Source organism: Rhopalosiphum padi, chromosome 2 (genome assembly GCF_020882245.1).
Source record: "Rhopalosiphum padi isolate XX-2018 chromosome 2, ASM2088224v1, whole genome shotgun sequence".
In the NCBI taxonomy this organism is placed as follows: Eukaryota; Metazoa; Arthropoda; class Insecta; order Hemiptera; family Aphididae; genus Rhopalosiphum; species Rhopalosiphum padi.
The window spans coordinates 1,898,660-1,962,031 of record NC_083598.1 but is presented as its reverse complement, the minus strand read 5'-3'; the positions used below and the strand labels follow the sequence as shown (position 1 = coordinate 1,962,031).

The following is a 63,372-nucleotide window of genomic DNA, read 5'->3' as shown; positions in this document are numbered from 1 at the left end:
CATCAAACGTCGTTTATCGTTTTTTAACGATTTTTGAAAACAAAATGTATAACTATTTATACGAATTAATGTTTTATTTTTTCCACTACTCATTACGTCGTTCACAATTTATTAAACTCGCATTTCATTTGAAACGCAACAGTGCACATCGACACAATTGAAATACGTAGGTATTAAAATGATTTAAATGTATATACATTTAAGTATTTCATAAGTTTCAAAGTCAATAGACGTTATAATCATGATATAGTACTCATACTAATTACAGATTGATAAAAGTGTAATTATGTCTCTTTAACTTTAAGCATCCATTGCGCTCCACGTGGTTATGTGCCTGTTGCTTGTGTTGCCTATGTCAAACGTTACAAATCGTCATCACCTAGCCTATATAAATCTTTATTGACCAAGCTAAGATTGCCGTTTGTTACAGAAATCAAATCAAAAAAAACTTATTTAGACTACCTTGCTCACTATGCGTTATTATGAGATTTCTTTTTAATAAAAAAAAATAATATTTAATTTATTGTTTTTTATTAAAATGTATAACGAAAAACAATACACTTATGTTTTGGCTTATATTAGATTCAAAAATTACTCAAACTTAGAATAGTTAGTTAACTTAGAATACCAAAGTTTTAGGTATTGTTCTTGGAGATATAAGAAAAGTTTAAAAATTAGTTTGAACCACGTTAAAAAATAAGTACTGACTGGCTCATAACTTTTTTCTCTTCGTCGCTTAAGACACTTTTTTTAATAAAAATAATGCTCTGATAGTCAACTTCGGTTTAGAAGTTAAATTATTATTTTTTCGACAGATGATTAACTTACAGTCACATATACATACTAAATATAATAACGATCTGAGAGCGCGTTATTATCAATCATAACTCTTGAACTTTGAAATGCGTAGTGCTGAAATCCTTAATCTCGCCTAAACAAAAAAAAAACCTGACCAAGGTAACTGAGCAAAATTGTTTTAATAATAATATTAAAATTTTAACAAATGTTTGAATTTTTTTAGTTTTTATTGATTATTTTAAAAAGTATTAATAATTTTCAATTTTACTTCCCAAAAGTACCTACTAAATTTAATTTTCTAAAATATTGAAAGATTGATAATATTAGTGAATATATTTTTTTCTAGAAAAAAGTGTCTTCAAAACACAAAAATATAAAACACACATTGTAAAATCAATACATTCATCGCTTCGCTCAGAATGAAAAAATTTTCAATTATCACATAAATAATATATTACTTACTATAGTACTATTAGTTACTACTAATAAAATATGCATATGATGTTGGAGGCAATGGAATATAAAAATTCTGAAAATCCAGTGAAAACTAGAAACTAGTTTCCAATTTGTACGGCTGTTATTATTTTTTATTATTACTTTTGTTATTCGACAATCAACTGTATACCACTGTATTTTCAATTCGTCGTACACTACAAATATTAGCTCGGGAAAAGTCATTAATGAATTATCTGCAAAAAAGCAGTGTAGATTTTATTTTATTTCTCAAATTAAACATATTATTATGTATAATAATATACAATAGTGCATATTAAAAGTGATAGTAATATTATCAATTTATTTTAAATATATAAATGAATACATTTAAAATTATTTACGATTTGCAAATGTATTAAATATTAAATAAAAACACCTCTCAGGTAAAAAATCACGTTTACAATATACGCTACTGGTTGAAATATATATTGCCCGTGGTTTCCTATGCGTTGTGCCGAAACTATCATGTTCCAAAACTAACAAGATCGCCTCAGCCATTTCTAAGGTACAATAGCACATGTATATAGCAAACGCCAGAAAGTAAGGTCAGAGAATCGACGGGAAACAGCTATAGATCCGAAAACTCTATAATAGTCACAAGCTCGCTGCGTTGTTGGCTAAGTATAATCTATTGAAAACCTGTCTGCAGTGACCTTGAGGACGCTTATTGTATATAAATATAATATTATATTATCTACATAATAATATGTGATTTATTTTTCCCGACAAGTAAATTTATCGGTATAACTAAATACAACTGCAGGGACTGAAACCAAATTTAAGTATATGCTTTAAAATAACCGGAACCAAACCAGGAACTCGAACGTTTAAATTAAAAAAAAACATCGAGTAAAAATATAATTATTAAGTTCGTGATATTTTTTTTTTTTTGTAATTGGAGTACTTTAATAAACCAATATAATTTTTGTTTAGAGTCATTTATTTCTTGTGAAGTCTTAAAATTGAAATTTTTATTTGCATTTCATTCTGATATAGGTATAATATTATTAATTGTTGTTTTGTGTTTAATAGATAACAATAAAACAGATTTAATTAATAATTAAGGATGTTTAAAGCTTGTTTTTTTTTTACATCTACAGACTATATAGAAGTATAGAGTCTAAACGTTGCTTAAGTGTGGCTCACACTTGTATACAATTTTAGCACACAAAAATCAACTATTTTTTTTGTTTTTTTTTTATATATATAATAGATATTTTGATATTGAATCTACGTCAGCTCTCATGAGCGTTCCTTGTATCTATCCCTAGTTTTTTATATTATACGTGCTTTATAATTTGAAATGTCAAATGTATATTATAACAATATTCTATTCCTCTTCTTAATCTAAACATAAACACAGAATTATTTTAAACAATACTTTAATTAGTGACTTATTGCTATAGATATTCTAAAAATACATTATAATTTCCAAGTTTACAAACAAATGAATTTAAGTTGATACACATTGTTTAACAACAAACAGATTTAGAATATTAATTTCGTTACGAGTTTAATACCTATACTTAATTTGTTATGATAACGTTAATAATTGTTTATTCATTTTTCTTTTTACAATAAAAAAATCTAGCATTTATTATTAACTTTTTTCCAGTTAAAATCAAATTCTGACAAGCCTCGACGTGATTCTTAATCGTTAACTATAAAATGTATGTTCTTTGCAAGCGAATAGTATTTCAAACACTGCTTGGTTAGTTGGTTCATTATTTTGATAAAATATTATCATTAAAACAATTTCAAAAATATTTGAAAAATCGTGACAAAACAAATTTTGTTTGGGGCAGAGCCCAATAAAATATATTCAAAATTTGTATCTGATAAAATAGAAATTGCATTTCCCTACTTTTTTTCAATAAACACGCGCATGCGAACATTGTTCTGAACATATTATATACTATGAAAAAATCCTGCCTATAGTACATTTATAATTTTGGAGGTCCTCGTTGAAACGAACATTCGTATAGATTTGTACAATCTCGGAAATGTATCTAAAAACACGCGTTCAGGGACATCCTTGGAGAGTGCTAACTTATCCAAACAAGTTTCGTTTAATTAATTTAAATATTCACGTTTTATTTTAGGTATCAATTTTTACGCCTTGTTTTCCTATAAATCATAATAATTTTATATAGTGCATATACTAAGCCAATATAAAACTTAACATTCTATTTATCGAAAATTTAAGTGACTTATTATTTATATTATTTTTTTATATTTATATATTAATTAGTGTACATTATATTATATAAATATATTATTCTATAAATTCAAGGGGGGTGATTAAAATAAAATATTTTATATGTAAGTAATAAAATGTATACATTTTTTTTTCGTTAATAATAAATATTAAAAATGCAAAATAATATTATCCCAAAATGTATTCAACTTTATTTTATATGCTCACTTTAATAATTTTCGTATATCTCCGGTTATTTTAATTATTGATAATATTGAAGTTATCCAATTCTGAGTTCGAGTGCAACAAACAGACAGTTCCTTTTATTTCAATACCTACTTGGATACAATAAAACGTTTTCATAATTAAATTAAATTTGTTTAACTTTAATTTTTATAGTTTTGATTTCAAACTTAAAACCAAATATATTGAAAATGGTGTAATAACCAGATAACACAAGTAACTACTTCATAGTTGATAACTATATACAATTTAGGAATTTATCTTTAGTTATAATTATGACCATATATTTTTTATCACATATAGAAATAAATTGTATTTATATACTCGTATTCTGTATTAAAAATTGCTAACAAAATTTAAACAAATTTTTATTTCACCTTTCAAATTACTTAAAATGGAGATGTCCTGTTATTACAACAGATACTTAATATGTAAACAAATAGAATATATAAATCATGGCGACATATTATTTTATATGTGTATTAATTTTAAGAATTTTATATTGATAATGATTAGTACCTACTTACGATTGAAATTCGAAACGCAAAATAGTTTTTTTTTATTTTAATGAATAATTTAATTTGTTTCACAATCTGAAGCCTTCGGAATTTAAAATATTATATATTATTATTAGTAATAGTAAGCAAAATATTACCTTTTAGGTACCTATGCTAACTTCACAGTCGTTCAAATCGAAATTCTGTACATATAATTACAACACGGCTAAGTCATTTCAACTATCGTTTATAGCTTACAATCCGATTCAGTATTCTATTTGTTGAAAGCGTAATAATAGTAGAACACAATCATTCCTGTTTGATCTGTATTTTTCACTTTGGATTTTATTTAAATAGGTTCATTCAATCTTATTCCACTCAAAACCGAGTATATACTTTATGATGTCATAAACAGACGACGTTCACTAAAACAGTTATTATGTTCACAGCGAACATAGGTGCCATTTGCTGGTGCGGCAATCAGAGTGCGGTGGTTTTCCTTTCAAACAATTTTCTTAAGTGGTAAAAGTATCATAATATTATTATCGTCCTACTCAAATACTAACCAAATTAAAATCCATATTTTTCTGATGCGGTACGATGTTTCTATCACAATGTACATAATGATCATATTGAATTAGTTTTCCCGATACAGACATTTCATATTATTTTCGTTATAATGTAATTATCTGACAAAGATGCTCTGTTTATTAACATTGATGGGAGACGGATTATTTTTAAACTATATTGCTAGTATTTTTCTGGAATGTTTTGTATTTTGGAAATAGTTGTTTATCGTGGTTATGATTAGATATAATTAGTCATTACTCTACTCATTTTTCATCTAAAACACAAACTCGTTGACATAAGCCTCTATTGGGACTTCAATGTTGTTCACGATCGAGAGATGCTATAAACACCACTGCACCAGTTCGTTCTATACCTAATACCTATGCCCCAGCTAGTCGTACTTGAACATTTTGTTAGAAATCATTAACTCAAAAATGTCGTATGGCTACTAACGGAAACCCGTTTTTATATACTTTTATCATTATATTACCACCAGCTATATGATCGTTATTGTATTACCTATATACCTATATACATAGTAATTATTCTTATTAAACGTGATTTTGGCATGTATGCAAGTTTCCGCAGCGTTCCCGTTTCGGCGAGATATGACTCTGCGTTCTCCTTGGAGAAAATGTGAACTCGTCAAGGGCAAATAAACGTATAGTACTTGCTCGTCTACCTAATAGGTTTATCTCGTACACCTATTGAACATAGATATATCATACACACGCGCCGCCGCTGACAACAACGACTCAAAGATTTCCGCGACTAGCCAACTCGAATAATATATTTTAAACATACAATAATTTACAGCATTATTTTAATATACGGTCAGCTTTCTCGAATCTCGACTACCATCGTGTCAGATTATTGTGGTCGAAGGAGAACCGCGTTACAGGTTGGACGTACCTACGATAAAAGTACAGATATACCTACCTACCTACCTACCTACGACTGAAAGTTCACGTTAAATTTGTGGCGCCAAACTCTTTATTAAATCAGATTTGTAAGGTATTCGAATGCTAGTATTAATGTATTTAAACATTGGTATTACTGGATACTTTGGTGTTTTAAACAATTTAATTACTCGTTTTGAATGCGTGATGAAAATTATTAATGTACCTACGCTTTAAAAATATGATATGGACTTCCTTGAAGAATATTATATGCTGTTTGAATTATAGAACCAATAGCTATTATTATTTTAGACCTTTTGCAAAGTGAAAAAATATATATTTCGTTTTATAGTACCATATTATATACCGAGTTAATTCACAAGTATAAAAATATGTTTAATAAAAACTAATTAAAAATATTTTTACCACCAGTAAAAGTAATAAAAATAGTTTACACGTTAAACTCGAATTCAGCGATAAATTATTGCATAAGGTATAAACTATAAGTCAATAACATAAAATTAATCAAATTGTTTTAAAAATGTAATTTTCTATACAAAATATAATTTTATACGTAAAAGTTACAAGTTGCCACGAATTTTTAGTTTTTGAATTATAATAAAATAATTAAAATCGTTATTCTATTTTTAAACATCTAATTTCATCTAAATTTAAACTTCAAGTATTTATTAAAAAAAATTATAGACAAATATATTTTAGGGTTTTTTGCATAAAATACTTATTAGAATTCTTGTATTAAAGTCTCAAATCTTAGATATTAAAATTGAACATTTTTTAAATGATTAACTATAAAACTATTTGAAATTTTTGTGGCTCAAACTTCGTCAAAACTTTCAATGCACACAAAAATAATTAATCCTATATATTACCTATCCTTAATTTTTTTAAATAGCCATAGTAACAAATAATTACAGAAGTATTAAAATATTTTCATTCCATGGTTCCTTCGTCCTTTATAACAACTTGGTGGTTCTCAAATTATTTGGGGGTACAGAAAGATAATGTTTTAATATTAATTTTTTTCCTCTTCTATACCACGGCTTTCCTAACAAATACTTGCAATGCTCCTTGAAGCTATGATGTACGGTTTGAATACTTCTGACTTGTGAGGAGCCTTGTACACAATATTTCCAAGGTTATTAACAAAACAAACAATTTTTTGTCGACAATTATAAAAAAAAAAAAAAATTTAAATGGAAAAGTAGATAACCGCACTCTGACATAGGAGTAACAACTATGAGAAACCTTCTATTAAAAATTTTAACTGAATGAAAACTTTTGTATCGATATTTAAAGAAATATAATCAAAAATTCCACGTGTCTATAAATAGTTCAAAATATTTTGAAAATTAAGCTATGTTTATACAATGTTATGATAAACATTTGGTTACAATTTTAAGTATCTCAGGTTTTTCGTTTTTGAATTTCAACAAAATAAAAAAATCAATTTTTTAAAAACTCATTTGCATAAAAATTTCCATTTTCATTAATTTTTATTTTTTTCAATAATTTTAAAGAAAATGAATATTAATTTTTATAATTAATACCCTACAGCAAACCAATTAATTCACTTTCTTCCTAGAAAAATATTGTGATTAATTATTAATAACTATCTATATTATAGTATACGAAAACTGAAATTTTTGAACCAATCAAAGTGTATATGGCGTATTACCTATTTAATTTAAATGTTTATAAATAACTAAAAGTATTAATTTTTGTTATAAAAATACTAATATTTCAATATCAAATTGTTTGAACTTTAAAAAAGAGTATTTTAAATATTTTTAACAAGTACCTATTTTGATTTATATTCAACTACTTATAAAAAGAATTAGGAGTACTGAAATACGAATTCTGATCATAAATTACACAAAGTATTTAAATACGCAGATATTTTGAATAATTTAAAATCCATTCTTAACAACAAATTATATTGCATTTTTGTACTTATAATCACGGGCCAGCAGCTTAAGTATGATAAAGATACATAATACATATACATATTAATATATTATTATATTGCATAAATAATAAATTCTAGTGAAGTCTGAAATTTAATTACAAAGAATCGATTTATATGTTACAACCAAGTACAAAATTCAGTAATTTTATAGAATACCTATTGTGTGGTTGTAGGCAAAGTAATTATAATTTATACACATTGGCTGAATCTCACTGGATACTTCATTTAATTGTTTAAAGAACCGAAATCGGAACTGACAACAATTCAAAGTGAATGATTTTTCGGTACTCTTACCCTCTTTGCAGGACTGAATGGCATAAACAGTTGGAGAGGTGTTAGTGGAAAATGTAAAATGACCCATTGTAAGCTTATAATCATTGAAAATAATACAATCTACGCCCTAATCAGAATTTAACAGTCATCTCATAGCATGCATGTTTAAATAATGAAGATTTAAGTTGTCGAGTACCTATAGCCTGATCCAAAACTTATCGAAATATGTATACAATATACGTATTATTCTCTCTACATATAAAAATCAAACAAATGATTATTTGATTTCGATTTAAAATATTTAAGTATAGATCATTTATCACATCATTTTTTTCTGATAATCTAATACAATACCTATATTTAAGGTAATAGTAAGTACCTATAAATTATTATATAGATATATTAAATAAAATATGAAGTTAGTCAATATTTTATATTTTTATAGATATAAAATAAGTGTTCAAAATTATGCAAAACATTCTCATCCCAACTTGAACTTATTAGACGAAGAATTTCAATGATTATCATTTATCATATAATTCTGACAAATCAACATAATCTTGTCAAGGTTAGACTGCGTAGTAGGTAACTATCATTATTATTAATAATATATTAAGTAGACGTATAAATACCAACATTATTCTAATGCTGAAATTATACTCCTATAAAGTCCTGTTTTTTAGAAGTTTATATTAACATACCAAAGGATATTTAATTGTAAACAATTTATTTATAAAAATTTTGGCTTTTAATATCATTGTATTTTTTCCATGTGGCTTGTGAGCATATTTATGTTGGCCACCTCTGCAATAAACCGATAAACAAGAATTGACCACATTACCACTAAATTTACGAATGATTTTGGAAAAATTGATATGTCTAATAAATATATGTGACTACACATAAATATCAATTACCTAAACAACAAAAATTTAACGAACGTTTATTTTTTAATATTGTTCTACACGTCGTAATCAAAGTTTTAAATGCCAAACAATATTATAATAATATGTAACTGATGATATAAATATATTATTAGTAATTATTACTATAACTGTTTCTTATATTTTTTTTCAACCAAAGGTATACATAATATTATACTTAATTCTAATCACAATGCTATTGATGTTTGAACCGATCTACTTATCCGTTAATTCACATTATTAATTATAAATTTATAATTAACGTGACCATCATACGTCCCGCTTTCGAGCTTTGTGTCCCGCTGTCCGCAAAGAACACAAAAATGTCCTGCTTTAAAAAAAAAATCAGAACTTAAAACATTATGTTGGTAGGTATACTAATGAGTAATAATATATCAGTTGAATTCAATCCGTAATCTAGTCACACGATTATAATTTATCATAATCAGTTATAAATACTAATAATATTATTGTTATTTATTAAACAAATTATCCACGGCATCTGTGGCCATTTGATGTAACAATACATTTTACAATATTCATAATTTACATGATATTAAATAATGAGAAAAAAATAATATTAATTATAATAAATATGCATCTGTAGTTGTAAAGTAAAAAAAATCTAATATTTTATAATGAAATTAATTTATTACGAAATTAATTTTATTAAGAAATTTTGATTTATTATTATAGTAATACGCCATTAAATAGTCTCCATATAATATTTAAAAACAATCAACCGTTATTTAGTTAAAATGTATGTAATATTATAATATATAATACTAATAAATAATAATGAATGAAAAATTATACTTGTATTAAATTATTATCACATCAATACATCATACTCGTTTTGAATAATTAGAATGAAGTATTATTCCTTCAAATAATTATCTCAAACATATTTTACGTCTTAAATATTTATGTGAATCAAACGATTATAACGACTACGAATATTGTTTGTACCTAGTTATTTTATTTTACACAAAAATTAACATTATTGAGTCATCGGGTTAATAATATATAGACTGATTTTCGATCACTATGTACTGCGTAGATTACTAAAGTTTATAATAATTGTTAATTTATTATTATTAAATATTATAACATTCTAAATTGGTATTGGCTATCAAATTTTTAATGCACACACTATTTTTAATTTTCTATTTATTTATATGTTGTGTATATTGGTATATACATATAATAAAAAAAATTAAGTCTTTCCGATATTTTCAAATTTCAATAAATTATAAATCGCAAAACTAAAGCTATTAAAAGCTTTCTTTTTTACAAAGCAAAATACACAAACATTTAAGAATTAAATACGAACATTGAATATATTATTTTTATAATAATATAATATAAATAATAATAATCTCTAGTCTAAAAATAGATTATACTAACACATAGTAATTTCATTAATGGTTACGTTTTATAGTATGTTAATTTTAGAGTGTATTGACCGATTATCGAATTTAAAAACAACAATATTTTAAATGCTTTGTTGAAACCGTTGAATGATTTTTTTATTATTTGATGTTTTAACTTTAAAACAAGTCATGAGCAGTTTAAAATTGTCACATTGTTTTACACACTTATATAATATAACTTGTTTTAAAATTAAGGCATCAAAAAAAAAACTTTATTACCTTTTAGATTTGATAACAGGTCGATGAGCTCACATTAAAAAACCTTAACATAAACTCAACAGATTTTTTTGAAGAGGATATCTCACCCTCCTGTGAATCTCCGTCTTAAACACGTGTTATGTAATACTTTTACACTCAACGAATCACATTTAGCTTCGTAATTTTTAATATTCGAATGTATTTACCGGTTATAAAATTTAAAAGTAACAACATTCTCAATGTCTTGTTGAAGGTTTTTTATTCGATATTTTAATTTTGAAGCAAGTTATGCATATTTAATTCGTTATATTTTACAAAGTTATACAACTCTTTGTAAAATTTAAGTAACTATAGAAAAAAACACTTCCGACAAAACAAAAACAAACCAGACAATGTAACCATTTAGATTTGATAATAGGTCGACGCACTCTATAATAACTAACGAAGCAACTAAAAGTGAACTTCTGAATGTAATTCTTCAATGTTATTATGTATATGTACTTACATATTGTATATAGAGATATGATGAGCTCGGTAAATATACCTGAAAAAAAATTTACCTACATTTTACAGAGGTTTTTTTTAACCAGGTACATTTGTTTACTGTTGTTTAAATCGCATAACCCCTCATTTTAAATGTTTATTACGTATGTAATAACTGTAATTTAAATATCTACCAAGTACTATTTTCAGTACCTACAGAAACACAGCAGTCCAATTTCTCTAGAGATTGATTATTGTGAAATTAACATTTAGACATAGTTGTAAAAAAAAAAAAAAATAACAATAATGTATAATATTATGTTTGATAATAGTATACATAGTTTATAGAAAAACTACAAAGGTTTATTTTATTTAATGACATTCTTTCCGTTCACATAAAAAGTTTTTATCGATGTACATGAAAGGCAAACGCTTGAAAGGCAATTTATATTATTATTATGTATAGAACTTTGTTTTAATCTTTTATTACATTTTCCTAATTCTATTTTAAAAGTCAACGAACAAAATAAAAATTGCTTGAAACAATCTAGCAATATTGAGCTGGACAATTTTCTAATTTTCCAAAAATAACATGTTAACCTCTCAATACCTAGTATAGGTAAAGCGTAGATACAATATAGCATAATATACAAAAATAGAAACTTGACATACATTAATTAAGCAAATTAATACACCTGTGAAGAAAAGGTACATTATAATTATAAATTATAAATCAAAATTATTGAGGAAAATAACAATATTTTAGTCTTTAGTTTTAGTAATAAAAATTTCATCTAGTGAGATTATATACGTACATATAATATTAATTTTTTTGTATGTTTGTCCTCTATAGACTCAAAAATAAACTACTGGACCATTTTCAAGTTATATCAATAAATTCTTTGAAACTCGAAGGGCGTTTATAACTTATATTTTATTCAACCCATATAGGTTGCTGTACTGTTCATGCCTCACACCTGAATTGAGTTTTGGATCGCATATTTTTTTTTGTTTATTTAAATAGTTGCCGTTGCACAAGATTATATTACTCGTACTATTATAAATAATAAAAAATATAAAGTATATAAAAAAATTTACAATTATATTTTTTTTTAAATACAAACCTTAAAATTAAATACTTATGAACAAAATAATTACGATTACTTTAATTATTTGCAATCATTATTTATTTACTTAATTTATTTCGAGCATATTTTTTATGTTAACACTCAAAGACCAATACCAATATTAAAGATAATGGATCTACGTTAAATTTTAAGCATTATTTGAATCTGTCTTCAGATTTTTGTATTTACATCAAAAACATGTTTATGATCAAGAAGTTTAAAATTATAAATTAATCATTTTCATTGTGTTTATAAATTTCAACTAAAGCAAAACGGAAAACGATAGAAACAAAAATTAAGTAGAGTGAAGTAAGAGGACTACCCATTATATAAGAAGAAAATTATGAATTAATTCTATTCGACAACCATATTGGACCGCTATTATATATTTATGTAATGTTTAATATTATCATACATTGTATAATTATACTACTCAGCCAGACCTCTTCCGTTGTATTTTATATTTTAATATTCAATTTTTTTTATTAATTTTATTATTGATCTTGATCTTTAATACATTCAGCTTCGGTGACTTGACCATAAGAACGTTTTTTAGAAAAAAATATCTATATTGTATATATTAACCTACAGTATCTTAAGTAATAAATATTCATTTTATAATAATAATACTAACAGCAATACTATATAAACATGATAATATATGAAAACATATTATCATAAGGTCACTGACCCGGACACTACTAAATTATAATTTTAATACAAAAACGTTGTTATAAATTAGTAACCACCATAATATTAACACCATAAAAACATAATATTATAATTATATTATAAAGCTACAGGTAAAAAATAAAAATAAGGTATATTAAGATGTACTGATCGTTAATTTAAATAAAATATATTATAATTACGGGCACCAAAACCAAGTCTAGATTAGATGAGTGGTCCAGTGATGGGAAAGGGGGTACACAATCTTAGAATTTAATATTATTTGATTTTTAATTGATACAAAATCATATACACAATGATTCCCCATGCATGATTTTAGTAATTTATCCTAATCTATCAATATTTATAATTTATAAAAATGGTGCAAATATAATAACACTAAATACAATATCTATTTTAATTTATGTAAAACTGATTTAACAATTATATTATTATCCTTAATATAAACATTATAGTAATTGAAAAATTATAACCGTTCGAATTTTCAATTAAGTTCATCAACATTTTGAAAGAATTGTTCAATAAATAATTTACAGTACAAAAAGGGGGAAAAGATACCTATTTGAAAAATAATAGTTTGTAGCGTAGTCACAGAAAATTCCTTAAATATTCCAAAAATCAGAATTTGAATTAATTAATAAATAAATGAAAAATAAGCGTGAGCATACTTGGTGAATCGACCTATGCAATCGCGAAAAAATTATTTATAAAAATCTGTGAAGAATGGTTAACATTTAAAATTTGATAGAAGTTAACCATCAAAGTTTTGTATTTCGGACAGTTTCATTAGACCTTTAATTATTCGGGATACCTAAACCAAAATTAGCATTGCAATGGTCTCACTTCTACTTTTCTGAGTGTTAATTTTCGAGCCAGAATTTAATTGTTCGTACGCAATCGTAATGTTATTAAAGGTCTGCAGGTAAAGATTTCGTAGGCAATCATTAATCGTATGACGTGTGAAATCATGCTAAAAACGTATGCAATATTTGGTATGTCGTTGAATTTTCCGATGTGGATAAATTGATTACCAAGACTTATATAATATGTAAATAGATTTCCAAGTTAATTTACACAAAAAAAAAATTGATTCTTGACCAGTCTCTTAAAAATTTCTTTTTAGTTATTAATTTTGATCGGTCGTCATATTATTTTAATTCATTAGGTTATCACGACTATTTAAAAGTATGTTAAGCTTTTTTGATTCAGTCATCAATTTTTTTTCAATCGTCACAGTTGGCTTTTTTCATAACATACTAGAGGACTATAATTGTACGGAAAGTACAAATTTGATACACATCATCGCTATCAAAAATTGGTATCTGCCTATGAGTTTTTGATAATTATATTTGTGCTCCATTTCCCGTATAAATACTTATTTTCCTTCATTTCTCACTGATGTGCAACAAAAAGGGAATCAACTCGTACGCAACCGACTTTTCTGTCTCACCGACAGTATTTCACCACGGGAGGAAAATGTAAAGCTCGACTCACGGTCACCCTTTTTTGTTGTAAACTCGGCTCGTGAATATATTAGCAAGTAATCAAAATGTCGATTGTAATCTCGGCCACGTTTATTTTCCCCTAGTCCTTTTATGCACAATAATACATTATGTAGTACACACAATATACAATTCAACTCACCCGAATAATATACTCCGTCATCGACAAAGTACAACAAATATAAACCGAAAACCGGTGAAATTTATTCTGAAACGAAGTTTTAATCATTAATTTCATTATCAAAACTAGCAAACTAGAGAAAAGAAAATTATTATAAATCAAAAATAACGAAATGAAATAATACTATGAATACGTAAATTACTTACTGTTTTAAAATAAATTGTCAATGCATTTTAAATTACATTACATTTTCTATACCTATAGATTTATATTTATAAATGTTATGATATTTTAAATAAATAAATATTTATTTTTATCCTTTCACAAATCTTTAAAGGCATATTTTACGTTACGAGTAGATAAATTTAAATAAATAAAAATAACATTTATTGGTCAATAAATCTGATTCGTAAAATTTAAATACATCTTATAAAAATGTTCATGACAGCAAATTAATAAAGTATATATCTTTTAAAATTGAATCTTAAGATGAACAATAGTATTAACTAAATGTGATTAAAAATATTTTAAATATCTGGGACGACTGACGAGATGATAATGGTTCTTATAAATAAGTAATATGTATTCGTATGTTTACAGAATGATTTTTTTAAGTTTAAGAGAGATTATTCCATTCAATGACATTTATTTTTCCGTGTAACTTGGAATTAATAAATAATATTAAATGTAGAACGTGTATTAAATATTAATAAATAAAAATAATACCTACATAGATATTTACATTTTTTTTTAATTTAATCAATCGGTATTCTTTTATTACTTGAAACAATTATTTTTTGAATAAATTGAAAAAAAAGGTTTATAAGAGGATTAAATGCGTGATTTAAGACTATGTACTGGTGAAAAGGTGCTACAAACACACATTATGGTTTTGGAAAATCACTGAGATTTTGTGATAGGTATACGGAAAAATAAATGGCTTTGAGCGGTATAATCCCGCTTAAACTTAAAAAAATCTGCCTACTAAAAAATGATGTGAACATACAAATACATCTCTGAGATGACTCAGTTCCCGCCTCCTATCGCCGCTGACAAATTAAAAACTGATATTTTAAGTAACGTTCACACACCAAAGGCCCGCGAATTTCATTTATACATGATTAAATAAAATAATTTTTTCCTGACTCCGTGTGAGTGAATACTAACATATAGAATTGAAAAAAGGCGTTAAACTGATTAATAAATATATTTGTTTTCTAATATCCCACCAACATATGTTTTTTTTTAAGTCTATCTAGTGTAATATCGACTTAAAGTAGGCGGAGTCACCAACCGCACATACGATTGGCCGCTACTATACTTATAAATAATAATAGTTATACTCATCATAGTTTAAAAAATCAGGAACTAGCTCAACTATCAATTTTCTGCTCTTTTATTTAATGTTTTTAAAAATTATGATGTCTGATGTCTATTCAATCGGTTACATAAACGTATATTACTTTATGCTGATGGTGCAAACATTTTTAAAGCAATCAATTCACTAACTGTAAATAATTAACTTTCTATAAATATTAATAAATGTCTAACAATTACTTTATCAAAAAAAACTTCTAATTTATCTTTTAACTAAAATCTAAATAATATTTTTCTTTCTCATGTGCAATCAGTTAAAGACCTTAGTATACTCTCCGATGCTAAACTATTATTCGCTCCTAATATTATTTATATTAAAAATAAAGCTCTCTCTCTCTATATATATATATATATTTCTATCTTTGTTTACTATTTTTCTAGAAAGGAGAAACACTATGAAAGTTTCTTGTCTCTATAGTCTATAGTCTGCTGTATATCTAAAATGTATCAATGGCATTACACGTAAATATACATTTGACATTTTCCAATATAACAATACATTACATAAAAAACATGAAAAAAACTACCGAACACCGGTAAAGAAAAATGATGAAATTTACAATAGCACATACAATTTATTTCGTTACCACAAGCTTGTAATGTAATATTTTATACAGTATATTCGACCGATTTGCAGCTTTACTTATTTAATAATATACGGGATTTGATTATTACTTTAAATAGTTCAACTAACGATTTGCGAAAATATAGATAACACGTTTTATGAATAGGTATTATAAAGCAATTATTATTAAAAACGAATGTTGTTATTATGTCATCGTCGATCTGCGAGTAAACCGCGACATTCGAACACATTAAAAGTGCGTATTAAACAACTTTCGATGAAATATTCATGCCACACCATGACACGTTGATGGCAATGAGTTTTGATATAATAACATCCTTTTATGTGATTGTCTCCGTATATCTAATGAACAATACAGAAAAATTCCACTACAATACGCGAAATCAAAGTTATGGCGTGCAGATTAGTATTGGGAAGTTTAAACTATAATCTGAATATAACTGAATTGTTATTTTAAATTTTTTTTAAATCAATCCCTTTATTCCAACAACCTTTGAACAGGACGCTTTTTGCCTCATTTGTATTAGATGGTTCAGTTTTAATCCCGTGATCTCCATATTACTATTATATATATGCGCGTAATGAAAAATTAACAAAAGTTTATTTTTACAGCTTTGTACTGAAACTAAAGTTAATAGTTATAATTAGTTGTATGATTAGCGTCAAGTGACGACGAACAATATTTTCAGCGATAAGCAGAAGGTACTTCAGTGTTTCCCAACTTGTAGGTCGCGAAATATTTTTCATAGGTCGTGACTCGTGGTGTTTTTTATAAGCTATTAGGCAACTATATATTTTAACCACTGTAACCCCCACAAATAATTAGTTTCGAGATGCTTAGTCCAGATGACCACAAGTAAAAATCGATATACGTTGAAAAATCAATATGTTCTTTAAAACAACCTATAATTATGAAATTGGTGATAATAAAATGAAAAATAAAAATATTATTTATAAAAAAATATAATTATTTTAGTTGATTTCAATTTTAATTTTATGAAAAAACTGTCAAGTGTAAATAACCGCTCTGTTGTATAATAATATGTCACTGTATAATGAATGTGTGTTATATTTTAATTCAATAATAATAAATAATAACTGTAGAAAATGAAAACGATTTTGAGAGCTAGTATAAATGTTTGGTAACCAAGGTTACAAAAAAAATATTTTAATAATAATATTAAAATCTTAATAAATGTTAATATATGTTTTGTTATTTCCAACTATCTTATAAAAAATAGTAAGAATTTTAAATTTTGACCACCCAAAAGTACCCACTAGAATACTAGGTATAAATTTATTACCAGAGACTTTTCACAAAGTTGATGATCGAAGCATTTTTTTTTATTAAAAAATTGTTTCTGACATTGAAATTAAAAAAACACACACACACACACACACAAATCATTGTAAAATCAATACATTCTTCTTCGCTCCGTTCAGAATCGGTCGAATCTAAGATAATTTGTATCTATTAATTAATTATATTTTAATAAAATATTAATAATAATTTTTTACAAACCAAATTCTAGTTATGGCATATTGCTAAAGAGGCTGGCTGAAATTATGTGTACAGTAGATTCTTATTATATCAAACATCGTTATCTCGAACTATACTTAAATCTCCTTGAAACTACCATTATACGTACACTTGATAGTATTTTGCTCTCGATAACTCAAAATAAAATGAATCAATTTTCGTTATCTCGAATCCACAAATAATATTTTTGTTACTGTAACAAAAAATTAAGTAGTACATTCGGTATTTTAGTAATTGTGATTTCACGCGTTGGTAATCAATAAATTTGTAGTCATTCGTATATACAATATAGTGAAATGGTAAATAAGCGTAAATTGAATGTCCTTACAATTAATTTTTATAATCTTACAAAAACAAAAGTAATATTAAACAAACTTAAATGACAGATTTTTAAAAAAAAATTTAATTTATTTATTATTGTTGTTTGTTAATACTTAAAGTATTCAAACTATGTATTTTAAACATTCAAATTATTTACCAATTTTTTTAAGAATTTTATTAAAACTCGATGTCCCGAAATTTTTGATACCTCAAACTTTTTCCTGTTCCCCTTGAGATTCGACATAACGAAAATCTATTGTATATTTTAATAGATGGTCATCCACCAACTACCAACTGCTTATAAAAAACATTTCGACCTGCAGACTGTATTCTTTTGAGTGTAATTTAGTAACGACTATATGCTCGTATAATTGGATTAATTGCATACATTTTAACGTTCAAACTTAGATATGGTTATTGGTATACGATAGCGGACGCAAAAACAACAGTCTTCAAATTATTTGAGTGATGTTCGACAATCCCTGCAATGGCCGTTCTTAGTTCTTTAGTTTATTTTTTAATAAATCTTATAATCTATTATGCAAGAAATAATGATATTATAAAATATATAATAATACGCTGGCGTCGTCGCAACTTACTAATTATTGCGTTATACATACAAGTACCTACTTATGAATTATGATGCATTCACAATGCGCGGGATTGTGAGAACTCAATACATGTGCATGTGTACGAAATGTGCCCACTTTTTTTATTCAACATCGAATGTCGTGAGTGACCGAAAACCGTGAAAACATTATTGGGCTACAGATGTATGATATTATTAACGTTACGACATAATTATTTAAATTTTGTTTGTTGAAATCGATATATGTATATGCTTACAATATTATACATAAATAGGTAAAGAGGTAATAGGTATGAGCAAACCATACATTTTTATAAGATATAATGCGCATTCGTAATCTTCAGTAAAAAAAAAAAACGCGATGCCATTTAAAATAAACAATACACGTTTTGTTTTATTTTTTAAAAATTATATATACATACGACAATGACGTGTGCTATATATGAGTTCAAAATTTCAACGTTAAGCGTATCCGTCGTCGTGTGTGCTCGTTGTCCGTCGATGTAGTAGGTGGATGCATGTGTTAGAATAAGTTAGTTTAGGTTAAATATTCAAAATATAGCTAGGTGTATGCAAATTCAGTGATGAAAACTGTGATCTTACTTTGCAGTCATTACAGCTACTACAGCAAAAATGTTAAAAAGCAAAATATATTAATATATTAGTTCATCAGTCGAGTGACCACGATTATAAATTATTAAATAATTATACATAACCATTATTGCGTAGAGACAGTATTATGAGATATCTGAGTAAATGTATTTAAACACTTTTTAGATTAAATTTAATTTTAAATATTGCCGTGGTCCGTGAACGTATTTGCATCTGAAAATCAAATAATTTTCGAAATTCAAAATAATTATTTGTCACCTTCAAATTATTTTTTGATAATCATTAAATTAACTATTTTGTGTATAATTAAAATCAAATTATTAAACATATTTTTTTTGAGTATTCATCTATTTTATATTTCTCAATAAAGGTAATTTATTGTTTAATTAATATTGTATATTTCAAAATTAAACTATACACATTTTTATTTATTTTCATTTTTTAGTAAAAAATTAAGTAGGTGGGTAATTCAAAATTTTAAATTCTAACGATACTTAAATGTGGCATTAAATTTTAAATAAGTAATAAGTAATAACTAATAACCATAGTTTATACCGTAGTAATAACTAATTACAAAGTTAATTTTTACCTACTTGTATAATTAAGCGCACACGCGTTACGTATTATAGCAAAGTAATTCCGTAAAAATATTACGAACTCTGGAACGTACTAATAATATATTTCCAATGATAATTTAACTGATTTTTTTTTTTTTGTGCCGCCAGCAGTCTCGCTAATGTACAATATTATTATAACAATAACATTAGCTGGACAAACCATAATCCGAATTACCACTGCGGATTGTGAAGTACCACTGAGATGTGTGGACGTGTCACGTGTGGTACACAGGGTGATTCACTATACATTCTTATCTCCATTTTTCATTTAATAATGAATTATTTTAAAATCTTGAAACTTTTTGTACTATAGTTATGGAGTGTCTATTTTTCGATACAAACGTCTGTTTTTGAAATGAAAACCCTACTTTTGTACCGAAAATTATTTTAAAAATTTTGATGTAGATACCTTAAATAGATACTTCAAAATTTGGACGAGTAGTTTTTCAGTGATTAAAATGTTTATACTTGGGATAATAGTCTTTAAACAATTTTTTTTTTTTTAATATAAAATAAAATGTAATATTATATTCAATAATTATCATACTTGGACCATTTTTAAAAACTATAAATTCCAATTAATTAATATAAAATATTAACTAGGTATACGAAATACATATATACAGGAAGCCATAGACATAATCACCATTATGATCCTACATTAACTTAGTAATAAAAGTGAAATTACTCATAAACTACTCGTTCTAATGTTGATGTTAATACGTTGACATTTTTCAGAAAATTATTCATTAAATAATTTACAATAGAAAACCCCCTTTACTCAAAACGAAAGTTTAGATCTCTACAGAACACTCCTTAAGTAGTACAAGATTTTTAAAATATGATATTTAAATATATTTAAAAATTATTATGGTAAAAATAGAGTGAATATGATAGTAAGTCACGCTGTATATATGTATTTCGTATTCAAATTAATATATTTTATATTATTGTATCTTAATTCGCACGACCATGCTCACTACATTAATGCATTACTCATAAAATACTATTAATTAAATACGTGTTCACAATTATTTAGCCTACATAATATTTCATATAATATTCATGATTTATCATTTAAATAGGCTTATATCTGTCTAGTAAATAAAAAAAGTGTTGTTTATTTTATTTTCCACAAAATAATTTCCATAGAAACCAAAAAAATAAATAAATATTATTACTACAAATTAAATACTGAAAAAAGTTGTATTTATTATTTTGTCTTCCACATATTTTATTTCAAATTTTCTTTTTATGAAAAATATTAAATTTTAATATACAAAAGGGGTGATTCTTTGGTTTTTAGAGTGAGCGAGCAAGTTAAAATGAGAAAACAGCTAAGGGGCAGATCCCCTAATTATATAATAATTATTATTATGATAATAATACTAGAATCGTAATAAATGATAATTATACATTTTTAACAATATTATCATCAAATTATCTACAAGGCTCGCGATTTCCGATCCGTGTGGCAGTAACATATATTATATACCTACGAAACGTTTTGATGAGTATTTTTTTGACCCCAAAAAGTGTTTGCGGTCACTAAACAAATAGCTAAATGAAAAAAACCGCTCTCGCTTTATAATAATATGGTTGTATAAAACCAATAACGCGTAGTCGTTCGTCCGTTTGAAATGTCACAAGGACCATAAGGGATGGTAACGCAGCCATACGTGGAAGTGAAGGGATAGGCAATATACAGTTAGCCACTTCCGTGCGTATTTCCATTACCCCGCGAGGACTTGTGATAAAGTGTAACAGTATATAAATATATATATATATATGTGTGTGATCGACTAAAAAGAAATATTGTATAGAAGTCGGTAATATATTTGACTGCGCTGGAATAGTTACGCGTAACGACAATAGCTGCTGTACGTAGCTTGGTCTGTCCTGTAAATGCAGCTCTGTTTACTTGTATGAGTATTGAGTGTATCACTGAAGCTTTCGGGAAACCATTCGAGAATATGATTTTTTTTTATGTAGTTTAAAAATCGTAGTAATCTACTATAATATCCATGAACTCGTATACACCGTCTATTTGTCTATAGAATAGAGGTGATGAACTTTTTTCGGGTCACATGTCAACATTTCAAAATCCAAGTCTCCAGAAAATGTTATGCTTCTATAAAACATTTTTTTCAGGGTGGTGAATCAAAAATTCACCACCATTTTTTTAATATCAAGTGCATATTGTATTTTGTTGTCTGTCAATACACAAGTGGCATTAGCTTGGTATATCAATGTATTATGATTTCTCTATTTTGATTTGATCGCGACTCCATTGACCCTGAAAAATAAACTTATTTATTGACACGAATATTGAGTGTATAAAAAAATGTCTTCATTAACTGCAACTATTCGTATACAGGCACATAGTCAGGGGAAGCCTTGGTGGGCCGAGCCCACCTTAAATTTACTCTGGCTCAGGGCCACGCCCCCTCCCCCAAATTCGAAATATAATTATTCTTGCCAATTATCAAAAATTTTATTATGTACTTTGAAATAAATCTATTGTTATTACTACTAGGTAATACAATTATAATTAATTTTAAAAATAAATTATGACTATAATTTTGACTAGTATTTAGATTTTAATTAATTTTCGTTAATATAAGTTAAAGAATATAAACAGCTCATATTGTAAATATGTAGATAGATTTATTTTTCATAATATGAAAAATGTATTTTAAAAGTAAATGTATGGGTAATTTTTTATTTTATTAATCAGGTACTATCTATTTTTTGTAATACCTACTGTAATAGGTATACTTGTGAAATTTTTTTTAAGCCATTAAATCAACTACCAACCAAGGTAAACTATAAATTAGTGTGAAGGACTACCTACTACAAGTATTTAATTGGGAAAATTATGGAAGATAATAAAAGGTACAAAAATCATTAGCCCCCCAAATAAAATTTTCTAGCTACGTGCTTGCTTACAAGTTCCTCGCCTTTGGTCTAAGAAGACTCGACCGGCGGTTTTCGTGCTTTTTTTAAGTACCTATCAATAAAATCCGTATCTTGAATTAGTTGAAATTTTAATTCCGTTCATAAACGTCATCGTTTCAGTGTATCTACAACGAGTCTCGTGCACCCGACACATTTCCAGCAGCGAAGAAGTGATATATAGTATAGTAATCGTCATCATTGTCAATATCAAATAATAATATTTCATATAAAAATAGACAAAGACTCCAATTGAAGTAAATAGACAAAAGTACATTAACAAAGATAAATAACGAATAGTATATCTATATGTTGGCGAATGTTAAAATTAAATTGTATTATTTAATTTCTGTAAAAAAATATATTGCATACAAAACACGACAGGTTATATTAAAATACATAATATTTTTCACGTTTATTGTATACTATTTGTGCCTATTTTACCTAAATAATATCATAATTGAGAATAATATGTAATTATATTTAAAAAAATTGATGAAAGGCCTTATCAGTGGGAGTTCGCTTATGACCTCGTCCTTAATCCGGTTCTGATTTCAACCTTAGTCCGGATATGAATTACCGACTAAACGAGTGGTGACGAATAGACATGGTAGGTATAGAATTTCATGCAATAATTGTCTTCAAGTGTGATTTAACAAGACCATACTAGTTACCTAAATGGTTACAATTATACACAATTATTAAAGTTGTAGTATATCTCCTCACCACAGATAATATTAAATAGGTAATATTGCAATAACAATAAAAAAAATAATGACTTTAAAACATTGAAGCTGGTTGATAAATGTTTTTCTTTACTATAAATGTATATAAACCAGCTATTATGCACAATCACATATAACCGTTTTAATAACTATAACAGACTCTTCGCTCACAGTTTACCATCTATATTACTATAATATTATATACATATATATATATAAGGATGTATACTATTAGTGTATACTTATATTCAGTGGCATACAGAGGGGGAGAGACATTTGAAGACGTATCGGCCCCAGTAGGATTTTATTTTTAAAAGTGTACCAAAATACTAAGTATGTTTCTATATCTTTATTAATTTTATTATACATCTGTCTACAATAATTATTATTATAAATAAGCAGTTCTGTCATCAAGATTTTTATTTTTATTGATTTAAACACAATTACAAAACATTCAAAAACACGATTGTGCACTATTTTGTTTGTTTCTTTTTTTTTCAAAAAAATAAATAAAATAGACTTTGAAATCGACAATAGTAGTGATAGTGAACTTAGAAATCCAATTTAACGACTAAACAAACTATTAACCATCAGATATTATGTTTGCAATTTACCTACCTAGTTAACACATTTTAATGGTATTATTGATAATCAACCAATATGTTACCCAGCTATTTATTATTATTTTTTTTATTTTCACTTAAGAAAAACATAGCACCTACTCCACCAACGTAAACGTTGAATATTATTAATGAAAAAAAAGTAATGTTCCCTAGTAAATAGTACCTAATATACCTGTGCAGTGTGCACATTAATAAATTACATACCTCCCTACAGGCGATTCCTACGTGCAGCACTATTACTAAATACATTATGCACGAGTATAATATGTTGACCACTATTTTGAGTTTCATCTCTCAGCGACAGCTTAGACATCCATTATAGAGGCTAAATGGTATATGTACATTTTATTAAGTTATTTTGTATAAAATAAGATAGTCACTGGTCGGACATCATCACAATTGAACATTTACGATCAATGTAAATAATCTTTTCAAATAGGTAGTAAAAGCCAATCGGCAAAACCAGTGAACTTTCATGAAAGTATATTGACATTTACCTATGTCATCTATATTATAAGCGCAACCGTAAAGTACCACTGTTTCGAACACTTTTTAATTTTTATACATTACAAAATTACAGATAAAAACTTTATATGGCCATCAAAATCGAGTCAAATTGTCAATATCTAATTAGAAAAAAAAATTATAAATATTAAAATAAGTTCATTTTAATTACAAATTGCACCAACAAGAAAAAATTAAAAGTTAATTTAACTTTTAATTAACTTCATTAAATTAAAAATTAATGCGCATTTTCAAACTTTTTATGAAGTTAAAAAAGTTATTTTTTTATTTTTAAGCACTAGTCTACTTTTTACCAACTCAAAACTATATAGTGTTTACTGTTTATACAGTATTTCAATCTAATACTTCATTGGAGTTTTTCGTTACTAAAAAAAGACAATTCCCACCAAACACCCAACATAAAATATTTGCTGAAAACATAATCGATTGAAATGTATGGGAACTTTGTCAATAGGTCTAGAAAAATGTATTAGTTATTTATCAATTTTTTATAATAATTATTATTTATTTATTTATCATTTTGAGTTATTTTCTCAAAAATCAAAACACTAACAAATTTCTGTTGGATTATGACGTTTTCATTCGAATCAGCAATAAATGTAAATTGATATCTAATTTCTAATTAACTATTAATTATTATTTCTTCAAAATAAATTAGCGTTTACTGCTCATAGTAATTTATTCAAAATTTCACAGATTATTTTGATTCTATCCAGTTCCATTATCTTGTGATTATTTTAAAGATATTCAAATATCAATATATGTACTATATGTTATAGATATAAGTAGACATCTGGAGACTTCGCCCCATATACATATTTTATATAATAGCCCTTAAACAAAAATGCACGTTCATCTGTGGACCAGTAGAGTAATATTCGAGATGCGAGTAATTTTACTTTAGATAATGCTAACCACCAATACGAATAATTCAATCAAATTTTCACTTGTATTATATAAACTTTTCATTATATCTATATAATCAGCTTTCAAAGTTAAAGTTTACCTCATACAGCACATTTTGGAAGAAATCAAATATGGATATATCCATGTCCACGTGTATCAATATCCAGCTAATATATGTATAGAAATCGTACAAAAACAATTTAGTACGGATAATAAACATCGTATTATATTCTATAGCACAATAGCCATGAAAAATTGATTCAAGGAAGTAGGTATTACGCCGTATTATTATTTATAAATTATAAGTCTCCACGTGGATGTCGTATATATCCTATAATATAATATTTCAATTTAAATTTTAAATTTTATATAAAATACAAATAAAAATGTCGGAAAAAATATAATATATTTAAATAGACAACACGAATCGATTTAGAAAAAAGAAATCATACTTTTAAATCTATTAACATTAAGTTTCGGCCTGTTTTGTTTTTATGAAAATTACTTAAAGTTTTAAAGAAAGACTGCAGCTGGTATTAAACCAAAAATCATGACAGTTGAAACTTTAAAATTATAATCCATACGCCTATATTTTATTCAAAATATCTATGAAATCGGTTAGATTCTTAGATTAGGTAACATGATCTACTTACTATTACGTACACAATTATTTATGTATGCGCTGTATGCCATGTGTACATATAATTATATATCTACTTACATTGTGCGTGTACGTATATATTCTTAATTATCGGTGACTCAGTATCAATATAATATTATGACTACTAAAATTATAGTGAGTAGGTACCTACTTATGCTCAATATCAATATGTTTATTCAAAAAACGTATTAAGTATACATCGCGATTAAATTTTTTTGGAAGTCTACAAGGAAACAGTTTATATGTACTTATGCATATTACATATAATCTAGCCTATAAGGTAGGTAGGTAGCATTTTTAGTGTTGTCACTTGTCGACCTCGAAACACACGTCCTAATGATATTTTAGAGGAATATACAGTATACATGGTATAATAAACATGTAAACACAATATTAAATTAACTTTTAGATTCTGAAAAAAGCGAAGAATGTATTGATTTTATAATTAAATGTGTTTTTTATTGTTTTTATATCAGAAGACACTATTTCTAATAGCAAATTATCCTATTACCAATTTTAAGTATGGTTTCTGAATTTCTAATAGAAAATTGGATCTAGCTATACTCTCCGAGGATTCGAAAGTAAACTGCTATACAATACTTAGTAAGTGTATCTTTTCATTGAGTAGTAAATTCAATGATAAATCACTAAATACGACAAAAAAAAACGATTCTAATTAAAGGCGATCTAACTATTTGATAACCAAGGTTATAAAACAATTATTTTAGTATTATTAAAATAATATTAATATTTGAATTAATTTTTGTATTTTTTTCTCCCTCAATAATTTAAAAAAGACTGGAAATTTTCAATTTTGACCTCCTTAAAGTACCAACTGGTTTTGCTACCAGAAAACCTACTCAAATACTCAATAACGAGCAGTAACCTACTTGATAACTATTTTTTTTTATTTAAACTTTGGAATATGATTAATTTTAATTATTGTTTTACAAAATGTATAGCTATTTGTAAAATATAAATTAAATAAAACAAATATAAATTATATAGCTAGTATTGACGTATAATTAAAGAATGACAATATGGGGAATATAATATTAGATTCTGAGCGGACCGATGAATGTATTGATTTTACAATGATATGACGTATTCACGTATTTTATTATTATAGTTTCTGGTAACACCTTTACTAATAAAAAAAATGCTCTTATCGTTGATTTAGAGTGTGGTTTCTATTAATGTCTTTGGCACTTTGGAGTTAAAAGTAGAAATTTCTTAGTACTTTAAAAAAAAATACTAAAATACTGACATTTGTCATAACTTTTATATTTTTATTAAAATAATTGTTTGTTTCATCCCCGCTTATAATCATTTTTCGTTAAACAATAATAGGTGTATCAATGAATTCAAAGTTAACACATCCTTTACGCAGTAACCAAGTCAATGACGAGATATCCTACTGTACGATTATTATTGATTGTAATATTGACCGCGATATTAGTAGAAAGCTTAATTTGTATTTCGACCTAACTAATACCGCGATCATATACATATACAATTATAAAATCGTTAAGTTTATTATTCCTACAAATATCATGTATGCTGAACACTATAGAGTGGATTATTACATTCAATCGTGGTGTTTTGTCGCAATAAAGTGCAATTATTCCACCAGTGCGCGTGTTGTATATTATGATGTTTTTTCAAAAGAGGAAATTCGAACTAGGACCTGACCATCATCAGACGGCAGGCGCCACAGCGAATTCAGTATTATATACACGACAGCAGTCAGCCCCCCTCGGGATTCGGTTTTGTCGTCGGATCACAGCAGTACAGCTAAGGAGACTGAGAGCAAATGAAAAAAAAAACGGCCTCGTTTAGATATTTTATATCATCGTCCGTGCGTGTGTTCGTATGATATGATCTCCCGCCGACCAGTGGCGGCGCCTTCAAAATGAGTAACCATAGAAATGAGACTGTGCTCGCGAGGGATTTCAAGAGGGTGTAGAATTATTGTAAATATCTATCTACACACAGATAAGTAATAAATCGTCAGATCAGTGTAAACTAAAAGTGGTTGGTATGGCCGAGAATTAAAAGTTAAAATACGATAAATGACAATATTTTTATTGATTACGTGTATAATACATAAACAATGAAACGGTATATACTGATTAATATATAATATGCATTTTAGTTTAATTGGAATAGACAATGAGTATTATTTAAGTGAACAATTGTATGTGTATAGTCAAAAATAATCCGCAGGACGCCACCATTGTCTCATCGATGTAAATAAGATGTGAAGGGATTGAATGAGAACACCTAGTACTTACAGCAGAAACCTGAACTCAGTTTTCCAATTACTGTAGGACTCATGTCACCTATAATATAGGTGTTAAATAAAATATAATCTATAGGTAGTGACGTAGTGTTCTCGAGAATTCGTAATGGAGGGGGATGAAGCAATAAAAAATAAATAATTAATTGTATAAAGATTTTACCTATTGACTAAAAATTGTATACAATAATATGGTGCTAATAGTGGCGTACACAGATATTTTCAATGGGGGGGGGGTTATATTAAAAATTACACACACATATATATTTATCAAACCATTATTTAATTTTTACAGTACAAGATCTAGTTTTCTTGGTCTTTTAGCCAACTCATCGATGACCTCTTCAGGAGTTAAATGTGTACCACATAACAACATAAAACTTTTGTTTGAAAAATGTATATACTAAATATTTAAGTAATACTCACTGCTTTGGGCGTTTGTAGTCTTTTTAGAAGTAGATGTTGAATGTTGATGACATGAAATTGTCCAACGTCAACTGCCGTTTATTGGACATTTTTAATTTTATTAACAAATAACAACACATAGGACTATAGAGTAAAACACATTATAACGGCGAAACAGCAAAACGTAATGTCGTATAAAAAGTACCCGTAACCCGTCTATGTAATCAATAATCATAAACACAATTTCAAGAAAATAATATAAAATCGTATTTATACTTCGTGGAATAATATTCTTGGGTTATTCTAATTATAATTTCGGCAGTGACGGTTATTTTTGATTTTTATTTTTCTACAAATATGTTACGAAAATAAATTATTTACAATTTTAACCATTTTCGTATAGGTATTCGTATATTTAAAAAGTTAAAGGGGGGATAAACACCTAATCCCCCCCGTGTGTACGCCGCTGGTGCTATTATATTTTGGATGAGAAAAAAAAGCTTATATTGTACAACATAATATATAATATTATATAATAAAAATATACATGTGTAAACGCGCCTATACATAGAACTAAATATAAACATTTATGTGTGACGATTATGATATTAGATTAGGTACATAATACCTAATAAATATATCTAACTAGTAATTATGAAAATATACACACAAGTTTTTTTTTCTTTGAATATTGATCGATTCGATTATTAATTATAATAATATAACGCATATTACTATACTATTGAAACGAAGTGACAGTGAGGTACCACCAAAATTTGTATTAAACTTGTACAATATTTCAAATATTTGTACATCAACATTTAATTAATTTAAGTGTTCTGATTTAGAATATCATGTGCGTGGTTCATGCGTCCATGTATTAAAAAATTATACTATGTATAGGTATACACCATACACCTATCGCTAAGATATACTACCTCATAAAATGAAAAAAAATTACGTTCAATTTTATCGAGGAAACTCAATTTTATGCTAATATTTTTAAATTTTTAACTTTTTAACACGTTTTTTCACTTAATGCCGTTTATAGTTGTTTTTATTGGACTTGCGGATCGACCATTAATTTCAACAATTTAGCTGTCTTCGTATTGATTATACTATAAAATGAACAGAATATGTTAATTTTAAAGTTTTCAAACACATTTTTGTTTTTGATACGCGTCGAATAAATTAGTATTTCCCTACATCAAAGCTGTTATTATACCAATAACTTGAATGCAAAATAAAATTACTTTTAATTTTGAATCCTGTACCGTCTAAACAAATGTCCATGTTACCAAGGGACAATGATTTTAAAATACGTCTCAGCAAGAAACAAATGCTATTTGATATTTGATATTACTATTATATTGATTTGACTAAATAATCGTATTCCGACGAAGTGTACAAGAGTTGAAGAGTGCGAGAGATCTGCAATACGATTCGGGTTCGCATACGCTTATGTTATTATCGTTTTATAAAAATGTATAATTATTATTTTACGAATAACGACGATACACACGTTAACTTTGTCCTCCACGAAACACCCCTACCAACCGGCCACTACCCACATAACTATCTAAACTACATCACTGATATAATAACTATGCTAAACCACCTCGGTAATTAAACAACACACGCGCGCAAGTTCGACGTTATACGTAGATATAGCCATATAGGTATCTACTTTTAATATAATATATACTTACATTAAAATATAAAATATACAAAAAATATTTTTTATATATATATAATGACTTAAAATTCTAAGTATACTATAATATATTACAGTATTACGTTACAGTATTAACATATTGACCTGCCTTAATTTTATACTGCGCCAGTACAGCTAAAATGTAATAAATAAACTATAATAATATTTTTTGAAAAATATTTTATAAATAATATATTTTTTTAATCTTTATTGTAGTTAACATTTCTTGATAGTTGTAAGATTATAATCAATGGATCAAAATTAAAAAATATATTTATCTGTCTTATTAGCTTCTTAAGATTGTGAGATAAATATAAATTATTAAAAATTTGTATTCTTACGTAATCTTACGTTATTCATTTTGCTAATCATTTAAAAATTCTTAATTTCAAACTTCAAATAATTTAATGATACAAATAACTGCATGCTAATAGCTTACATGGGTTTTTTTTTTATAATATATTGCTTACATTATTTGTATAATCAAAAATTTGATTTAAAATATTTAAATGAATGATAATATTCATTATTACTCATTATAAATTGAGGTTCTTAAGTTAAATGTATGAATTATATTTATAGACAATGACAGTATAATCAAGATTCAAAGTAAGAGTGTGTAGGCTGGTTGTGAGACTTCTACAAATAGGCTAAAATATATAAAGAATGTCGTTGTATTTACAGTCAATACAATTTGCTTTTGGTTTGTATTTGTTTTCATTTAGCAACATACCGAATTTATAAAAAAAAAGAAATATTTTCGTTATTGCTTTTTCAGATTAAAATTTTAATATGCGACATCACCATTGAAAATTTATCATAGTATAAAATAATTAAATTAAAGATTTTTTTAGCATATTTGTTAGTATTAAAGATATATTATATCTAGTATCTACAAAATAAAGGGATAAATGCATATTTTACAGCGCATATTTTTAAGGTTTTTAGAACATATAAATCCGGGCCTAAGTCATCAATAATCCTTTGTCGTGGAAATATATTATGTTTTATTTGCGGGATTGGTAAATTGGGTCGCGGGAAAAAAAAAGGTAGTAGGGAAGTTGAGTCCCAAAAAAACATGTTAGTACCTACGTTAAACATAATACGTACAAAATTGTATAATGGTGGTATAAATATTGTATTAATGGTATAAATTAAAATATATGTAATTTTTATAATATCACGTTCCAAATAAATAATATATGGTGTATAAATAATTAAAAATTATGTAATGTTTGTTTATCCATCGGTGCATCATGCATAGAATTAATTGGTGTCCGGGCGGTGTACCACTACATGCTCCCGGCCTGATACATTTTATGAAATATAACGTAGAGAAATATTGTAACAGAATTATGCAAAAGTAAATTGTATAAATACAAAATATTAAAGTTCTAAGTTTTTAATATTTTATACCTATTTGCACTAATGGTTTATAGCCGGGACCCAAGTATACCCAACTTACCTACTACCTTTTTATTTATACCCGAGACTCAACGCTTTCAAAATGAACACAAATTATCGTGGACCTAATGTACATAGTCCCTTTATTTAGTGAAAAAATAAATGTTTTATTTTAAAAGTATTGAATATACCAAGTTTTATCATTGTTATTATTATTAACATTTTATCTGTTTATGTGCCTATACCTATAAAGTTATAAAATATATCTAATAAAGAATAAACATTAAATTTAAATGATAGGCGTACTTAAAAAGCATAATTAACTTTAACAAACTTATATAAGTTTTGAAACCGATAATGTTTTTAGAGTCAAGTACACGTACAACACTACATACCATTATGTAACTATATAGGTAACTTGTTTTAATTTTGAATAATTTTTTAAGTTTGATACACCTTCGTAATACACTCTTAATATACAGGATTATGAAAGTTGTATAAATTATGCTGTATATGACGTATGAGCTTGGTTTGGAAAATGTAAATATCATTAACTATATGAAATATATAGGTATAACAAGATCGAAATTATCACATTAAAATGTGCTCTTATAAAACCAGTACTTACACATTTATTACTTTTAGGAATTTAGGATTATAATCAACTCGCATATAATAATGTTGATCGATTCAGCTGGTCCTGACATTTAAGTAAGTATACAACACAGTCGTATAGCGGTATTCGGCAAAATAACGTAATGACACGATTAATAGTTATTGTAAATAAAAATTTTAAAAAATGTAGGACACACAATTCTGTTTATATTTCGAAAATGTCATCGTGTTTAGTAAATATTAATGTACAAAATTATTAAAATGTTCAAGTCTCTGTGCGATAATATTTTTAAAATTACAATAAAAAAGTTATTTTTCATTAAAATATGCGATCCCGTCGAACTTGGTACCTAAGCGGCTATGCGTATAAAAAGTGTGCAAATAACATGGGTATTTATAACTATTATAAATATTTTTAGGTTGCTATAAAAACAACTTATGAGAAACCTTGTGGTTTAATTCAATAATATTCATGTTTTTTTCTAACAAACAAAAATATTATCTATGAATCGGAAAAAAAGTAAACAACTTTAAATATCTTATAAATAGCACAAAAAAGCAAAAATATTTTTAAAATTATCAAACCTTTTTTCATGTTGAAAGCTATGACGTCGCGGAAACTGCTTTCGTAATACTTCCACAATAAAAAAAACAATCCGTTGTGATGACACACGTCGAAATTTCTAAAATTGATATGTATAACTTAACAGGATATTAACATATTTAATTATTATTAATTTATTTATTATGATTACGTGATACACATTAGTACATTAGTACATTACAATAAGTGCCATTAATTTGTTCATACAATTATTATTTTTATTTTTCAGTTATATATATTTTTTTGGCATATTACACGTACCAAACAATTATTTAATATAGACAATTGTCAATTATTATTAAAAATGTTATACATTTTTTTAATAATAATATATTATAGGTCTGGGGTGTCGATCTTACGCAAACATGCCAAAGGTGGCACGTTGATCAAATTTCAATGGCACGTGAAAAAATTGAAATTATTAAAAATTACGCTATTTATAAAATGTTGATTATAACTGTTATAAAAAATTCAAAGAAACAAATTATATAAATTTTAAAAATTATAATTACAAAAAAAAGGTGTGCTTATTTAATAAAATAATATATAATAAATCTAACTTTATTTTTATCCTTAGAAAATTTAATTTCTATTGAATACGTGAAAAATTTTCAAAACCTTGATTGGGAAAACTTGGCACTTGACCACAAAAAAGTTCGCCACCCCTGTTATAGGTATTAATTGTATACAGTTACCCGATTTTCTTTTCTGACGGAGTTTGCATGAACTCAATTATACCTGTTTTTTTTCTCCTGCCGGAGTTCATACTAAAAATAGGTAATTGTAGCGGTGTTTACATGCGCCCATACACTTATATACTTACTACAAGGTAGGTGCCTACCTAAATAGATATTAATGTAGTGTAAGGTGGAATAGTCTTTATTAGAACTCTTGTAACTCTACTTAAATACCTCTAGCATATGTACTATATAGATATAGGTAATGAATATAATTAATTAAAAGCTAAGTATTAAAATAATTATTATGTGTTTGAATTCATATAGTTATAATAATTAAGACTTAAATAATAGCAGTATTTATACAATTTATTATAAATAATTATTTTTATTTAATTATTATAATAATTTACTGTGCAATAAATGTGCACTATAATTATATGCCTCTCACCCTCACACGAAGTACCTACTGTATTAATAAAATATATAAATAGGTGCCACTTAAATTACCTTTTTTTACTGGCTACCTACTAATACCTAGAGCGTGATTCAAAGAGAAAACAATTAGTGTGATGAAATCTTCTTAAAAATTGAAACCATTCAATCGTACATTCATTATTACAATATTCATATAACGTATAATATTTTTATAGTTATGATATTTTTCTCACTTTCTGAGTAACCTTACCTTGATCTCGGAGTAAGTTCATCATTTGTAGTTATATAATCATGAATTGAAAATAAAAATAAATTTTCATAAAATAGACAATTGTTATTTGTTTTTAACATGAAGTCTAATCGAAAAACATTTTTTTGGCTAATTTGCTTAACAGTACAATTTTGTTTTGGAATATATGAATGTGATTTATTAAAATATCAAAAATGTATATTAAATTTTATCTTCACAAAAAGTAAACAAAAGTTACCTAATTGTACACATTAATTTTTTAAATGGATAGCCATCAGAATAAAAAAATATTACATAGTAGAATCAAAATAATTCAAATTTTATTAAAAAAGTGGGGGCAAGTGGGTATCGCACAATCGCTCTGCTGTATAGCATAGAGATGAAGAGTAGGTCACTAGGTATAATGAATGTATTAAATTTGAATGCAATAACAAGTACACGAAAAACGATTCTGAACGGAGATAATTTGACAGTCTAGGATAATTACTAATTAGTAGGACATATTAATATATTATATTATTAGTTTATTTCAATTGTAATATATCGTTATTTTACGCGACTTCGTAAAAAGTTAAATTTTCATACGCTCATAATTTTTTTCCTACATGGACGCTAGAAATTTTTTTTAGTTATTTGAAGAAAAAGTTATGGAATACCTTTTATCAAGTTTATTTAACCTTAGGTATAAATTACAAAAATGTTATGAATTTTAAACTTCAAAATTCCTTACAAATGTTTGCGATTTTAACATATTTTGTAAACATTTGCACTTTAAATCCTTATAAACAAAAATTGTGACTCACGATTTTTTTTTTTACTATAAGTAAAACTTATAATAAACCTTGTATTAAATTTTAAAGATTTTTGGGAGCGTCAAATTTTTTTTATAGACATTTTAAAAAGAAAAACAGAAAAATCGAAAATTTGAACTTTCTATAAATAGCTTTAAAAAAGTGAAATTTTAACCTAACCTAACAATGATTAGTTTTTAAGTTAAAGCAAAATAAAAAAATCGATTTTGTCGAAAACTGGTTATCCGTAAAAACTCCCGTTTTACCGTTACTTTTTTAGGGTTTTGGTTGACGCTTTTGAAAGCTTCTGAAAATTGTTTACTTTGACCTCCCAGGGTACCAAATAGATTCATTTTCCTTTTCAAAAAGGGGCTGAAGTCAAAAATAAAAGCACTATTACTACTCCAAAACGTGATGACAGACACAAAAAATAAAAAATAAACACACATCATTGTAAAATCAATACATTCATCACTCTAAAAATAATCAGAAATTAAAAATAATAACAATTAAATAAAATAATAATTTTCTATTAAAAATATAACAATGTACTATATAATAATTTTACAAGTATTTTGTTTATACCAAGATTTTTTTTTTTTTTAATAATTATTACATTAATAGTGTTTACTCCTTCTTAGGATAATATGTTGGAGTAAATTTTATTCTTGGTCCTCGATGATTAATTGCATACCTTAATAATGGTGGTGTACGAATATAAATACCTCGACTTTCGGGTGTCCAAGCTTGTATATCACATACGTCATTTTCAAATGGAGTCACAGCAACCCATCCTAAAACAAATATATGCATTTATAATTATTATTTTGCTCAATTGTATTATCAAATAACAAAGATATTAAAAATGTAAATAATAAATTAGGTATAAAATATATTTAATTTAAATATAATTGTTAATTTTGAAACATACAATATTTATGTGAAGTTATTAAGCTAATAACCATAATCCAATTTAATTGTGAATTTCCACAATTTTAATTAAACCACTAGTAAAAGGTTTAGTCAATGAAAAAAAGATAAAAACTGTATTTATTCAATTAAATAATTCATCACACAATGGAATGCAATTGTAAGCTATTGACTGTAGTGATATATTGATTTTAAAAAAAAGAACTCTTAGAACAAAGTAAAAAAAATCACAAATAATGTAAACAAATATACGTATTAAATTTTAATATATGGTCCTCTACTCGTTGATGGAAAAAAGTAAAATGATCTCATCAGCACATTGTCTATTGATAGAATTTATAAATTATTCATTTTAAACTACATCAAAGAAATACAACCATAAAATTAAGTTAACATAAAAAAAATTTATTGAAATATGATACTGATACACTCATTGGACATATCTATAGATTACTATTATCAAATAAAAACATTATTATTACTCACCTGCAGATGACAAAACTATATCAGCACAACTAGTTTTTTCATTTATACCAGTCAATCGAATTGGGTTCTTGTAACTACTCAGTCCTGGCCATTTGGACAGCCTTTCAACACCTCCACACGGAACTGCTAATAAATGTGTACCTAGAAGTTTCTCATACAACTCATCAGCATCTTCCGTATTACAAACAGTTATTGGAAGTGTATGAGCACTAAAGACAGTAAAACGAACAAATTTAGCTCCTGTTTTCAAACAGTCAATTCTACCAAGACCACCAACAAACAGTGTTTGCAAAGGTCTTAAACTGAATGTTCTCGGTTTCATAATAGTAGTGGGCAGAGTCATCATAAGTTCTTCAGTAGTCAATAAATTGATAGATTGATCTGGATGAACAACGCCTGGTGTATCATACATGAATTTACTGTTTTTGAATTGCGGATCATTTTCGTCAAAACCCAATGTGCTACTGGTTACACGTTTTGTATTAACTTTTACTCCGCTTGTAGCAAATGGATCATTTTTATTTTGTTGTGAAACATCATTAACACTTGATGGTTTATAAAAAGTAAGACCAATTTGACCTGAAATATAATTATTATGGTTTGTATTAAATTTTATAATATGTTATAATCGAAAATAATTTATTAAATACCAACCAATAATTGAAGGTAAATCATTAATTTTCAATTTTGAAGAGCGTCTTTGGTCAGCATCTAGTTGTTGTTCTAAAATCCTTTCTTTTCTTTCATATTGAAGACGTTGAGTCCTCATATACAACCTCCAATTAGATGGTCGCATAATTGGAAACTTTAAAATAAATAGAATTAGCAAAAATGACAAATGAAGTCAATTATCTTAACCTTACCTTTAGTAGATTCAATGTGGTACCAGGCCAGGGTGATGTAGTTGCTCTTTGCACCAAGTCTATAGCTTTTACTTTACAATAATCTGATTGTAATAAAGTATTAAACATTGTTGATTTTCCAACATTAGTACATCCGATCAAATAAACATCGCCTTTAGAAAGCCAAAGTGAATGTAATTTGTTGATTAATTCTTCGATGCCAAATCCTGTTTTTGCACTGACAACAGTTACATGTTTAATATTGACTTCTTTCGGAATGCTTTGAACCAATGATTTCTTTACGTGTTCAACCCATCCAGGGAAATCACCAGGTAACAAATCTAATTTATTACCTACAACAACTACTGGCTTATTAATACCAATACACTCCATTATATTTGGCCAAATACTGCAAGGGAAATCTGTCAAATCCACCATTAGAATGATTAATGCTCGTTTCTTTTTGATAGGATACAATAGCTTTGGATATTCAACGGGGTCAACTTGTACAGCTAAAGCTGTGTTATATTTTTGTATGAAATGGCATCGTTGGCATACCATAGTTCGGAGATCTTCGGGTTCACAGTGACAAAACAACTCGCTGGGCAAGTAACCAGGTATCGATGAGTTCTGACAATGCAACAACGCTCCACAGCCACCACACGGTATATCGCTGATTTGTATGAATGGATCGGGTGTACCATACTCTGAAGTCCACGAAGGAATGCTGTTTTCCTCTTCTAGATTTCTCTCTTCGTAACACTCGTAATCGCTCATCCAATTTTTTGTCATCAACTCGTTTAGCTCGTCTGAAACGTTACAAAATTACAATAATGCATCGCCATAAAAAAAAAAATTCAAGAAAAAATAACCACCACCATAATGATGGTCAACTAACAATCATAATTTATTTCATTGTCTTCGTTGTCTTCCGTCTGTTTGTCGGCATCCTTATCAGCGACGATTTTACTAACAATACTGTACGGAAAATTATGGGGACTGTCTTTTGACACTTCTGCAGCTCTGCGTTCTGCGGTTTCGTCTGCTGCGGCGGCATACCCGTCCAAGTATTGTAATGACACGGGCTCGACATCGCACTTCATCTCCTCGAGCCTTTGCTTCTTGGACTTCTCCCGCACGTTAGACCAGTGTTTCACGGTCTTCTTGCCCTGCAACACAGAGTTGTACACGATTCTGTCCAACACGTCGTTCTTAAAAGCCGGCGACTGGCCGTAGGTACGACACCGCCGCTGCAGGTGCGACCGCAACAACCGACTGGCGAACATCACGCGAGTACTCGACGTCGTCGTCTAAATTCGCATAATTATATTCTAAAGTAATATTTTTACGTAAAATACGCTATGTAACTCGAAATAACGCTAAACTGTCTATACTTTTAAAGAAGTACCCATGCCGGGCTATTAAGAATTATATTTAAATACTATCACTTATCATTATTCCGCCGAGTCGTTATCAATTTATCGCGGACCACGTTTTTCTTTATCACTTTACTATCACTATTCACTACCGGCTCATTAGAATCACAAAAAAGTAAAGGACTAGAGACCATTACCTATTTGCCTTGTATAACTACCTATAGTACCTATTAGTATTCAGTATAGTAAATAGTAAACATTAATCAAGTGTATTGTGATTTATGCAAAAGACACAAAATGTAACAAAATGCAATTATTATTAGAACTAAGATGTCTAAGGAGCAATAAGCACAGAGTTTAGCATGAAACACGTCTAAAATCACGTTATTAAACTTATGCAGTTATGCCTATTGCTTTTTACTTAATAGTTGATAGTTATTTTCGTATTCCGTGAACTTTCGACTTATTTGAGTTCTCTTCCTATATAGTCTTACTATTTCACAATAATAATATTATTTTTAATAAATCAACAAACAGAACAAAAATATAATAAGTATGTATAATAATAAAAAGATTTGCAACTCCCCTATAAGCATAGCTTGTGTTGGGGATTTTAATAGTTATATTTAATTTAAATTGTAATATATCTAATAAAATGAACATTTAATTATGAACACATACAAAGTGACCCGTGATAATTTACACATTGAGATAGCTCCTAAAATAAGGGAGATTAATGAAATTCAAATATTCAAACGTCATTATTTTTAGAAAATGAGCTCTCCAAAATGGCTATTTCCAATTATTTGAAAATGATTAAATAAAAAAATATATTTTTTAACTTTTTACCAAAACATTAAAATAAATTAAAACATGGAAAAAATATTTGTAGTTCTTGTCCCGGTGAATCTTATTAAAAAACCAGAATTATGATATTTCCATTATTTCAGGAGATATTGCAATAAGTAAATCCTCACGGTACACTGTATATGTTTATGATTAAATGAGTAAAATCGACATTTTTTAAGTATAACTAAGTGAATTTATGTTTCAAGTATTCTATATAGGATAATTGATATAGATTAGAGCTTTTTTATCCCACATTGTGGTAGGAACACTAAAATTTATATTTTATTTGATGTATGTATAATAAATGTAGCATATTCTATAATAAATGGTTGTAGTTTATGTAATAATATTTATAGTATTATTTAAAGCTACTTCATCTCCAAACCAGTGCTTGCATTATTTATTTCATTATTAAATTTACTTAATAGTTGATTTAGGGTAAAATTTGTTGTTAATTTTAATTTTAGGCTAAACCGGGAGGACTACTGGAAATGTAATGAGTGTAGAATACAGTTTACCATTAAATTCTTTTTATTATAATTAAAAAGCCACCAGGACAACTATGATAGCTCAACAATTACAAAAACCATTAAATTTATAGTTTACTATAATTACAATAATTGTGCATAGTACATATTCTATAAAAATGATTATTCTTCAACAAAAAAAGTATCATCATACTTATTGATAAAAAATAAATCTTTTAAAAATTTAAATATAATATCAAAATTAAAAAAAAACATAGGGATATAAATTACATACAAAAATAAATAAATAAAAAAGTTAGAACATTTTCAAAACTTAAAAAAAAAATATTAGTTAATGTTAGCAACAGAAATGTCTGCAATATCAAATACATCAAAGAATTTGGGTTTAATTAGTCCCTGCTAAAAGTTATTGGCTGATTAAAATAAACCATATAGTAAGCTCTCAGTAAACCATCCGTTTAGAAAATAAAAGTTAGTTTAACCTCTAAAATTAATAAAGCTTATGTATTTCCCTGCATAACAAGTGTACTTAGTCAATATGCTACATACTATACCAAGTGATGGACGATAATCCTTATTACCAGAGAGCTGTTGTTATTTTACAACATAGATAATTGAATAATTCATATATTTTATACAGTCATACTTTTAATTATTAGTGTAAAATGAATTATAGAATCATAATAATTTTTCTTTAAAAGTTTAAACAATAGTTATAATTAATTATGCCCTTGTATTAGTTTTACATATTAAAAATAATCGTATAAAAACACAAAAAATATTATTTTCACCACACATAGATTATTGCCAAATATTTTCATTATATAGACAATTGTTATTTAAATTAAATATCCATATTCCATCAAAATAAAAGTTGTATGAATCTATTAAAATATAAAAATATTCAAAATAACATATAAATAAATATTTAAAAACATTGTCCATTCCGTACAAGCATTTTATGAATCAATGGTGAAGTAATGGTCCCTTAAACATGAATTACATTAACCAAATCAATTGTTCATGCAAACCAACAATAGTCTAAATATATAAATATATAAATACTATAAAATAAAATAAAATAAAATGTCAAGTTTCAACAAATGTATAATATAGTCTAGCTTAAAAGTATCATTATATATTTAAATGCATTAACAAGTTTTTTTTAAATAATAGGACATACAGATTGCACAGTGCTCATTAGAATAGTAAGCAACTTAATGTAAGTTAATAAATATATATATATATGTCAGTTAATATAAAATAAGTATTTTTAAAATAATTATTGACTATAAATAAGACAAAGAATCTTAGAATCTTAGGAAAAATGTAAACTGCTTAAAAGCTAAAACAACCTATGTATTGGTTTTTACAATTTGTGTGTTGGTAGAATTTTTTACAATCGGCTTTTTAGACTTAGATAGTTTTATTATTGGACTCTTGTGCCACATCTCTCCATTAATGTTTTTGTCTTCACATACACACAAAAATAATGTATCTATTACCACCTGTTAAATTTAAAACAATAAAATTATCATAAATATATTTAAACATAATTCACTATGAAATTGTATTTTAATGTTATTACATATTAATGCTTTTATATTAATCGTAAAAACACAAAATATAACACCTGAAAAAACCAAATTGTTACATAACGTTACCTCATGTAATGAAATGACACAGTGAGCAACAAAAAATGTAAATATACATATAATGATGATTGGTATAGCATGAAAATGCAATTCTGGGTTTGATCGTAATGTAAACAATGCCAGAGAACCAATAATTAGAGTGACCAAACACTTAGCCAGGAATAATATGAAGTCACCAATACTGTTTATGGAACCCAATCTCAAAGCGTTACCAACAATAACATGCCAAGCCTGAAAAGAAAAAGAATCTTTTAACATTCTTCATATTATTTATATAATACAATTTTAAATTTATAATAATATACCCTCGAAGCAGCTAAACAAAATCCTATTCCTTCCATTGATACTATGGTATATGCATTATGATTGATATACTTGAAAAAATTGTCAAAGGAATATGTACAACAAGTGCACGTCTTTTTTATACAATGGTTATCTGTTTTTGTTGAATTGCTCCTAAAAAGATCAATTTATTCTAATAAATAAAATTACAATACACAAACATTAAATATTTTTAAATTACTTAGAATGACATGTTGTCAATATAAGCCTGGGAATTTTAAATAGAATGATTAACAGAGATCCGAGAGCAATAGAGCCCAAATGGTAGAATGCCAAATTATAAATTGAAGAAAGGACAACAGATTTTTTATTTTTTCCACTGAAAAATAAAATAATTCCCGTTAAATCAATAAATTAAAAAGTTCATATTGTATAGATTACTTACTTAGTGAAATACCATTTTGCTACTGCTCCAGAAATAATCATATGTTGACATGCTAATATAAATTCGGATGACCATATCAGGCCAATTAAATATACCCACCACATATAACGTACCCAAGTAGCATCTTTAAACTCTACAGCTATAAAATAATGATGATTAGTGATAAATAACCAATAACATAAAAATAAAATAAAACATACCATTGATGAATGGCATAAAATGTTTCTCAGACTCTTCCGAAATCAATGAATCATTGGTTGTCGTGTTTTTCTCCACAAAATCTGTTACTAATTTTAGTGATCTGGTACCAGGATAATCTATAACAATTTACTTGTCTTAAGATAATTATTGTTAAACTGAAAACTTTAATAAAACTTACTTGCTGTGGCTAAATGAAGGATTACAGCAGTCCAAAATGCATATAAGCCAAGTAGCACAGCAAATGTACACATAGGTTGCCAATATAAGGCTGGAAGTTTAGACAGACAATCAGCAGACTCGTGAAACAAAGTGGACAAAAAATTCAATCGCTTACGCATAGCCAAAACCAACAAAAGTATAATAACCTGTAATTTATTATAAGAATTAGAAACAATGAAGTCTTAGACACAATAATTTAATTTACCGAAAATAATGTAAAAATAATGGAAAGTATTAGAAAAGTATGTTCGTTGCAAGCATCGGCACTTAATGTCTGTGCCTCAATAGTGTTGTCTAGGCGCATTTTCAAAGTAAAATATTCCCACCAAAGTAAAAACACATTTACTGAAAAATTCAAATTATAACACAATTATTAGTATTTTCATAGCAAACACTTTAAAATAATCAGATAACTAAATATTACCTAGAACCATCAAGCTGACACCAATTAATAATATATAGGCTACAATTTTTGTAAGGAAATGAATTAGTAAAATGATGATGAACGTCAATACTATAAACAAAACAAAGAATATTTCTTTAAATACATTTAAAGAATGCAATTAAATAATTTATTTAAATTTAACTAAATATTAGGTATAATATTATTATTGCAGTTTTTTCTTTATTCTTTTGTGAATCTTGGGTAAAACTACTAAAAACTTTTTAAGATTTACGTAGGTTTCAAAAAAAAAAATTCCAAAAATTGCATATTCTTACCAAAAGCTAATATAGTGAAATACAACATTTGTGGCCAAGTTTTGTACAAATCATTCAATATTTCTTCTGTGAAATCCCAATCATTCATCATACTATAAATATTATAAATCAGAGGCAATGTTTGATTGTTCAATTCTTCAGGAACACATCTATTCAATACATGATGGCTTTTGTAAACTGGAAATGGGGGACAAGGCCCCAAAGATGTAGTGAAAATATTAGACTTGTAAAGCGCTTCATCGGTAGTGAAATTGTTCAAATCGAAATTATAGCTATGGCAAATAATTATTAAGAATACTATTATAGTAACACATAAAAATAATATTTGTACAATTGAATCTATAAATATACAATTAATTTAAAGAGGATTACCTGCAAAGTAATGATTCAGTTCGGTTATAAAAATCCTGAAGGTCTTCCAAAGCTAATATATCTCTATCCGGACATTGCTTAACGCATATTTGCATACTATGTTCAATGTTGACTGGATCTAAATAGAATAGGAATCTAAAAGCCAACAGAAATTGCACGTATTGAGTTCATGTCTATCAATTTAAAAAGAACATTTTAAAATTTACTTTTTATCTGTAGTATCCAAATTGGAGAGTTTGCCCATTTTGGGATTACCAGAAGAACCGCAAGTGTTACCAAAACTGTCATGGCCGTTAATCAAACGCAGGGGGTCGCCGTAGATAAAAGCAAACACAGCTATAAATATCTAAAAGATTACATAAAATTAGGAACTAACACAAACAATTAATATTTAATAAGTGTAAAACAATGCTATTAGTGAGTTGAAAAGTTTTTTTTATTTTTACAATTATAAAAGAATATATTTACAATACGTTAAAGAAGTACAATATAGTATGTAAAATTATGTAGGAATTAGTAGATGTATTTTCTTAAATGGAAGGGATGTCCAGCGACACCATTTCAAATTATAGAACTCATTATTTAGGTAGGTATGATTTTATTTTTTATGGAAACCTTTATAACAAAACTTGTTACAACAAAAAACTCTGAACAACATAAATATTACATTATAATGGTTGGTTTGATTTATAACCTATTAATCAATTCAATCCCTCTCTATAAAAAAAGAAATCTCTTGGTTCCTTCAAATTTTTTATTGAGTTTTCACTGTTCATTTAGAAGGCCAGTTGTATTTTAGGCAAGGTGAAGCGTTAACTGTAATAGATAACAATTTATGGTAGAGACAAAATTAATTAAATTTTTAATTTAAAAAAGTTATTAAGGGTTTCCATTAATTTAACTTAATTGTTTTTTAATTAACATGAAATCAATTAATTTAATTTTCACTTAGGTTAATTGATTTTGTTTTTAGTTTTGTCATTACAATTCAATCAATTAAATTTCCACATCAAAAAACTAAGATTCAATGAAAAACTATATAGAAATACTGTGTAAAGACAATATATTTTTGAGTTAGTAAAAAAATAAAGGTTTTAATAAAAAAAACTGTGTTTAACAATAATAAGTTATCCAAAACTTTAATCAACTTTTAACTTTTAACTTTTTCTGATTAATGCATATTAACTTAACTTTACTGACTTTAAGAAAATCATTAAGTTGCCAAACTTTGGTGTATAGTAATAAAACGAATGTTTTGGCTACCTACCATCAGACACCAGAGTACCAAAAAAGCGCACAGCCATACTATGTCCGTACACCCCCTGACACGGATTTGTCCAGGCACTTCGGGCGCGTCACGGTCGAATCCGAAGCAAGCCATTTTCGATTTGATGTAATCAGAAAACAGGTGCAACGGTCAAACCGTGGGCGACGAGTCGGTTAGGACTAAAAAGAGGAGTGTTAAGTTGTCAAGTGTTTCACTTCGTCCAGAAATTTGAGGTGAGAATAACGGACGATGAAAATGTCACCAACGCGGCAACAGGTGGCCGGCCACGGCACTATCTTGCGGCAACATCTCGATTGATGTTTCGAATTTTCTACGGAGACGTAAATAGAGCAAACGGCAAATGTGCGGCACGTGACAAGTGGCAGTGAGTACCGACTTACGTCGACCGACGGACGACGATGGAAATGATGGAATGACGTTGACTGACGATAAAAATATAAATTATTATTTTATATTATATAATATGATAGAATAATTAAAATAATATGTACCTATAATGTGTGTACTATTTAAACCATGATATTATAACAAAATACAAATTTAGGAATATCTATACAATATAAACAAATAACAATTATTATTATTGTTGTTATTACTATAGTACGCGAGGCGAAAAGTGAGCCGCGATCGTCGCGCGCCAAGCGGCTGTTTTTCGTCAGGGTTACTCCGCCTATTCCTACTGTTTTCCCGCCTATAAAGTAATTTCAAACGACGTAATGTAGATGTTTTTAATAAATTATAATAAAAAAAAACATAATAAAATACAAATAACACAAGTAATACATATAATACATTTTTTTTAATTAATCATATCGTCTTCATCATCGTCTTCGTCAGTAGAACTGTCGTCGGGATTAATTGTCATTATAATAGGCTCCAAAATTTCATCTCTTAATCCTTCTTTTACCAAATCGTCTTCTTGAATTTTATCGCAGTGATCGCCACATTTTGCCCAATCTTCTGTTGTGACTGCATCTAAAGCACTATTTACTAACACTTCTATATCTGCCATTTTGAAGGTGTTATTTTTTTCCGCGACTTTACCCTTAACTTGCGCCCAGATTAATTCGATTGGGTTATATTGGCAGTGGTAAGGAGGAAGTCTTACCACTTCATGGCCCATTTGTAGTGCAATTTCGTCCAATTTATATTTTTTTTCTTTTGGCATCGTCAATTTGACTTTTTCCCGTAGTTCGCTTAATGTCTCTACTGGAGAAAAGTCTACAGATTTGTCTTGTAACCATTTTTGTACATCTGCCTTTCGAGTATTTGCCTTAGGATATTCTTCTGTTAAGGTAGAATGGTATGTGGCATTGTCCATTACAATTATACAAGGTTCTTCTAAATTGCCCAACATATCTATAAACCATTTTTGAAAAACGGTGGCGTTCATTTGAGAATGATAGTCAGCCTGCGATCCCGACTTGCAACGAAAAACCAGTTTTGAATTTTTGACAAAACCAAATGAAGGTGACCCAGCATGACACACAATAAGCCGACCGCCCTTACCAATAGGTACTTTTAATCCTTCGGTGTTGTCGGAGTTTTGCCATATGTGTCCTCGCGTATGATTTTGGTTTACCCATGTTTCGTCTAAGTAAACAATTGGCCTTGTATCGTTATTACGTCTAAACTCGTTCATTTTTCTCAAAAACTTAACCCGAGAACAAACAATATCATTTCTTTCCATTAGAAATTTACGCCCATCATTACATTTTTTGTATTTGAAATTCAAACTACGCAAAATATGTCGCACGGACCATTGTGAACCCGAATAATTAATTTTTTCATGCAACGCTCCCAATATTTTTGCACTAGTTGGATACTGACCATTATCATAAAAACTATGAACTGTTCTTCTGACAACTTCATTGTCAAAATCGTCCAAGTTGGTCATAGGTTTGGCACGTTTATAAGTTTTCCTTGGAGACTTAAATGAAGAAGGTTCGGCAGCTAGTTGATTTTCACCCACAGATAATTTTTTCCCTTCAGCACAAACTCGTTTAACACAAGCAAGACTTACGCCACACGCTTCAGCAGTCATTTCACGAGTTTGACGAAAAAAATTACTAATTTCTGGCTTACCTTTGTCACCAGCCAATGTTTTGAAATAATTATAAACATGAAAAATAACTTTCTTCGTTTGAGAATGTGTGTCTTGATATGCCATTTTAAAACTATTTTTGTATACGAGTAATTATTAAAGAAATAATTAAAATATTACAAACATTCAAACTTTAAAAGCGCGCACTTTAAAAACCAACCACGTAAGAACGCGGGAAATATGATTACAAACGTAGATAATAAGCGAATAAAAACACGTGTAAACTCGTATCTCGAATGTCGAATGACTAACCAAACGTTAACAAAATATTGTGGTATGCAACAGCAGCTACTGGCGCCTACTGCTAAAGGAAAATAAATTGGTCTCCAAAATACAATGAATTATACAATAAATTACCACCTGCCGTTTTTAAAATGCGCGGCAGCTGTTTCCATTGCACACAAACGTAGAACCCCTGAAACCAGAAAAAATGACCGCTTGGCGCGCGACGATCGCGGCTCACTTTTCGCCTCGCGTACTATAAATGATATACAAACATTACGTTGATAACGCTTATTAACACTGATAACATATATGTTATCAGTGCGACAGCGGACTGTAGACCGTGTGTTCGGCGGAATTTGAATATTACCTAACTATGTTTATCTATAGACTTAGTACTTAATCTTAGTTATAAAACTCGCTGCCTGCGATTTTAATATTATAATATTACAGCAACAATAATAAAAAATGTAGGAATGTGAATGACGCTCTGCTGTACATTAGGTGTCGAGTGAGTTACTATTATGGCCTTATGGGTGTGTTAAATTTGAATTCAATGATATATCATTGTAAGTATATGAAAAACGATTCTGAGAGAAGACGGTCTCTCTGTCATCAGTGTCAGCTTTATCAACAAATATATTTTATGATATAAATCTGATGAAAGTTAAAATCATTTATTTTACTTTTAGTACGACGGTAATAGGTTGAAATAATTTTTACCGAAAATATTGCATTTATTATTTGTACCTACCTATAATTAATATTTAATCATTATTTTATATCAACTCAAATCTGCCTATATATTTTTATACAACAATAAGAATAACTTTTGTAAGATTTTCTATTAAATTGTCAAGAATTTTGACCCAGCGAATAATTTTTATTGAAATTTGACATTTATAGAAAAAAATAAAAAATAAAATAAAAATGTCTTATGTTTATTAATAAAATAAATCAAAAAAAGTTAAAAAATATTTGGTGCAAATTTTAAGTACCTATCTATTGTTATGTTTTTTTTAAATATCAAAAACTGTTTGAGGAGAAATTATTATTTTAAGGATGAATATCGAATGTTGTGTATAGGTAAATTTGAACTTGAAATACTGGTACTTATAAAAATTAACTTGACTTTCCGGTAGAATTTTTCGTTCATATATCGGTTGAAAAACTAATAAAGAACCTTGTGTTAATTTTTAAAATCTTAGGTCTAAAAAAAATGTTATAAATGTTTAATTAGGTACAAAATAGTTTGTATATTTTTGAGTTTTTATTATAACTTTGCCAAAATTCTAATTTTTAACGCTTATAAAAAAAAAATGAGTGCCTTTAAAACCTTAATTTGATTATATAAGCAACTATAGGTATAGTACCTACCTAATATTTTATTATATTTATACCACTTCACGATATAAATATAATATAAACATAGCTGGATTGATTGGATTAAAGGGATGACAGGGAGGGGCCCACCTGGTACTAAACTTTTATAGAACAATATAGTTTATTATAAGTAGTATCACGTATGGCGAATGGTAATCAATTGTTATATTTAGGTACACTATAGAAATAGATAAAATATTATTATAAGACTTAATAGACTTATTATTTTACCTTCGGCTCTATAATTATAGAATAGATATCACTGTTATGATTAATTCAAAGCAAAAATGAGTATAAGTATATAGTATATTTTACGATTATTATATACAGGGCCGGATTAAGGTTTTTGCCGCGCATTAGCTGAAATAAATTTACCACCTAAAAAAATAGAAGCTATTTCGGTTCGACCGTTAAAATTTGCCGTCCTTCAATATTTGCCTTCCTAGGCTCTAACCTAAACAGCCTAAGCGGTAATACGGCCCTGTATATATATATAATAATTATATATTATATTGTATAAATATTAAATGTATTAATATTTTAACGTCTAATCTTCACTCTTCAGTGACATAGCAATCATATTTTCAAACCCTGTGGAAAGTATTTAAACAATGACCTCCCAAAACCTCCCTATCACATCATATATACCTAATTTAAAACTATATGCTAATTTAGAATTTTTATTATAAGACATATGTCATGTCATCAACAATTTAATAAACAAAATATTTTAATTTTTAAATTCAAGATAAATTTCCAGGCTTAAGCTATTACATTAGGTGAACGCTGTGCACCACGCCACTACGATGGCCTTGGATATAATATTAGCAGTAGTGACTATATAGTGAGGTATATTTTGTCGAAGAACCTGGCGCTATGAGCGACGGGAACAATCCAAAGCTTTTTACATCTCTGTATGACGGCAAATCGATAATACATTACAAATATCGGAAAGACAATATTAATAAATGCATGATGATATCAAGTATTACTAGTATTAGTGCGAAAGTGAATTTTCGTGTAAGTACTATATAGCATTGATAATTGATTGTATAATTGACTATATATTTAAATATTGTATAATCATTATGACTTATAATCATTGGTACTAGGTATACCGTATACTGTTAAACAGTTTGATTTAAATAATCCTAAAAAATATTTTACAAGGAGTCAAGGAATAAATATAAAGAGTTATTTATTGATATATTTACTGACAACGCTGCTTTCCTATATTATACATTATAATTTTTTACTACTATTATTTAGCACTAACGCGTTGTTGCCGAACTTAGATGTTTTTATACAAATACAGCACTCGATATTTATTGCCTTGATTATATTTTAAAGCATAGAACCATTGATTATATTATAGAATAGTCTATATACTCTATGATAGAACGTTGCCGAGACCGCACATTGATTCCAATAAGAATTCATTCGCAGTAAACAAGATCATCAAATATCGTAACATTGTAATATAGTTTTACCATAAATTACATAGGAACCGAAAGATTTCAATACATTTTCGGTTTCTTTTGATTCACCTACAATCTAAAATCTCTACCGTGTATACGTCAAGCCAAGACTCAGTTTATAATATTAATGGTCCCGATATGCTGTACGGTATAGAATGAGTCTAATATCCCAATTTGCCGTACCTATAGTCAAATCGCTGGGCCGCGCCCCAACATCGCAGCTTATTATTTAAGTCTAGATCTCAGTATTAAATTAACTATAATGTCCCGGGTAGAGTTGAGTTATTTCACTCTATCCACAAATTGTATAAGTATTTCAACACATTATATATCTTGTATTTTTAACACCTTACAAATTTTCATTTATTATTTTTTAAAACATAATTTCTACGTTCTATATTATTATTATTTTTTATTATTTTTTAAACATTTAAAAATAATTTAATATGTTTCATCAGTATTTAGATTTGTTTGTATTAAGAATTTCCCAAAAACTAAATTTAGAGAAAAAAACTGTACAATTTACGCGCGTTCCTTATACAGTACTTATTATGAAAAATTCTGCTTCACTCTATAATATTAATGTAGGTGTAAGCCAGTGTTTCCCAACCTATGAGTCGCGACCCAATTTTGGGTCGCGACTGGTTAAACTTACCCAAAAATAAATATATAACCATACTATACTATGACTTTTTTATTAGTGGGGTGGGTCGCGTAACCAACAAGGGGTAAATTTGAGGGTTTTTATTACAAAAAGGTTGGGAAACACTGGTGTAAGCAGTGGCGTATTTTTGGGGGGAGATTAGGGAGATATATTTCCCTCTACTTCACCCCTCTTTTTTAAAGCTATTTTTGTATAGTTATAGTTGTATTTTTTCTATTTATCACTGTATCAGTAATTAATAAAATCCTAAGACTTTTGTATCGAAAATTTTAGTCATATCTTCTCCCTTAGACAAATCCTAAATACGCCACTGTCTCAGTATATAATCTTATATTATATCTATGTGATATATTAAATGTCATTACTCATTATACATGTAGTTTCTGAAAAAATGGAATATCTATTATATTTATGCAAATATGAAATACGTTAGTACGTTACACTTTTTTATGTAAACATTTTTAGTAAGTACCATAATATTTCTATGTATATTATAGTAATAGTATATATTATATATATAATTATATTGTAAGTACATTTTACATAGCATTTGTTTGCATATGTGTGTTATGTCGTTATGAACACACATATAAACACATTTTATTACATAATACATAACATGGAGTAATGTAGTATGTATTCTCTGGCAATTTGAAATTGTCGCAAATAAATCGACATAATAAGTTAATGTCGTACATACGAGTGATTTTAAAACGAAATATTGCATGTCAGGCCCCAATTGTTACAGTTATTGCACCACAGGAGTAGGTACATCGTGATATTGTTATAGTAGGTATTGTAGGTACTGTATACTTACAGACTATGCCCTTTAAGAAAAAACAATAATAAAAATCAAACACATAAAAGCACATTTATGAGTGAATGGACTATAATGTATCGCAATATAATTATAGGTGTTTTAAATATATATTTATACGTATATTATGATAAAACAAATCATTAGTGAATCAATAAAAAAACTATTTTACAATTATTTAATACATATCTTTAAAATGTATCTTCAGAAATCCTTACTGATTGTTCATATTTTTCTAAAAATTTTAAATGCCATCAAATACATTTAGGTATTATAGTTGTCTGCGTATTCGGATCGATGACATTTTTCGAGCCGTTTGCAGGTTTTCTATTTTTATTTAAATTTTACATTATTTAAACAAGAATATAATCCTCTATAGGTACAACAACGGTTATTGGGGTAATATAACAGTAGTAAATAGTACCAATAATAAAAAAGGTTACGATTACGCATAACACGAATAACAATACTTGTCTATCTCACTATGTATAAACGAATATATATATGACAAAGAAGTAGGTCACAATGTCACATATACGACACGAATATTCTAAATCATGTGTTCAATATATAATACATGAACATTTTACTTAAATGTATAACTGTAATAGTATATATATTACTATATATGTATTTTTACACTAAACTATTTTTTGACTATATTAAAAATATAATAATAATAATAATAATATAATATAATATAATTCAAAAAACTAAGAAACTTAAAAATGTTTAAATTATTGTTTTCTATACATAAATATTTTTACTCTTTTTGAGTTATTTATATTTTACATAGGTACATTTGAACATTTTTCTACAAATGTCAATAGAAAAATTTTCAATGGGTCAAAAAGCATTTAATATAATAAGGTTTTTAATACAAGTTATTTTTTTTTATATATACTGTGCTATTCACCCTGGTTTACAGTAAGATGATATTCACTTAAAAGCTGATAATAGTAATATAATATATTAATAATTAATATGATGTAAATAATATGTATTACTATAATAGTAATTAAATATTAATAATAATATAATATAATTGTAATGTTTTCTGAAAAATTATCGTTTTTCGTGTATATCATTAAATTCAAATTTAACACACCCATTACAGTAATACCCATTTGACACCTAATGTACAGCAGAATGGTTCCCATATTTTCAACCTTTTTTTTTAATTTTTAATTAAAATGTATTTTTAATATAAAAACTATATTACCTATATAATATAATTGTTACTATACGATATATACGCTATACAGTGTTAAAGAATTAAAGATATTCGTTTGTGACACTATTATTGAGTATATTATTACAAAGAATACAAACAAATTACGTTTTATATTCTATAAGTATATTAGAAAATATTAACATATTTTATCATGCAGAATATCGCAGCACAACATATCCTGACGTCCGCGATTATGTCAAGATTCGGCGACTGTCCGTCACGGCGTCGATGATGCAGCCGGATTCAATCGAACTACCTAAAAATAGTCTCTCCAAAATTGTCTTGACAAGGCTCGATTTTTCCAGTTCAACAAACCAAATTATGTGCAGTTCAATGCTCAATATCACGGTGCTAACGTCTGGTGGTGGTGGTGGTGGTTGGTGGTGCAGTCGAGATCGGTAGCCGCCCCCCGCGCACCACCATGGTGTAATTACAGGCGTCAAACTAATCGCCAGAAAATCGCCTAATACAATTTGTCTTGGCAAACTACGCAAGTCCACCGATGAGATTTTATACATAATTTATTGTGATTGTTAACGTGGTAATGTTTGTATCAGTACAAGCACGTATACAGGAGAGTTTGAGCCTTGAGGATTCAAACTTCCTGCGAAATGCTTTCAAAAAATATTTATTTTTCGACATAGCCATAAGCCTTTTAAAATACAATTTTGAATTTGTTTTATTAATTATACTGTGTATGATCTGACTAATGACATTGATATTCCACATAACACATATTGACATATAACACATTTACAATTCTTATTATACCTAGTTTAGATATCTATCTTTGGTGTATCCGTCGGTGTTGTATTTACAATTCATAGCGTTTAAAATGTATACGATATGTTTCAACTATTTCTTGAAACATTATTTGATACGTATGTAGTATTAATATTTAATAGTGCATGCAGTTCAATACATCGACCATGAATTTATTGTTCATGTAACTCTATATACAAACGAATATACCTACTTTTAAGTATAGCCAGTATAGGTAAATATTGTATATTATAACGATTTTATTAATCATTATTTCGTTACTTAAGTAACATAATTGAAGTATTATATCCTTGAAAATATAAAAATAAAAAAAACAAAATTTTATTATATAACAGATATTTTATTAACATTTTTTTGGGTGCTCAAAGTGGCAAAAATTTAGTACAGAAAAAAAACAATATGTAATAGGAAAAAATAATTCCAGTGGCTTTTAGAATGATAAAAAAAAAAAACAATGAATATGTTGTAGCCAAAAAATTTTGAATAGAAAAAAAGTTGCCAAAGTGGCTTTTACAAAAGATGCCAAAAGTGGCTTATAACAATAATAAAAAATAAATCAGAAAACAAAGTAGCAAAATATAGCTTTAAGAAAAACAATAAAATAAAAACATCGGACAGGACGACACAATAAACGAAGAATGGGAGGGGGGGAGGATACGAGATGGCGTTTTCGGTGCGAAAAATTGCAAGTTAATGGCCACTGGTCGCCTCTGCAACATTCTCACGACCGGACCTGCGAGCAAACGACGAGTGTCACGGGTTCGTTAACTCGGGCGCGTGATGCGTCGACCATAACGGATGGCGAGGCTCGGCTGGCTCGGTCGCACGGAAGCGACGGTAGATGAAGATTTTGGAGCTAGTGCGCGATGTTATGCGCTACGACATCGGATATGACGATTTTGGCGACAAGCGGTGGCGATTGGAACACGGGAAGAGCTTATGAATTGGAGCTGCGGAACCGGCGGCGAGACTCGGCCGGCGGTATTGCCCCACAGGACGAAAAAGAGAGTCAGCGAACTGCGCCACAACACGCGCCGCAGTCCTGATACTCTCCGCGAATCCTCCTGCAGGCAACTCGTCGGACGCGTCCGCTTCCGGTAGCCGCCGTCGGAGTCACACGCGCCGCCGAACCCTGGAACCTCGAGATTCCACGGGTCCGGCACCGCTGACTTCCGTGTTCCCAACTCCTTCATAAACTCACCCCGCGAACTGATAATCACCGCCGCCGTCGTTACTAGTCGTCATCATCACCGTCGTCTTGGGTACCGCCGGGGCGGGATCGTTGCCCGCGTCGGTACCATCTAGCCACCGCGTCTCCGTCATCCATCGTTCCACGCGACCTCGACAACCGGGCGCCCGCACAACCGCCAGAGGGTCGAACGCATCACGGTGACCGCGAGCTCACGACGACCGCAAACCCGTCGCGTCGCTGCAGGTGATCGCGAGAACGTGCTCGGGCGACATACCGCCGGACACCGTCCGTGCACTTTCTCGTATCCTCCTGCCCGCTTTCTTCGTCGCCGTCGTCACGTGAACGATGCCCTCGGCCAAGGGGGCCAACTCCGGACGCTTTTAACGACGGATGCAACACGCTCCCGACACAACGCGTTTTACCCTTCGCCACGCCGCGGTAAGACGACGAGTACGACGGGGAGCGCATCGTATCGGGAGTGATTGTTCATCCATATCGAGCCAGCCGACAAGCTCGCCGAAATTATTCCTTATTATTTCGTTGCCCTTTGCCGATTGCGAGACGTCGCCAGAATCCACCACGAGTTGTTTATCGCGATTCATATTTTTAACTGCCTCGTCTGCTTCATTCATTACTCTTTCGATGGCTTTCGTCTGGTCCAGCAGTGATCTCAATAGCTGGGATACGTTGTACGAGAACGATTTAGTGTTGTTTTGGGATGCCATTTTAATGTACGGAAATATGATCGTGCACACGCGTCTTGCAATTTAGATTGTAAATAAACATATTTAGAATATCGTCGGTCACCGGCAGACGATATCGAAAATCTCCAAGACGACGAGAAAAACATTGTTTATTACAAGCCAGCGAGTATCTACGTGGCTATACACGTTCATCAATTTTAATCGCGGGCCCGTTTATTTTTCCAAACACTAATAATTATTGCGATATACAGTGAAAATTCCATAAAACGAACTTCCATATAGTTCCATTTTACGAAATATTTTTAAAAACTATGACCTTCATTGTTAATGAATAAGTACGTAATATTCCATTTAACGAATTCCTCCATATTACGAATTTTTTTTGTTACTTATTCGACTTCGTTTAATGGAAGTTTCATTGTGATATTATATTATATAATATATATATATAGTAATATCATAATAATTTAATATAGTAATTTGGTATAGTATAAGTTTTTAGTTTTTATACAAATCTCGAAATAGTTGAAGTATAATATGAATAATGATTGTTTTCATTTTTATTTTTATTATATTTTAAGTTAATGTGAATTATTAGATTAAATTGTTACATTATTAAGAAACGTAAAATCAAACTGTGCTTTTTATTAAATATTCAAGCTTTTTGACAAAAAATTTTATTAAAAAAAAAAAAAATTACTGCAATTTCTTGCAAAATACTTTCAACTTTGTACCTATATTATAAAGTTATAGCTCCGTTGTTTATACATTTTGGTTTCATACGTCGTAATTGTAAACGATGTAGTCTTAGTCTATATCATATAGATATATCTATAGAAAGATACTGTGTGTCTGTGTCACTGTACAATTGTTCATAGGTATATTAATATTATATATAGTTAATGAAAGATATTCATATACATTTGTATTATATTATTAAATTTCGTATTGTTTATGTATAATATAACTAATATAAGAATTTAAACAATGTAAAATACAATTATAGTTTATTTTATTACCATCTATATTACTATAAATCTTTTATGTAGTTGTGATGATTAAAAAAATAATCGTACATGCGTATTGGGTACTGGATAGGTATATAATTGTATAAAAATAAATATTAAATTTTTTTTTTACAAGAATTATTTTACCAGTATTTTTTTTTGTCAAACTTTTAGACAGAATTCCAATTCGACCTATAGGTCGAGATATATATCGATATAGGTAGAGAGGTACCTACATCAGATTATCAAAATAGATAACGATTTGGTGCAAATGGTATAATAATAAATATTAATAATTAATAATAACAAAACGTCAATGACCTAACCTTTTTTGTCTGTAATACAATATATTATGACGTAGATACGTCACGTATTGGACTGCAGTGACGTCGTTGAAAATACGTTTCAATAGAATCAGTTGTATTCGAATTCGACATCTGACAGTCTGACGCACGCCTCGTTAGCGGCAATTAACAAATTGTATTTCGTACTTATTATTCAAATTGTATAATAATGAAATAGTGAATAATTTTCAATGTATACACTATACTGAATGGGTTGACGACTTAACATAAGGTTCCATGTTTTTTGTTGCCTTTTTGGGTTGACCTACTTATGAAATCAAAAAAAGAGAAACATGCGATAAATATTTTATGTAGTTATATTTGTCGATGAACTAATGTCTCAGTAAAATCTGTCTAAATACATACCTTACACGCATTACGCGATAGGTACCAATAAATACATGACAAAATACATAGGCATGTCAGCTATATACCGGTTTTTAAAGCGAATCGCGCATCCACCCTCCGACCTACAATATACTGTATTTTATCATGATTAAATATAAAATACAATAATCTAAATTAATTATTATTATATTGGATATATCCACCTGGCTAAAAAATTAAAAGTTTAACAATCAAATAAAAAATCATAATAGAGTTGAAGAAAAACCATGATTATAGATAGTAGGTACTATCTTAAATCGTGGAGATAACTTATAAATTACATCATTTGATCATCTTGATATGATATTAAAAAATAAGCCAGTATTTGGAAGTCATGATAATATAAAAATAAAAGAATATATAAATACATAACTAATGTAATGAATAATAATTTCACAGACACCAGTCCTTAATGTTTTTAAAAACTTGTCAATTTGACTATTTGTATTGTAATATTGTTGGTTTTACTTTTGTACTTAAGTAATGTTTAACTGACAACATATTTACATTGTTTTTAAATAATAGTATTTTTAATAAATGATGATATTAGTTACAACTTAAAGTATTCAAAATAAAACCTACAGTATTACCAATGTCATTATTAACTTAATATTTAATTGCTTACAACTGCGCATAAAATGAAATGGGCAATTTGTGTAACCACAAAATATTGAGTATCACAAGATATATTTAATTTTATCATTAATACAAATTTTATTATTTAAACACCATATAAATTATAATAATTTAATACACAATTATTAAAGACAAAAAACATATAATTTTATTATCACTTCAATATAACACTACACTTTTTCACATGATGTTTATAATGGTTTAAAGTGTTTTTTTAAATATTTAATTTAAAAAATATAGATTGACTAGCCAAACCACAAGCTTAGAATGATTGTGAATAATGTATATTTAAAAATTGTCTAATTTTATTAAACAAAACACTAATAAATAGTACAAAAACATTCAAATTTTTAAATTTAGTATGCTTTTTCAATTCCAAATACATGATTAATAATTAAAAATAATTTTATTTAGTAAAACGTTTTAATATTAATAGAATTAAAATTAAATAATAGTAAAATAATAACAAACATTAGGGCGTGATGTACGCATTTAATTTATGTATCACAATAAAAATGGAAGGAACATAATGGGATTTAGCGAATATTTGGCAAAAATAAATAGACTCAAAGTAAAACAAAAAATGAGAAGTAATATTGAAAAATGGAAAGATAAGTTGAAAGAAGACATTACATAAATTAACACAAGACACAACAAACAATTCATTCGGCTTTTGAAAGGCCGTTTTCAGTCAACAAGTTGTCACACTTTTTATAAAGAGACTGGAGTGGTACATGTAATAATTCAACCAATTCTGGAAAACGTGGCTCTGTAAAATTAAAATTAAATATAGTTGATACAATAAATAAAATGTTTTTAGATAATTAGATAAAATCAGAGTTTGCCTTAAATATGGGTCAGCCTACACAGACCTCATGTTATAAAATATTATATTCTGACAAATTTTCATAGGCCTCACTCCATCTTAAGGTTAGATCTGACTGTATAATAAATTACTTTTCTATATTAAACTTACCATTTTCCGGATTAATAATTCCATGTCTGATCAAAAAATCAATAATTACAGGGCAACTAGTAGTCTTAAAATCTGGAGATAAAATTCTGTTCACAGTTTCCTAAATGATAAATTTTCATGAAAACAAAATAATAACACAATAGACAATAAAATATATACAAAATAAATACTAACACTTGCAGTCACCAATTCAAATTTTTCTACTTCATTGTCTTGGTTACGAGGCACAAAATCAGGAGGTAATTCTAAGTCAAAAACAAATTCTGTATCAGGAAACAATCCTCGTTCGCTCTCATAGAAGAAACTGAAACATAAAAAGCATAATATTAAATTTACATTTTATAGAAAATGAGTATACATTAAAAAAAAAATATATCTTACGACACTGTGCCAGCTGATTGCAAATTTTTCATAAGATCTGGAGTTAAGGATGCTTCTTCTTCTCCTTCTTTATGAGCAGTGTGTATTACACTGTTTCCAACCGATAAACCTCCAGCAACCATATTATCCCATTTTCCAGGCCATGTCTGCTTAGTCAACGATCTTTGTTGAAGCCAAATGCATAATCCTTTCTGTGGATGGTTCACATAACCATTTATGTCAACACCATAATTACAAATCCCAAACAGACCTACAAATAAAATAGCCAATAAAATTATTTGGATAAAGATTGTTTGTTGTCTGGGACATTTACAAGTAGCAGACCGATCCATTTTTAGTAACGGTTGATCAGCAAACATTGTCCGTACTTCATAACACTAAATTGAAACATATATTATTTCATTGGTTACTTTCAATAGTCTTACAATATATCTTATTCATAAGAAATAATGAAAATACTAGGAAATACAATATTTGAAGGTTGTTAAAATCATGCTAATACTACATCAATACTAAATAAAACAGAAACTGTTCTATCGATAAAACAAGCATGTGTTAATACCTCATCCCTCCACCCTTTTAGCGTTGTAAACAACTTTTTTTCTTTCATTTCTTTAAGTACAGACTCTATGTTTGCAGAACGTTCGTCATAATCCCTGAATGCTGGGTTCAGCGTGACACTATTGGGGTTGACGATAAACACATTCGGATAGCGGCTTAATTCTATTGTGACGGTAGCCCGGACCAAACCGACTTGAATGCCGTCCACGATGAATGCGCGACATTCTTTTTTCTGTAGTCCTGTGTGTTGAGACAGAGGATGTTTGTTAGTGGGTATGTTTCAAAAAAACAAAAAAAAAATACAGTGGGTATGGTTAAAGGTAAACAACACAACATTACACATAAATACATCATTAAAATACAACAGTCACTGGCACAGGGTATGAGGAGGCACACGTACCGTTCAGGTAAAAGCTGTTGAACTTGTGCGCTAGTTTTAAAAACTTGGACATTGTACGGCGATGGTGTGCATGTGCGGTAGAGTCGTTCATCACCGAATGAGAAATACGGTTGTGGTATCACCGCCGCCTGGGCCGGTTCAATACGTCATCGTCTGGCGGCGACGGTAATGAGTAATGACGAGACGGATGACGGATCGTCCGCAAACTCGATTGAAGCGATGGCAATATTATTATGACGAGATATCGAAATAGCGGCCGACGGGAGCGACACAGGTCATAAACTGGTCGATTTGTACGCCGACGACGATAATAAACTCGTTATTATTTATTAATAATTAATATTCTATATTGGAGGAATACACTGCGGACGGGATCCGAGCAAAGTGGAAATAATTTTACATTTATTATTTATATTAATTATTATTAATATCGCGTATTCGCATTTAGAAATCCTATTGTTAGGTGATAAGAAAATTGTACTGCGCTGGATGACGGATGAACTTTTACCAGGTAATCGATTTACCAAAAAGTTCGAAATGGCGCGATACACCGAACTTTCAAAATTTACGCCATTCTTCCGCGCTACACTAAATTTTATAAAATGACCGTTTTCTTCTTAAGTAATTGTTTGCCACATACGAAATGTCTAACTCCTTTTTTTCTTCTTCGTAAATGCGGTTTTTCAAAATCTGCTTATTAAAACTTTTATTTTATATATTTTTTTATTTTTACAAATTGTATAAAATGATAGATTATAATACCATATAATTACTATAATTTTTAAATTATCATAACTTTCATACTTTTCAAGTCTTCTGCCATACAACTATTATTCTTAACGTATAATGTTCAATATTTTGAAAACAACTTAAGAAAATCGTGTTTGCATTATATAAAACTATAGAGCCATGAATCATGATTAATACTTTATTTAAAATTATCTATTCTCAATATAAGTATATAACAATATATAAGGATAAATTTTATCCTACTATTCTAATTAATGAAAATTTTGAACTTCTCATCAATATTATCGGGAATTCTTTTAAAAATATTTAGTTTTCCTAATTCTTAAAATGGAAGTTAGCAAGCATAGGCGCCAGATATAGAAAATGTCTTTGGACACTGGAGGCTGAATTCACTACTTTTTAGCCCTAACTTTCAAAATAATTTAAATAGGTATGTGGTTAAAGAGTAGTGAGACACAGGAAGGAGACTATTTATGAACACATTTTTAACTGTCTCCTCTTGAATTTTTGTTTGCAATGGACCTATTGATAGAGGAACTCAAAATTGTATAAAAAATGTATGAACATTTTTCTCGAATCTTAGATATATTATTCCGTGAACACGGTTTGGAAAAATACTTTTTTTTTAGGAGAAAGATATTTTCCATCAGTATTTCCTTTTGGTGCTGAGCCCTGACTTTTTCTTCGAGGACTGTGGTAGTGGGTAATTGGAAAAACAGACTATTAGAATTATTTATGAAAACTAAAAAATGATTAGGTACTTACACACATTTACACGACCCGCATGTACATTGTTGTAATAAAAATGTATTTTACTCTAAAGGTATTATACTAAGTTATATTATATTTGATATATAAAAATATACTAGGTACCTTTAAAGACGAAGAATGATGAAAGATATTAGGTATATTATTATATTTTTTCACATAATTTTATGCAATAAAAAAACAACATCTTTCAAAAAAAATATATTAACATTTGTTATATTTTAATTTTATTGTATATAGGTAGGTACTTTGATATTGTAGTATGACGTACTATGTAGTTAATTAAATAGTATCCTACTAAATTACTATAATTTTAATTATATAACCTAGATTTGAACTCACTATCTCATATTATAAGTTTTGCTTATTGAGAAGGTCGGGAAATGTTATTTTGTAAATTTGTAATTTATATTTTGAAAAGTTAAAATTTCATGAATTGTTATTGACAAAAAAACGTTTAAATTATTATAAATCTATAGGTACACATTACACAATCTATGCACGTACACAGAAAACAATTGTCAGATGGTAGGGAGGGGGGATTTTAACCCAAAACTTCGCCCTGTATTCCTGTTTCGTGTATAAATCTATATTATACATATACTATAACAATTTTATTGTTTTATTGATAATAAACAATAATATACCTATATACATCAAAAATAATAAATTAGAGCCGAACAATCAAATTCACTCCATTGAATAAAACATTAAAACAATACTTTATATACCTAACAGGTTTTACGGTCAAACTGTCA

At 28.0% G+C, this 63,372-nt stretch overlaps 4 protein-coding genes across 5 annotated transcripts; all 4 read right to left on the bottom strand.

The window, feature by feature from the left end:
* Window positions 1-36,184: 36,184 nt before the first annotated feature.
* On the bottom strand, window positions 36,185-39,365 carry LOC132922000 (nitric oxide-associated protein 1). The gene is made up of 5 exons (XM_060985289.1): window positions 38,827-39,365; window positions 37,950-38,737; window positions 37,741-37,891; window positions 37,087-37,665; window positions 36,185-36,464 (listed from the first exon to the last, which is right to left on the bottom strand). Exons 1-5 carry the CDS (start codon window positions 39,212-39,214, stop codon window positions 36,298-36,300), a joined length of 2,073 nt encoding a protein of 690 aa, XP_060841272.1. The 5' UTR covers window positions 39,215-39,365; the 3' UTR covers window positions 36,185-36,297.
* A 1,377-nt stretch (window positions 39,366-40,742) lies between these two features.
* On the bottom strand, window positions 40,743-46,429 carry LOC132921261 (choline transporter-like 1). The gene is made up of 14 exons (XM_060984182.1): window positions 46,315-46,429; window positions 45,803-46,245; window positions 44,742-44,881; window positions 44,536-44,670; window positions 44,164-44,435; window positions 43,868-43,957; window positions 43,649-43,788; window positions 43,403-43,589; window positions 43,224-43,340; window positions 43,024-43,162; window positions 42,820-42,957; window positions 42,602-42,752; window positions 42,306-42,527; window positions 40,743-42,149 (listed from the first exon to the last, which is right to left on the bottom strand). The coding sequence occupies exons 2-14, from the start codon at window positions 45,914-45,916 to the stop codon at window positions 41,997-41,999; spliced, it is 1,998 nt and encodes a 665-aa protein (XP_060840165.1). The 5' UTR covers window positions 45,917-46,245; window positions 46,315-46,429; the 3' UTR covers window positions 40,743-41,996.
* Window positions 46,430-46,622: 193 nt separating this feature from the next.
* Window positions 46,623-47,993, bottom strand: LOC132922345 (uncharacterized). The gene has a single exon (XM_060985820.1). It carries the CDS (start codon window positions 47,991-47,993, stop codon window positions 46,623-46,625), a length of 1,371 nt encoding a protein of 456 aa, XP_060841803.1.
* An 11,357-nt stretch (window positions 47,994-59,350) lies between these two features.
* On the bottom strand, window positions 59,351-61,535 carry LOC132922207 (uncharacterized). Of its 2 annotated transcripts, none has more exons than XM_060985608.1 (7): window positions 61,097-61,535; window positions 60,698-60,936; window positions 60,449-60,512; window positions 60,136-60,385; window positions 59,929-60,058; window positions 59,755-59,854; window positions 59,351-59,547 (listed from the first exon to the last, which is right to left on the bottom strand). In XM_060985608.1, exons 1-7 carry the CDS (start codon window positions 61,185-61,187, stop codon window positions 59,441-59,443), a joined length of 981 nt encoding a protein of 326 aa, XP_060841591.1. In that variant the 5' UTR covers window positions 61,188-61,535; the 3' UTR covers window positions 59,351-59,440. The 2 variants fall into 2 exon arrangements, with proteins under 2 accessions (XP_060841591.1, XP_060841593.1); XM_060985610.1 differs by having other exon boundaries at window positions 61,036-61,161.
* Between the last annotated feature and the right edge of the window lie 1,837 nt (window positions 61,536-63,372).

Bases quoted from the DNA above. Each gene is read 5' to 3' on its own strand.
- LOC132922000 (XM_060985289.1), bottom strand. From the start codon at position 39,214: ATGTTCGCCAGTCGGTTGTTGCGGTCGCACCTGCAGCGGCGGTGTCGT. The intron at 38,738-38,826 runs GTTAGTTGACCA...GTAACGTTTCAG, and splicing joins CAATGAAATAAATTATGATT to ACGAGCTAAACGAGTTGATG. The intron at 37,892-37,949 runs GTAAGGTTAAGA...TTTATTTTAAAG, and splicing joins CCACATTGAATCTACTAAAG to TTTCCAATTATGCGACCATC.
- LOC132921261 (XM_060984182.1), bottom strand. From the start codon at position 45,916: ATGGCTTGCTTCGGATTCGACCGTGACGCGCCCGAAGTGCCTGGACAA. The intron at 44,882-45,802 runs GTAGGTAGCCAA...GTAATCTTTTAG, and splicing joins TGGTACTCTGGTGTCTGATG to ATATTTATAGCTGTGTTTGC. The intron at 44,436-44,535 runs GTAATCCTCTTT...TATTTGCCATAG, and splicing joins ACTGAATCATTACTTTGCAG to CTATAATTTCGATTTGAACA.
- LOC132922345 (XM_060985820.1), bottom strand. From the start codon at position 47,993: ATGGCATATCAAGACACACATTCTCAAACGAAGAAAGTTATTTTTCAT.
- LOC132922207 (XM_060985608.1), bottom strand. From the start codon at position 61,187: ATGAACGACTCTACCGCACATGCACACCATCGCCGTACAATGTCCAAG. The intron at 60,386-60,448 runs GTAAATGTCCCA...TTTTATTTGTAG, and splicing joins AATGGATCGGTCTGCTACTT to GTCTGTTTGGGATTTGTAAT. The intron at 60,059-60,135 runs GTAAGATATATT...TTTATGTTTCAG, and splicing joins CAATCAGCTGGCACAGTGTC to TTTCTTCTATGAGAGCGAAC.